Source organism: Bidens hawaiensis, unplaced genomic scaffold, assembly GCF_021521415.1.
Source record: "Bidens hawaiensis isolate Kalapana, Puna unplaced genomic scaffold, B.hawaiensis_p1.1 tig00013803_1, whole genome shotgun sequence".
Classification (NCBI taxonomy): Eukaryota; Viridiplantae; Streptophyta; class Magnoliopsida; order Asterales; family Asteraceae; genus Bidens; species Bidens hawaiensis.
Window position 1 is genome coordinate 22,771 of NW_027492178.1, and position 72,089 is coordinate 94,859.

Genomic DNA, 72,089 nt, shown 5'->3' on the forward strand with positions numbered 1-72,089 from the left:
ACGAAAGTTTATTTCAAGCTGCTGGGAATGACAAGTATGTGTGTTGTCAGTTTCGATGTGGAGTCTGAAAAGTTTTAAGGAAATACAACTTCCTCCTTATCCTAGTGCATATTATGGTGTGAATTTAGTGGCTCTCAACGGCTGCATTCACTTGTGTGTATGCTATTTAAATTTCACTACGAGTACAACCTTCATGTGTGATTTGTGGAGGATGGACGGTGATGGATGGATAAAAGCGGCTTTATTGTCTCGGTTGAATTGTTTTCAGTTGATGGAGAGGCAGATAGACACCAAGAGGAATGGGGATTTTCTTGCGATTTGGAAGGATACCAACTCTATCAAGAATGTAGATTGGGAGGACTTTGCTACAGATCCTTATTGTTATCGTCCTATAGAGAAACGGTGGTACTATGATCATGAAGGAGCAGTATACGTCGAGACTCTCGTGTCTCCAAATCCCTAAATCAAGCGGAAGTTCAAGTAGTTACATGATCATACCTTGCTATGCTATAGCTACTTCACTTTCTTTATATCCTTGTTAAACCTTATTCAAATTGCATTTTGTGGTTAGTTTTTCAAAAGTTTAAAGTAATGTTCATAATCCAATATTACTATAGTTTTCAAGCAAATCTAAGTGGAGATCTATCTAAAAGCTTATGAAAAATGTTTATAATAATATGTTCCTAATTAAATTTTGTATATATATATATTAACATTTGGAGTAAAAAATAAAGGAGAGGAAGGAAAATTTGTGTTAAAAAGAGTGGGCTAGGTTAGTATTAGTAACGGGTCAAACTATTCTCGGGCTATAACTTGTTCGGGCTAGGTTTGTGTTAACGCATCGTCATGAACAAATTATTAAAATAGGTTCACTCTCGATGTTTACGTTTGTGGTAGCTAGTGGCAACAGATGACGGTGAAAAAGACGGCCAGGAAGGGTGGAATTAAGCAATGAGGGTGGCGGCAATGATAGTGTCGAAGGCAGCGGTTGGGGCCACGATTAGCATCTGGTTGCAACGCACAATAGTGGCGGATGGTGCTCGCCCCTTTGGTCTCATTATAAGTTAGCATGTTTCCTAATACTAGCATGTGTATCTAACTCACAACTGTCACATGACACCTTAGTCCTGTTAATAAACAAGTTTTAGCAAGTACTAAGCATAACTCTTTAAATATTTATCAACCAACTCATATGTTATATCAACCAACTCATACCCATGGTGTTTAACATAACTTAAATATTTATCACATGCTTTTAAAACATTTACTCTAATGTATAGTGTATATATTACAACCCAAATGAGTCATATAACTCACCTTTAACATGACTTAGATTAGTGTTGTGCATAATAAACGTATGTTAGATAAACATTATACAAATATTCAAATCTTAACTCCAATTTCAAAATTTAATTAATTGTTTTTTAATATAAATATAATATAATACCTAAATTAAGATTTACGTATAATTACCAAATTATATCAAGATCACTATATATATATATCTATAATAATATATATAAACGAAGACATAAAAATCCTACTTGTCGCGATGTGGTCGCTCTCCCTTCTTTTGGAGTCACTAGATTTGCTTGATTTTTATGGAGGCTTCTAATGCATTTGACCCGAATTCATGGGTATGGGTCTTACCAAACCCAGATATTCCTTAAACGGGTTATAACATCTCATTAAATTAAAAATTATTTTCACCAAATTATTGATTTAAAAATCCTATAAAATAGGATATACTAAAAATTAATATATTATTTATTTTAAAAAAGATATATATATATATATATATATATATATATATATTGTTTAAATTAAAAAAATCAATTTTATAGTAAAAAAAATAAAAGTGTCTTGGTCTCATCAAACCATAAGTATATTATTAACTTTCATACAATAAAAAAATATAGATTCAAAAAATAAATAAATATTAGAACAAATAATATAAAACACACCCCGTAATACTATATATAAGCGAAAACATAAAAATCCTACGTGTCGTGATGTAGTGGCTCCCTCTTTTTTTGGAGTCACCAAATTTGCTTGATTTTTAAATAGAGACTTCTCATGCATTTGACCCGAATTCATGGGTATGGGTCTTACCAAACCCGGATATTCCTTAAACGGGTTATAACATTTCATTAAATTAAAAATTATTCTCACCAAATTATTGATATAAAAATCCTATAAAATAGGATATACTAAAAATTAATATCTTATTTATTTTAAAAAAAATATATATATATATATATATATTATTTAAATTAAAAAACCAATTTGATAGTAAAAAAAATAAACGGGTCTTGTGTCTAATCAAACCATAAGTATATTATTAACTTTCGTAAATATTATTTATAATTAAAAAACCAATTTTATAGTAAAAGAAATAAACGGGTCTTGGGTCTCATCAAAACCATATAGCTTTTAAACCGGGTTATAACATCTCATTTATTTGTCAAACAATTTATCATCAAACCATAAATATATTATTAACTTTCATATAATAAAAAATATATAAATGCAAAAAATAAATAAATATTTAAAAAATAATATAAAACAACCCCGTAATACGGGGATAAAAACTAGTATATATATATATACCAATCAATCGTTCTTATTTAATTTATATTGAGCTTCCTTATATGATATATTCATCAACTTCATTCAGTTGCAAAACCCTTAGAAGATGCCTAGAATTCATCCACAGCTTCCAACTGAAATAATACAATCTGAGGTACTACCAAGACTTCCAGCCAAGTCCATATGTCGTTTTCGGCGTGTTTGTAAATCATGGAATTCCTTCTTGTCTACGCCTATGTTCGCCCGAATGCACCTCCGCTATCAAACCAACTATAAACTTCTTCTTCTTGACCCGCCTACCCATTCTTTTCGCACGTTCGATTGGGATAATTCAATCACCACACGTCCTATTCCTTTCGAGGAGGATGTTTTGGTTTTAGCAAGTTTGGATGGATTGGTATGTGTAGCGTTGGAGAACACTCGAGAGCTAGCCTTTTGGAATCCACTGACCGGTGCCTACATATAGGCTAGCTCTCTTTTGCTTTATATGTCGACTCCTCTAACGATTACAAACTTATACATTTAGTCAAGGAGGCTGCTTTTATCTATTCACGGAGATTAGACTCTTGGAGAAAGATCAATACATCTTTAGAAATTTGCCAGCGTGGATTATTTATCCAAATGTTGACGGTTGTAGTCTTGGAGGGGAAAGTTTATTTTAGGCTAGGAATGACCAGTGACCCTCGCGTTTGCATTATCAGTTTCGATGTGGAGTCTGAAAAGTTCAAGGAAATACAAGTTCCATATTTTCGTTGTGGCGCACATTTGGGTGCGAATTTAGTGGCTCTCAATGGTTGCATTCACTTGTTTGTAAGTTATGCAGATTTCACTAAGGATATATTGAGGTGTGATATGTGGAGGATGGATGGTGATGGGTGGATAAAAGCGGCTGTATTCTCTCGCCCAAATTGTTTTTGGACGTGTATCAATAGGCAGATACACACCAAGACGAATGTGGACTTGCTTGCGATTCGGAAGGATAACAACTCTATTAAGAATGTAGATCTGGCAGACTTGGCTACTGACTTGTATTATCTTCTTGATCGGCCATCTCAACTTGAACGTAAAGGAGCAGTATTCATCGAGACTTTCGTGTCGCCAAATCCCTAAAGCGAAGGTGCTTAGGAAGATGATGAGAGTCCAAGCTCTTCGCTGTCACGTTATTTATTTCCAAACAGGCGGAAAATAAACGTTATTCCGGTATCAGCGTCTCGTTCACAAGCCCTCATGTTCATATCTGTGTTCTACATTTTTTGTTTTTCTATCTTAACAATAAAATATTTGAACCCATCCCTAATTTATAAGGTAAACCAGGCATTGACAGTTGACCCGGGCCTAGTCAATGATACACTACATTTACGGATTCATACAAAAATACCAGGTTCTCTTTAGGACCAACCGGGCCTATCAGGTCTGATGATGGCCGGGTTGGGTTGTGGACATGTCTCGGTTTCTTGGACCATATGTGCAGTCATGATTTGCACATTTTTACCATTCAATAATATGTTTTCAGGCATTTATATCTTCAATGGGGGTATGGACTTAACAAAAGTGGTCGTTTTTTTCGGTGAAAGTGGAGACACTGATTATGAAGGATTTATTGGTGGTGTTCATAAATCCGTTATACTTAAAGGCGTCAGTAATACTAACGACCAACTTAATGCCAACAATTTTTTTACCCGATTTCAGACGTCTGGCCCAAAGACAGTTCTAACATCATTCGATCACCCGATAAGTTTAGTGTCGCTAACATTCACGGATCGTTGGCAAAACTTGGAGTTCTCTAGAGATAATTATCAGTGGTGTGTTTTTCTTGTTCTTTTTATGCAACTTCATAGAACTACAAGAAATCGGGAAATGTTGGGGTCTGTTTTTATTTTCTTACAAGATAATGAAGTAACAATCATAAAAAATACGAGTGATAATTATTTTCTTATATGATATTTTTGAAATGGTATTTTGCAATTATGTGAAATTTCAACAAGAAAAGTGATATATGAAATTTTAGTTTTGAGCAGTTGGTTAATATATGATCAGTGATCCAGAATTCTTTCAAAAGAAAACGGTTAAAAAGAATATATAAATTCCATACTTCAATGATACTTCATATTCTCTAAGACAATGCGTAGTGGGGCGTGAGTTTGGGCGAACTGGGGCGAGAAGATGGGGGAACACCCCCCCGGGCGATATTGGGGAGAAAAGAGGCGGGGGCGGGATGTTTTTGTCGCCGGAAAGGAAGAAGAAAATATTATTATTATTATATTAATATGAGTGTTATATATATATATACTACTATTATAACCCCTACACATGTGTTATATATATATATATATATATATATATATATATATATATATATATATATATATATATATATTACTATTATAACCCCTACACCATTACACCCCAAAAACAAATTCTCACTCCTTGCTGACTGGACGCCACACGGCGCAAAACGCCTCAATTTATAGTCCCTCCACTACGCATAGCCTAAATACCTTGCTTGCATGCATGAATCCACATGTTTAGTTGAGTACCATGTTAATGTTAGCTATGTACATTTGTAAAATGTGTTTGTAACTAGGGTCTAGGTATTACAACCCACCCGTTGGGCCGTAACATAAAACCATATGAAAAACTAGGTCTGTCAATTTATGACACAGACCTGTTAACATGACCTAACACGACATGGTTTTAACATGTTTGGGTTTAAGCTTAACATGTTTTGTGGCATAAACAGGTTGGCCTATTTAAGACGTACATTCATAAATTCGTGTCCTAATAGGTCAAAACGTTAAACCACGTTGGCGTGTCGTGAAGCATTAACTTATTCGTTGGTAGGGTGCAAACGAGCCGAGCCGAGCCCGAGCTCGACTAGGCTCGAGCTCGGCTCGTTTAACTTACATAGAGCTCGAGCTCGGCTCGTTTCGAGCTCTATTTCCAAAGCTCGAGCTCGGCTCGTTTACCATTTATAAGTTATTTTTTAAATAATATAATTATTTTTATATTTTTTTTCTATTATAATTTTCTGTATAAAATAATATATATTATTTAGTTATTATTATTTATTTTTCATTACATTATATATATTAATTAATAATGATTAAATATATATTTTAAAAAGTTATATAAATAGCAGGCTCGTTTAGGCTCGCGAGCTGGCTCAAGCTCGACTAGTGAAGCTCGGGCTCGGACTCATTTATTAAACAAGCTTACTTTTAGGCTCGAGCTCGGGCTCGGACTCGTTTATTAAACAAGCTTACTTTTAGGCTCGAGCTCGATTAAGCTCGGCTCGTTCGAGTTTTTTAACGAGCCGGTCTCGAGTAGCTCGCGAGCAGTTCGGCTCGTTTGCACCCCTATTCGTTGGAGCACACTAAAACATAAATTAACAAAACTTAGACTGAAACGTAATACACTATCGCAAAAATGAATAACCAAAAAAGCTTTAATGGCCTTATTCATCTACGCTTAGTCAGCTTGTGCATTATCAACTCAACTCCGTTCTGAACGAAACCTACATCAGAACTTAGATAAATTTAAGCATGTCGTAATAGTTTTCTTTGATATATATAAAAGAATATATTCTAAAATCTAAAAGTAATTACATAATATATAAAATATACTCAAAATTAATTAAATAGTAAATTAAATAAAAATATTAAAGTTAAAAATAAGAGTTAGCATAAACTTGAGAATGAAGATAAGAATATAAAACTTGAGAATAAAGATAAGAATATATATCGTTGCATGCATGACAGTATTATAAAGTCTCTTGTGGTTACAAATGGTAGCTTATAATCATTTTACCATATTTCATTCCTTTTCATCTTCTATTTGTTGTCTTTCCAACTCTCATATCAATTTCGATCTTTTTTTTTTGGTTTTTTGCTAGTTTTGATAGTGAAAAGGAAATATATAAAAAAATTATAATGTTCACACACTTTCACAAACATCCATTAAATCTAATTAACTTGTGGGCAGAGCAAGTGCAACACGAAGAAGAGTATGAAGAAGAAGAGGATGAGAATGCGAATTTAACTGCACAACAAAAATTATAGTTTTCTTGTTACATATGTAGCAAAAATATCGAATGGCTTCATAGGTATTACTACATAGCTAGATCTACATAATATGTTTATGTTTGGTGGTTCTTCATTGATGTTTAATTTAATAATGCGCACAGGTACAGGTAAAACCATTAAAAATTATGAAGATACTCAACATCCTGATCTTCTTCATCTTCCCTTTCTTAATCCATCTTATGGTATACTAAAACACGTGTTTTTCAAAGAAGGTGAATGTAGTGCAATAGAGGTCACTAAAACACATATTAGCCATCAACATCCACTAATTCTCGAGGATGCACGATTCGCTGATATCACGAGCTCTACCTCTTCAAGTATAAAATCAATATCCTACCATGACCCTATGAAAAAAATTGAACTTTTGTGTGATGGATGTTCGAGACCAATTACGACTAGGCCCGTTTACATGTGTGCTAATGAAGACGGGCATTGTAACTTTGTGCTCCATGAGTGGTGTACCCGGCTACCTGCTGAACTAAAAGACCACCCTGATCACCCACAACATACCTAGTTTTCCATTCAAAAATCCTGGGTAAGTTTTTCGGAGTATTCAGTTGCGATTTTTGTTACTTACTTTGCAACGGATTTGTCTACTGTTGTGAGGAATGCTTGTATTATATTGATGTTAATTGTGCCTTCTTACCTAAAGAAATCACTCATGCCTCTCATCCAAATCACCTCCTTTCAAGAGTTCAAAACATAAACATCAGCACCTGTAGAATGTGCATGTATGGATTATATATTAATAAGTTTGCATTCGGTTGTCATAGTTGTGATGATTTTCATCTACACGCACACTGCGCTTTGTTAATACCCGAGACAACTACGCACAAGTGTGACAAGCATCCTATGAAGTTGAGATACTACCCCGCAGAGAACCATAAGAGTGAATATTTTTGTGAAATTTGCGAGGAGGAATTTAATCCTAATTATCCATTCTATCATTGTGATGAGTGTATGCAGTCTATGCATCCAGCTTGCGCTCCGTCAATACTCCAGTATGAAACACATGCGGATAGTGATACCCTCGGGGGTAACAGAGCCATTCATATGTTTGTAAATGTGAAATTTGGGGGAACATATAACAATATTAAAGTGCATCCACACCCCCTTTCATTCTGTCAAGGGATTGCATGCGGCGGTAGATGTGACATTTGTGGTTGTGGTCTCCAATACGAGATGATCTTTAAGTGTTTAAATTGTGAGTTTGCAATTCATTACTACTGTCTGGCACGTAATTAACCTTAGATGAATAACATATTGTATATGATTGGTTGTTTTTATGTTCTATGTTTTCTTTTTTATTTGTTAAAAAAATGTAATAAACAAACCAAATTTAGTTAATGCATCATGTCCACATGACAATCCTATTTGATTTGTACTACAAACAAAATTACTTGATCATAAAAAATTGGATAACCTTAATAACCCACATGCTCAGGTTTATTTTGAGTTACAATATTTTAAAACCTATTTGATTTGTACTACAATACTAATTTATAATTAGAAAAAAACAAATAATAAAATATATAAATTTGGTTTGTCATCGGCCAACAATCCGCCAACCACTCGTTGGCTCGAGTGGGCTATTCCGACTCAAAACCCGGTCCGACTTTAACCTATTCCGACCCAAACCAAAACAACCTTCTTTTTAATTGACCTGTTCTGACCCAAACTCGCTTTGAACCATGACTCATTTCAACCCGTAACTCGTTCGACCCAACCCATTTGCCACCTCTATTATAAACATATTACAATCAACACTAGAACTGGAACTCACGGACACACCGTTCGTCCCTATCGACGGCTGAATGACCGGAAGTCTTAACTTAAAACCTAAACCGAACTTGTCTTTACTTGTCTGGCCCATTATTCCAAGCCCATTTACGTAACATTCAAACACAAACATATTACATACTCGATTACAAACACGACAAATCTATTAATTACTTGTTGCTTGTCCTTTAGTTACAACTTACAAGTATCAACAAACAAAACTAATCAGCATCAGCACTAGCACTAAAATCAGGCTCATGTGGTTTTGGCAAATTCACCAATTCTCTACCGCCACCTGTCTTCAAATCGCGGTTGCGGTGGACCCCACGAAGCGCATTGGCCGCAAACTTCGATACCAACAAGGTAGTACCAAGGCTGCCAGACCCGCCACCACCCGCCAATTCCACTTCCACTTCCTCCTTATGCCGCCTCTTGCAATGCCGTCGCCACGCTGCTTGAATGAAACAAGCAGCCCATGTCCGCCACTGGTGCGAGTAAAACCTGAAAGTATGCTGCACTTGTCTACTATGCAGCCGTCTGAACTGACCCGCAACAAACTTTAACTCATCAGCTGGTAACGCAAACGCCTCCACTTCTCTTAATGCTTTAACAGTTCGAGTCGATGACGGGAGACTAGACCCGGTTTTCGGGTCGAGGGCCCACGTTAGAAGCTCTTCTCCACAGAAATCTCCTTCTTTAAGTAGACCGCGATTATAGAACCCGCTTCGGCCGCCATCAGTGGTTACACTCTCGAGGGGGCCACGGATTATGAATAGCATTTCATCAACGGGATCGCCTTCGCGAATAATATAAGAGTGATCGGTGAATAAACACGGATTTAATCGCTCGCAAATGGCATCGAGTAATCTCTCGTCCATGTTTTCAAACAACGGAACCTAAAAACGAACAAAATCATTATTTTACGATATGATCAAAAACCAAAAGTTCGGTTTATATTTTCGTAGAAACTAAATTTCCAGTTCGGTTTCGGTTTTGCATGTAAGCAAAACAAAAAAAAAAAGGCGAACCGAACCTAAGGTACGGATTTTCTTGTTTAATTTTGCATGTTAAGTAATTTATAAAAATTTAATAAATATTGTAACCTACATATTTTAGCCCGAGTGTATAATAATCAATTAATCGTAAATTAAAACAAAATATTTAGGTACAACTTCATTACTTGGGCCCGATTTTCTTTTTTAGGCCCAAATGGTAAAATTGAAAGAACCAAAACCGAAGCGAACCCACATCGAAAAAAATCAAAACTGAACGGTTTTGCAACAACTCAAAAACCGAATTTTAGCCCAAACGTGTAATAATTTTTGGTCCAATTATTTTTTTAAAGCCCAAATGGTAAAATCCTAAAAAACCCAAACAGAAGTACACAACCGAAAAAACAAAAAAAACGAACGGTTTTCAGAAACCCAAAACCCAAATTTCGGTTCACGATTCTGTTTGAGCCGAAAACCGACCTATGCAGATGGTATGGAACTATGGATATACGGAATTTACCCGTTTGACCAACGAGAGACAAAGATGTCGTTTAATATCCCGTCTAAGATCTTTAGGTAAACTTTGAACCAAACTCTCTTCATCGACTCCACGGGTTTCTAACCACTTGTACTGATCATACCGTCTCACACGCTCACGAAGGTCCGGTGGAAGTAACCGGTGGTGCATCCACTGCTCCGAGTCACGCCTCTTAACCCGCATTTCTTCAAGACGGATTGTAAGCGATTGTAAATACGTCTGTTACAATAAACATTTCATTATCTGCACCCAAAAGGGCCCGAAACAACAGATTTTAATAATACATAATACAAAGTTACAAACCTGCATGTTACCGATCAACAAAGCGAAAAGAATAAGCCCGGATATCGCGAGTGTTATCGAAAATAAAGATTCTCCTGCATAAGTACTAGTTTGAAGCCCTTGCCCAAGTGTACTGTCACAAATACAAATATTTATTATATTTAATAATTTTAATTATTAAATTTAATTATGACGTCATCCGGTTCTGAAAACCGTTTACCTTAAGTTCTGTAGGCCCCACCACAGGCAATAACAGTACTTTAACACAAACTTCTGTGATGAAACAATGCCTGATGACAATGCCTGTTTAAAGATCCCGAAATCAAACGGCGGGTTGTCACCGTCCGGGGTGCAATTCTCGGTCAAAACCGAGCTGCTTACGTTTCTCCAGTCAACATAACCCGACATGTAGTCGTTTCCACAATATAAAAAACTTGTGTCGTGGCCGCTTTTTTCACACGCTTGTTGCCAACACGTGTCGTTACGCTCTATCGATAGTAAATACCAAAACGCCCCAACTATCTGAAATAAAATGAACACAAACATTAGAGTAAATTCTGGTTTTCGTCCATGTGGTTTTTCCAAATCTGCGGTTTTAGTCCAATAGTTTCAAATTTGAGGTTTTCGTCCCTGTGGTTTCATTTCACTTGCAATTAAACCCGAATGCATTAACCCCGTTAAGTCTGGTCGTTAAACCCATCAGAGTACCCATCACGTGAGGGGCAGTTTTGTCCTTTTTTCCACGAAATACACTCCAGCCCCTCACATGAAGGGGGCTTGCGAATTACGGCTGGGGTTTATTTGGGGAGAAAAAGGACAAAAATGCCCCTCACGTGAGGGACGTGCTGATGGGTTTAACGACCAGACGGGGTTAATGCATTCGGGTTTAATTGCAAGTGAAATGAAACCATAGGGACGAAAACAGCAAATTTGAAACTATTGGACTAAAACCGCAGATTTGGACAAATCACAGGGACGAAAACAGCAGTTTACTCCAAACATTAATAATAATAATAATAATAATAATAATAATAATAATAATAATAATTACATGACTAGCAAGCATGTATAGCAACAAATAATACGCAGCACCAGCCCAGGCGGTTTCAGCAATAACACCAGCGGTCCGTTTTAACTCAGAAGTCAACGGCACGATTCGTGCAAATCTTGGAATATATTGAAGTAACACCATAAAAAATAATGCTTGTTTTGTAGACAGTACATCTGAGCCTCTAGACCTATGCAGATATCTCCATATAACAATCTGCAACATTATAAAATAATAATGTAACATTAGTACATTACATGTTATGATGTTAACCATGTGACAATAATATTTAAGCTTTAAGCGCGCGTCTAACCTGTGGCAACGGGAGGACCGAAAGAAAATCAATAATAAAATACCACCGCAAATATCGTCTAGCAATTTGTGCAGGATTAATCACAAGTTCACCTCGACCAAAAACACGAGACGATGGTGCAATATACGCGGTTCTGAATTGAAGTGCCATGTGAATAAGATAAAATGAATCAATAATGGTCCTCAAAGTTGTAGCTATAATGGCTAACTTTCGGTCTATACCGAGGCAAGTGTTGGAGTGATCGAAAACCGGGAGATAAAAGAAAAGCGGGTCCACTGATACCGCAAAAATGCATGAGACTACAAAAAATTTGTTCCATGTCAAAAGGGTGTTATCTTGCGGGTCGAATATCTTTTTCTTTGATGCTTTGAGGTCTTCTGCAAAAACTGCTCGCGATGTTCCAAATCCGAGTGTCGTGGCGATTGACTTTAGTGTTTGTGAACCTTTTCTTATTCCTTTTTTGAAAGATTTGGTGGGATTCTCGGTTGAATGAATTAGTCTATCGAATGTTCGTCTGTTATTAGGAACCGAGGAACTAGGAGATGATCTTGAATCTAAATCATCCAACCTGAAATAATGTCGTAAAGCTAAGTTAGAACTGCACACGCTTCCCCGCATGACGTGTTTAACCTGTTTATCTAGATGTGTCAAACTGGTTGGTGGGTTGGTCAATAATCAAGTCGTAAATGTGTTAATCGGGTTGATGATTTGTAAAATATCATTAAATAAGTCATAAATGGCTTAGCGGGTCCACTTGTTTAACTAAACAGGTTAACCCAAACTCAACTAGTTTTTCAAATATGCTAACCAAAACCTGATATTTCTTGTGTCGTGTCAGAAATTGTCACCCCAACATAATACATTATTTTATTACATAATGTAAAGTATTTAATATTTATGTGGTTTTTTCTACTTAAAATTGGTTATGTATTGTATTCTCGCAACCGATCTATATAAATAAAAATGAGAAAAGAAGTTACCTCATAAATTGGGATCTTGATCTATATTTGAACATTTTAGCAAGTCTTTACACATAAATCCAACTGTAAATCAATAAAAATAATGAACTAGATCAAAAAATACCCAATTATCAATCCCTAACATGCCCCGATTTCCATTCGCAAAATCGATCAAATGCCCCTTATGATCAATGATATTAATACTTTGAGATGATTAATAAATCTGATACAAATGCCACTTTATATATATTGTTTGTGTTTTAACCAAATGCATGTTGATTAACATCAGAAAAAACAAAATTAACCATCACAAACCAAACATATAGAAATTGATCAAGAACAAACACAATAACTTATTACATATATACAGATTGAAACAATAATAATCAATAATAATATAAAACATGAGTAGAAACCGGACTTACAGTTGAAACTAAACAAATGACATGATTGAAGGAGTTAACATCGGAGATGATTTAGTTATGTTGTTGAAGGAAGAGAGAGAAAGTGATGAGAGAGAAGATTCTGGGACAAGAAACAAATGGGGAAAAAGGTTTCTAGTTTTGGTAAGTCCGATGTAAAACGAAAAGTGTTCAGATTTGGTTTGGTTTGGTTTGGTTGTTTAATGTTTAACGTTGTATTGTTTTGAAAACCGCCTTTGCATTTGTTATGGTACTTTCTAGATTCAAGTATCAAAAAGTTATATTTAAATAATAAATGTTTAATTAAAATGAATTGCATGTTTTTTTTTTTTTTTTTGAACTAATATTTAAACAGGATCTTCTAATTAAAAAAACTGAAAGCAAATAAAAAAGGTTTGAATTCGATGAGCATTTATAATAACAAATACTCGAGGCACCACGGGTACTGCATTGACTCATCGGCTTGTTCAGTTACACCAGGTCTCGGTTTATGAAATTGACTGTCAAATTCGTGAAATCGAATAAGAATGCTTGTTGTTTGAATTCGGTTTGACAATGCTTGTTCGGTAACACCTCCCGAATTACAATCAATTAGTTGAGAAAAAGAAGATGAATCATGAATGATTAGTTGTCATGTAACTTACTCGGCTTGCGTAAAAATAAATAAGTGATCATTTGTGTAAAAATAAATAAGTGATCATTTTCATCATCTCTATATAAAAAGTTACTAGCTAGCAAAGAAGTTTGTTACATTTTATCGTGTCATATATGCTCTAAACCAAACCGTTTGATATGTTTTATAAATATTTAAACTAGTAAACAAATTTTTAAATTAATCACAAAACTAAACTACCAAGACGTTTAAACTTAAACTGTTTCATGATTTCAAACCAAACCATCAACACCCCTAAAAATTATCTACAAATAAATAATAAAATAATAACCATACCATAATCATAATAAATTAAGGAAATAATAGTATTAAGATAAAAAAAATTCCAAAAGGTTTTCAAACAACCACCACAAATCATGCAAACTTCAAACAAAACCTTCAAATTAACATTAAAAAAAAACACTAAACCAAAATTCAAAAAAACACAAAACCTTGAACATTATCTTCAAAACATAGAAATTCCAACCAAGGTAGCCACAGCAACGATGAAAACATCAACGATCCAAAGGTCTAACCCGACAGCACTCGATTTTGGAGCTTCTACTACTGGCGTAGTTACGGCTGGAGACTCATTAGGCGACAAAGCCGGTGGCGGCGAGCTATGTTTGTGAGACAAAACAATAACTTCAAGCTTCTCACCCTTCTCACAATGTCCATCGGCACCACTAATAAAAAAGAATGCAGCTGACTCGTTAACCTTGATCACAGTGTTACCGTCCTTGTACTCTTGGATCGGCTTTGTTCTAATGCATTTCTTGTAATCTCCTTCCTCCACTTGTAACACCGAATCGTTCTTCGAATCATATTTAAACACTAAACACAAATATTAATAATAATAAAGTGTTTAGTGTTAACATATGTAAAAATATTTATAAAAGTAACGAAAATATGTAAAATCGACATTTACCTAGCGAATCACCGATCTTGAACCGTTCATGTTGAGCCCACACGTTTAGCGCGTTAGGAGACGTAGGGATACTCCACGAGTTCTCTTTTCCACCAACTGGAAACTCTGTCGCTTCGTACGTGTCAAAGTTTAGTGAAAACAAAATTAGACACGTAACGAAACACAATAGAGAGAACCTAGTTGAACCCATTTGTCAAGAACACCTAAAGATTGAAAACACTTGATTGAATAAAATGTTTATCAAAGCAAAAGATTTTTAAGTTAAGAATTGTAGGGTTTTGCATGTGGTGAGAGAGCAATTTATAGATGTTGTGCTAGGGTTTGAATGGACTATATGGAGTAGCCGTTTGAGTTGGAGGATATTTCGTACTTGATAACAAATTATCATCTAATTCAAAATCAAAACAAAATTTGAAAGTTGAAAGAGGATTAAGCCGTTTCATTTTAAATTAATTATCTTAATAACTATAAAAAGTATAAGTAAATAATGGAATTTAATACATTGAAAATGTTTTAACTTTTTAAAATTTTAAATTTGGTGGGGGATGAGTCTTTTGATTTGTGTTGTTGGAATAAAAGTTTAACCATTAATTAGTTAATTAAAATTTTATATGTTTAATAGAGAACCATTTTTATAACCACAAAATTACTCACAAATCACAATAATATGCAAAGGGGAATTTGGTATTAGCACAACTAATCTGTTCCATTTATCTATGTGGGCTATCAATAGATTAAGCAATGGGCCTTCAAGACCTTCTTCCTACAAAGTTCAAACTAAGTTTCTAGAGGTGTATGAAACTGGTTTATAAAAAAAAGAGGGGGGGGGGGGGGGGGGGGGTTTCTAAGTTTCCCATCACCGGTTTTTTTTCAAACCAGTTTGGTTTGAGACCGGTAAATAAAGGGGACAATGATAGATTCAGGTTGAAACCGATTTTCATAAAGTTCATTTATGTTTGGACGTTACTTAATAATAAAAAACAAAGAAACAAGCATGTTTCCATATAGTCACGGTATAAGCAAAATGGTCATGTTCATTTTGTTAATTTTTATTATATAACGTAAAAATTACGCTACCAAACTCGCATGCCGCGTTGGCTACCAAACAAAAAGAAGCTCAAAATCTATAAACGTGTTTGGTTAATTGGTTAGTTAACTATGTGAGTAAATTAAAAGAAGAATAAAAAAACAGAATAAATAAAATTTGAGGGAATAATAAAAAAGGCAAAAAGAAAATAAAAATAACTGGAGTAAATTGTTTTTTTTTTAACCTCATGATGTTTATATTTGTTTGCGGATTTGACCCGTTAACCTAACTTTCTTCATTATCTTAACGGGAGATAATGAATAAAGTCAGTCTAAGAAACAAAATTCACAATCAAGTTAAAACATCAGCGGTGTATTTAACCAAAAGTTTCATTCTTAGCTTAAAGGGATATAAGACGTAAATAAAAGAAGCCCAAAAAACATTGTACTCCACACAATATTACCGTCCGTACCAACTAAATGCTAGCCAATTCATACCTCAATTACACTCACGGGAATCAAATGTCAATGTGTCATGATCTATACCTTGAAACTATTCTCTATTGTGAACGAGTGTTAAAAGTTACAAGTACTTTACCCTTAATATTTCAAGTAATTTTTCATATTTTATTAAGAGAATCGCATAAGTAGCCATTTTTCGTGTGTTACACGTCTATATTAATTTAGAGAAAAATGACGTCTATAACCATAAGCCCATGAGACGCGCAATTCCAATACGCAACTCCAGAACCGTGTATGAACTCTCAGAGCGGGATAATTATGCGTAATTGATTTGAATCTGTGTGCCTGTGTGGTTTCAATCTTTCTAAGACTACATGAAAGTAACAGGAGATATATGTTTCAATAATCCATATATTTTGGAACCTAGCGAATTCAAGATCTATATTCCGAAAGAACATTCTTAAAGAATGAGTGGGATTTCTTTTATAAAGTTGTTGACTTGAAGAATTTTATAAAGTTGTTGACTTGGAAGAATTTTATAAAAGTTGTTGACTTGGAAGAAGAGTAGTTGTTAAATGTCATGGTACTATACCAATGAAAATTTCGAAGTATTTTTCTTCATCTTTCTATGTGTTATACATCTATACTTATTTTGGAGAAAATTACTCCTTGTATCCATAAGATACACGCAACTCGAGGGTCATGTATCAGCCCTCCATAGCACATGAGACACTTGTCATAAAAAAAGGTAGGACCAATGACTAAAATGTCTATTTTACTGGTCAAAATCAATAAAATGTTTATTTTAACAAAATATTTCAAAAGGGTACACGCTAAATCTCGTCGAGTGTCGACCCACAGAGGTTTAATCATTAATTCGACGAGATTTATATCCAACTTAGGGGTAACTGATTGCGGTTGTGAGATTCGAACATTTCAAGACCTATATACAACTTATAATTCTTTGAAGCTGGAATGCATGCCAAGGAGGAACTTGATTAATTTGAAAAATTAATCGGGCATTATTGGATTTAGAGCCGTCACGAGAACGAGTGCTCGATGAATACACGTACTCTATTACATGACGATTGATGAGTTTGATATAGTTTACTTTAACTAACTTGAGGTTGGCATGATTGAGCCTTTCTAGAACTACAAGTATTAAGTGAGACATGTTTTAAACATTCACAAATGTTGGAACGTTTTTTTATGATTTATAGTTCAAAAGCATTTATTTTGCATTTTTAAAAGCGTGGGTGGGTTTAATTTTATAAGGTTGTTGACTCAAAGAAAGTTTAAGTAGTTAAATGTCATAGCCTCATAGGTCCTTTTACTTTACCCTTGAGGATTCCAAGTATTTTCCATGTTATAGTAAAATAATCACAAAAAATAGACATTTTTCATGTGTTGTATGTAGTCAATTAGCCATGTCACTAAAAAATTACACGCATAACCATGAGATACACCACTCCGAAGTCGTGTATAAACCCGCACATTTTAATTTACTGTAAGTTAAAATGTACGCCAAACTCAATAAAGTTTGATTTATCTCTTATCTGATGAATCTGATACAACTTAGTGTAACTAATTGAGGTTGTTCGGATTCAAACTTTCAAGAATTGTTTACAAGTATTAGCAGGATTGTCTTCGAGATTACGAGTATAAATAATGAACCTTACGAGTATAAATAATGAACCTTACATGATTTTTTTTTCCCAATTAAACATAAACAAATCAAGTAGACCATTTTTTTTAGTTATTTTTGTTAAATTTCACTTGCTATTAAGTCCTTTTTTGCAGTTATTCCCTCAATTAAACATAAACAAACTAAACTAGGCCAACTTTTCACTTATTTTGGCCCAATTTCACTTATTAATTTATGCCCCCCAATCAAAATCATGTCCTAAACGGTCGTTGAGCCTATAATTATGTATGGGTAAGCTCGTAGTATTAGGTCTTGAATTTTGAAAGATGTTTCAAGATCTGAATTTCGAAAGCATTTCAATGTAATTTTCTAAAAGCATGAGTGAGGTTTCCTTTTATAAAGTTATTGACTTAAGAAGAGTTATAGTTGTTAAACATCATAACTACATTAAATATATTTATTTCATCGTGTTCACATTTCTTTCCGACTTCTAGTGAAATTCTTCATTTTTATAATCTAAGTTGGCACCTTTTCCCGACGGTGAGTACCGGCCCGTCGCTTCGGGACAGAGAAGGGAGAGTAGGAATGTGACTTTACTTCGGCGCAATAGCTGATGGTTTGTGAGAGATGGTGCGAGGAAGAACAGAGGATGTGTGGCTTGATTCTAACACGGTTAAGCTCCTCGTTTGGATAAAATATTGTAGTTAAATCCAAATACTAAGTATATGTAGCCATTACCATTAGCCAAATCAAATTTTATTGCTATCGAGAACGATATATGAGAGAATATATAGTACAAAGAGTCGATCTAGAGATTTGCTTCCAAAAATGCTAAAAGAGTTCAACGATTCGTTTAAGTATTTAGGTTTGATCATTTTGCTACAATACTTTAATTTTGTATATTGTTATCACAATTATTTACTCTCCCGGGGATCTAGAATTTTAAGTGATTCTTTAGGACTGCCCTGACGAAACCCTAAGATTATTATGCCTATTGTTCATCGAAAACCCTATCATTTCTCATGCACCACCACCATCAGCCATCCTTTCAAGATATGGATAGAAAAACAAATTGAATGGGTTCAAGGTGTGATTTAGGTTGATTCAGTCGATTTCTTCTTTAGAGGAAGCTCTGGTGGTGAATATGCTCAAATCGGGGAGGCTGACGACATTTCAAAGGTGGGAGAAGGCCAAACCTAAAAAATTATTTATTGTATGTTTTGTGAGACTCGAACCTACACCACGTTAGTAATAATTAACACCTGACGTCACTAGACGAAGATGTATGGATAAAAGATATTTTTCTCCACCCATGCTTTAATATATGAATTAAATGCTTGTTTTACAATTTGATACAAGGGCAATATGAAAACAAATAAGAGTCGGTGTGTGGTTGAAAGAACGTGGTGCCCAACCATATAATCTGGCTAGTTCATATATTAAGGTTATCCTTCTCTCTTATAAATATCTATTTGTTTCTATTGTAACTAAAGAAACCGGATCGAGGATCAAATAACCGTAACATTGATGGTTAACATAGTTATACTTATTATGTGTGTTTGAATTTTCAAGTAAACGTCTCAAAAAATAGAGTAAAGATGTGCATAGCTATTAGCTATATTCATCTTATTACTATTAATATTATTATAATTTAATAAACTACTTCTTACTATGTTATCAAATATCAATAGCTTGTCATGTTTCTACAAAAATTATCTTTGTAGTTGAACTATAACATTAAATACCACAAGTAGATGTTAAAACCAATCTACCAAGATAAGGTTTTAAGAAAAATTTCTTTTTCTATCCGGGACCTAATTTGGGTATTTAACTAATGTTTTTTAATTATATATAGCCTTACTCTAAAATTTTTAGTTATTTTTCTTATTTTCTTTTCTTGTAAAATTTTAATTATCTATTAATTGTTGAATCTAATTATCTTAATAAAATTATTAAATAAACTTTCATAGAGAAAAATCGTTTAAAAGTATTTCTAGTTAAGTAATAATAATCAATGAAACGACACAATCCTTTTGGCCATAATTTGTGACTTGATTTTTTGGGTTTTCTTTTTCAGTCGCTATATCACGTGCACCGACACCGACCGAATTTCTCTTTGCCGGAAAATACAGATTTAATCCGACTATAAAATACTTGCTTGTATCATGTATATATTTTACTATTACTTGTATAAACTTACCAAGTATTATTTCATTATTATGACTCTATTTAGTAACTAATCAGTATTTTTACCATATCCACGTTTGATAAAATGTAGAATGACCTAAGACGAGTATACCGACACATGACAAAACATTTGTTTAGATGCAAATTCAAAGTAGTCGGCCAGATCCGTTAATGACATTCAATTGAGGTTGTAGGGTACTGTTGGAATATAAATCATTATTTATTTCGATATGTGCCCACAATAGGATATTCCGAATATTTATTATTTCCATTTTAAAATGAAAATTAAAAGAATCACTTGATTAATTTATATATTATTTTTAATATGATAGATAAGACGTTGATATAACTATCTAACTCTGTTAATTTTTTATCTTTCGGATTTAAATCTAATAAGCACTATGTACACGTGTTTATTGATGCTTATGCATAGAATGCGTACCCATATACATACCTATACCTTTTTTTATAATTAGTAGTTTTTAAACCCCATGATGAAATGAGGGGTCCCTTTTTTAAAACATTTGCACAAATAACGTTGTTGCCCTCAAGGTGGATGAGCACCCTCGGGTCCCCTGATCAGGTAGGACAACCTTAGCATTGACACAGCCACCACCCTTTCGGGTAACTTCTACGGGTTCCAACCACAGGTCCACAGGGTTCACTCGCCTTAGAAATATTACAAGGCTTGTGTGTGTTTGTTAAAAGTACCGATGACTTGATACACGAGTAGTGACTATTCACTGTTGTCGGTTATGAGGGTTTCGACTGGTTCCAAAAGATTGATATGACGTATACACATTTGATTTGATTTGATGCTGGACGGGTTCCGTGAGATACATCCATGGTACCCCTATGCTACATCTCTTCAATACATTATTTTTTTCCTTTTCATTTCTTATTTGGCATTTAATGTAGTTTTTATGTAATAACATGTAGTATCTAAAATTCTTAAAAATCCAAATACACTATACTGTTTTATATTATTTTATACGGGTTTAAAGCAACTAGTTTATTTTTATTTATTTATTTATTCATTATATTTGTTTGTTGATAGCTATCATTTAAAAAAACCATAACATTATTTAGATGCTAAAACGATGCTAAAATAAACGGGTTGTTAAAAAAAGTATGTATATACATTTTATTAAATATGTGAGTTCGTTTAAAGAAAAACATAGTGTTTATAGTACATTTTAGTGATAAATCAAATATGACAAAAACATACCTAAATGAATTATTGGTTATGAAATCGGTAGGTGTCATAAAGATTAGTTATGATCAAGGTCGAGGTCGGGACCAACTCCCCTCATGTGGGTCTCTCTCGTATACTGAATCCAATTAGTCAATTTTCCGTCACCAACCATGTAACCTCTACTTTGAAAATATTGATTATTTGTAGGGATGACCGGTATATATAATTTGATAATGACATGAAAAACTTAAAATTGATATAATTGAGTTATACACGTGACATCCTCTACCATTCAAACAAAAATTAGTTGCACACATGTTAGGTTTTTTCTTATGGGCTAAGTTATTTCGACAATAGCTAATGTTCTTTGAACGTCATTGACTATATGACCCGTACTGGTGTCAAATGTTGTCTTGCGTATGGATCTATATGACTCGTTTGGACCTAACTTAACCATGTTATAATGATTACTATTAACAATAACAAATGAAACAACCCGACGAGGGAAATGATGGATTCCTAAGGGAAATATGTTGAACTACCATTATGCTTAAACATTGAACAATCACACCAAACTGCTTAGCAATTAAGACTCTCGTTTGATTGAACTATATATGCCTCGTAGAGTCCTGCATGTTTTGTTCATGTGAGCTCATGAATGAACTATGCCTCACAAATTGTTGCCTCTTTTGTTGTTGGACCTTGAAATTTGGACGCCCAAGAGTATTTGTTTGCACGAAAGGCTCTTTCTTATATGTTTTGCTTGGCTAAACCACCGATTTGATCTTCAACAACAAACTCTTTTTCACCTAATTTTGTTGGACCATTCTATATTGTTTCACCAAATCTATTGTCTTATCAGCATCGAAGGCGTCATCCTCATGAACAAATGACAATGATGCGTCAAGTTTTCTCCAGAGGATATCTTTTGACTCGGATGGAACTTTATTACTTGTATTGAAATAGTCAACACATTTATAACTAATATTGAGATGGTCAACAATTTCAATAATAAGTACGAGTATTTTTTACATGTATTGAATACTCGATAACCTAGAAACACATGGCAACCCATAACACACACATATAGGGCATATATATATAAACACGCATATGTACAATGAAAACTCACTTGAATTAACAAAACTTATGAAAACCTAATGTTACAACCTTTTTTTTACACAATGATTATCAACGCGTAAAAGAAAAATTAACAAAAAAAAATAACACGAGTTATACCGTGTGTAGCATTTTGATTGTTACACGTATAGCACGTGCAACAACGTCTTGTTACACATATGCATACTCTAATCTACTAATGATATTTTGGTAATTAAAAGAAGTTTATGGTTTAAATTAACGGGACCTTCTTATATCTCACCTGCTTCTTTTTTCATGAAACTTCCATAAAAAATACTACCCATGGCCTCTATTATTGGAAGACTCAAGTAAACGTTTTTTTATCCAATGATTAGTAAGTAAAATGGGTATGTGCATGTATGTAATCCTTACAACAATAAAATAATATTGGAATATGGTGACATTCAACTATTTTCATTCGCAGTGTGTTTCTATTAGTGTGATATAATAATCAAAAACGACAACAAACCATTCTCCTTAACTATAGGGTTTTCTTTGAACATGTTAATTATATAATTGCATTAGAATAATTACATATGTGTAACAACATAAACATATATGTGTAATAATACAATCATTATTGTGTTCTACATAGTAATAAAATTGCATGTACGTAATAAGATATAGTCGCACTGCGTGTTGATAGTAAAATTATTTTCGTATTTTTCGTGTCTATCATGTTAAATAACATATGAACAATTTCTTCGTATATATTGACGAAATTGGTGGAATAATTAAGAAATAATTAAGTGAAATAGTTTAGAAAATACCTTGCAAATACCTTCCATCATACCTTGAAACATTGCACAATGATAAACAAATGAGAAAGTTATAGTGAAACTGATTCAGATAATTAAGGATTAGAGTTGAAAAGAAAAACACAATTGTGTGGAGAGAAAATAACGTAACATACCTTTAAAATATACTAAATACAAAAAGAAATTATAAATAATGTTATTGGTTGAGATAATAATAAAAAAAAAATCTCATTTTCACACTTGTGTGTGTATATATATGTGTGTTAAAGAGAGATTTAGAGAGAGAGATATCTATAGATTATAAGGATGATAAATGTCATGAGTCTCCTTGTTATGTGTCTGGTTTTCACTTCCATGTTCACCAACACACTTTCACTAACTAAAGAACAAGAAAACGATCGAATCATCGCGTTGCCAGGGCAGCCGGAGGTGGCATTTTCACAGTTTTCCGGCTACATTACCGTCAATAAGAAACATGGTCGAGCACTATTCTACTGGTTAACTGAAGCTGCAACTCCTAATCCACTCCTCAAGCCTCTTGTACTTTGGTTAAATGGAGGTAATATTATTTTACTCATTATTCCATGCATCATTTTTTGTTTTGTTATCTATAATATATATAAACGAAGACATAAAAATCCTACGTGTCGTGATGTGGTCGCTCTCTTTTTTTTGAAGTCACCAGATTTGATTAATTTTTAAATGAAGGTTTCTCATGCATTTGACCCGACTTCATGGGTATGGGTCTTACCAAACCCATATATGCCTTAAACGGGTTATAACATCTCATTAAATTAAAAATTATTCTCACCAAGTTATTTATGTAAAAATCCTATAATATAGGATATAATAAAAAATAATAACTTATTTATTTTAAAAAAGATATATATATATATATATATATATATATATATATATATATATATATATATATATATTATTTAAATTAAAAAACCAATTTGATAGTAAAAAAAATAAACGGGTCTTGAGTCTCATCAAACCATATGTATATTATTAACTTTCATAATATTATTTAAAATTAAAAAACCAATTTGATAGTAAAAAAATAAACGGGACTTGGGTCTCATCAAACCATATGTATATTATTAATTTTTATAAATATTATTTATAATTAAAAACCCAATTTCATAGTAAAAAAAATAAATGGGTCTTGGGTCTTATCAAAACCATATAGCTTTTAAACCGCGTTATAGCATCTCATTTATTTGTGAAACAATTTATCATACCAATTATTTATGTAAAAATCCTATAAAATAGGATATAATAAAAAATAATATCTTATTTATTTTTAAAAAGATATATATATATATATATATATATATATATATATATATAGGATTGATTTCTTTTGAGAACCGCTTTGAGTTTTAAGAACTCGAAATAACTCAACGTAACAACTTTTTTTTTGAATTTTTGTTACACATGTGTAATACGTAAATGTAAGTAATGTACAAAAAATTGCCGTAATTTTTTACACACCGAATCTACTTTTTACACATGTGTAACTAAAGTTTAAACTTGTGTAATCAACAAAAATCTTTATTCTCTCTCCTGATTCATTTTTTAATCAAGTTTAATCTCAGCCACATATTCTAACTCATTTAATTAAATGTGTGGTCTAAAATTGAGTTATTAAAGTTATTACAACCCATCAAGTTCTCAAAATATCTCTCCCCTATATATATATATATATATATATATATATATATATATTATTTAAATTAAAAAACCAATTTGATGCTAAAAAAATAAACGGGTATTGGGTCTCATCAAACCATATGTATATTATTAACTTTCATAAATATTATTTATAATTAAAAAACCAATTTCATAGTAAAAAAAATAAACAGGTCTTGGGTCTCATCAAAACCATATTGTTTTTAAACCGGGTTATAACATCTCATTTATTTGTGAAACAATTTATCATCAAACCATAAGTATATTATTAACTTTCATACAATAAAAAATATATAAATTAAAAAAATAAATAAATATTAGAACAAACAATATAAAACAACCCCGTAATACAAGGGATAAAAACTAGTTAACATATAAAAAATACAATAAATCATCTGTTTGAGAGTCAAACAACCTCACTCAATTTTGTTAATGGCAATCTACCATACTCCTAAACTATACAAATTTTCTAATTAATGACATAAGAATTAAATTCAAGACTTCCTATCAATCTCAATCGTTTTATATATATTATATATGTTAACTAAAACTACTTATGAGATTTATTGGGTATAAATATTGTGATATGTGTTAAGTAAAACTATATATTTGTTAAATGTATTTAATAAAAATGGGCAATTTCATAGAATAGTAACCAAGTTTCAAAAGTGTTTCAATTAGGTCACTCAACTTTAAAAAAAGTGTTCCAATTAGGTCACTCAATTTTCATATTTTATTAAATTAAAGGTTTTAACATGTTTTTTAGTGTTTTTCTTTTTTGTTTCACATATGAAATCTCTTTATTTTTTTTATGTTGACGTTGAGTGGCGATGTGGATTTTATTTTTTATTTTTGAATTTTAATATAATTAACGTTTTTTAATTTTTTTAAAATCTAACTACATATATTGCAAATTTCGACACCCATATTTTATCCTCCATTTCTTTCTTAACGCACAAAAAAATCAGCGAGACACGATTTGAAGATTTAGTGACCTGATTTGAGAAAAATATGAATGAATGACTTAATTGGAACACTTTTGAAAGTTAGTTACTATTCTATGAGATATTCCCTAATAAAAAAATAAAATAAAATTGATATGAAATGAAATGATTTGACAATGATTATTGTTTTTAATTAACTGACTTAGTTTTCTAATCATACTATGATGTGTAGTTGTTTATGCTTTACCATATTAATTCAATGCATGTTTTTCTAATTTCCTAAAGGCACTTCTAGATCATACACTGATTTGCGATTTAATGGATTTTCTTAAGGTGGTTGGTTTCTTTTTTTAATTGTGTTACTAAGTGAGACATGTTTGTAGCTCAAAATCAGTATAGACGGTTATAATCTCGTCTCAATAATGCTCACTTGGTTTTTTATATTTTATTTCTTTTTAGGGGGGAGGGGGTTCCAAACGCTATTAAATTAAAATAACAAAAACAATATCCCAATAGTTATTACCGGACATTACACCGGTCAATCTATTGATGCAACACGCTAGTCACTTATGAATCGTACTAGATTTAAGAAACCAAATGAGATCACATATATTTTTTTCTTAATAAAATTTCTGCCTTTAAAAAAACATGTAAAACAAAACGTGTGGTCATTTGACCCAACACCTAAAGGTGACATGGATGGTGTCATATCTTAAGGGTTGGTCCCGTAAGGTCAAGTACCACGTGAGTGCACTTGATTTGAACATCCAACGGGCTTAAAACAACCATAGTGGACCCGTCATTTATACCTTTAAACAAACTACAATTAAACCCACTAAGGACCTAGTCTACGAACATTTTTTAAACCTTTAAACAAATTATAATAAATCCCACAAACCTTTTTTAAACTCATGAACCTTTAAACAAGATACAGTTATTGTCAATCTATGATATTAGCAATAATTACATATAGTTATTTATGTAAGAAGTTTGAGAAAATTCAGTGAAAAGAATATACTTTTCACTATGTTCCCGACATGCGTTCATGCCGTTCCACTCTACTTTGTATGATAATTTCTTAAATAGTTGTCACACGCTAAATTCTAAGAGAATCCACAACGCTTGCTTTTGAAGCGTTTTTGCACCTACTTAAACCCTTGCACGAGTTTTGGCATTACTATGTTGCTTATGGTATGATTTTTAAAATTTTGGCTCCCGTGATTCAGACACAGACACTTATACATGTAGAACTCATCGTGCTCATGTTAATAACTTAATATGTTTTTCATTGCAATATAAATACACGCGCCTGAGCACACATACATGTTTTTTTTTAAATAAAAAGACTATGTAATTAATTTTTGAATTAAATAAGGGGTGTTTGGGATTCCTTACTTTTACCTCCTTATAACTTATGACTTATTGAAAGGTTAAAAAAAGGTGTTTGGGATTGATTATTAGTGTATGAGTGAAAAAGTTACATAAGTCACCCGGGCGTGACTTATGACTTATGGATAAGTCATAAGGAAGTAAATATAAGGAATCCCAAAACACTCCCATAGTATAAACATATTAAAACCATATATACTTGTTATCTAAATGCAGGACCAGGTTGCTCATCAATAGCATATGGAGCATCAGAAGAAATTGGACCATTCAGAATTAACAAGAATGCATCTTCACTCTCTCTTAATACATATTCTTGGAACAAAGGTATTTTAAGTTAATAGTTAACTTTGAGTTACATCTCTATAAAACTTTTAGTTAAAAATAGTGATACTTTTTAAACTAATTCTAATTATAGTTTAATTATACGATAATACAGAGGTAAATATTCTATTTCTTGAGTCTCCGGCTGGTGTCGGTTTCTCATACACGAATACAAGCTCAAACCTCAAAGACTCGGGTGACAAGAGGACAGGTATATATATTTCTATCGATATATATATAATTACGTACGAAGGTGTAAAAATATCTATCATATGTTATACTCAAAAAAGTTAGATAAATTAATGTACAATTAACTTGTTATTGCCTTCATAATGCAGCTAGTGATACACTAAGATTCCTCATAAGATGGATGTCAAGATTTCCACAATACAAATATAGAGAGTTTTATATATCTGGAGAGAGTTATGCAGGTATTCTTGTTTTAAGTAATTAATTAAGTTGTGTGTTTTCCTTTGTGTTTTTTATTATCAATTTGTTCTTGAGATATGATGACTTATTTCTTTTTTTTTTCTTTTGTCTTAATTTTTTCTACTTTGCTATCTTTTATAGGTCATTATGTTCCTCAATTAGCCGAGAAAATCCATAACTACAACAAGAACCACCACAATCCAATTATCAATCTAAAAGGGTTCATGGTAAGTTTCATTTTGGATACCGTGCAAGTACATAATAACACAATTAAGTAATTCAGGTCCCGGATCGATAATCAAACACGAAGTAAAGGAATAACTCTCGTTTATATTAATCAGAAAAATCTAATTCAAAACACTAATTATAAACTCTTAAACCCTAACTCGGATTGACTCTTGATGAACCCTAACTCGGTTACATCATGTTCACCATTACGGTTTTGATTTTTACTCAACCGATGCTTCTCCTTTCTTCTGACATACAAGTCTTCGCTCTCGATTTTAATTGATACACCGGCTAACTGTTTTGCCAAGACTTCTTGTACTGCAAGAATATTCTCAAACTCCGTAATATTCGACTGGATCACCCACCCTTGGATAGCGGTAACGAAGCTACGATAGTACTATACTCCGGCCTTAAACCATGAATGAGTATCTGCTTCATACGAGCATCGCTAACCCGAGACTGAGGATCGAATTCTCCAATCTTACAACATAGATTCTTCACTTTATGAAAATATTGTGCGATCCGAATTAATTAAAGCTAAAGATGTACAATTTCTTGGTGCAGGTAGGTAATGCCGTGACTGATTTCAAGTATGATAACATTGGAACAGTAGAATATTGGTGGACTCATTCAATCATATCAGACACAACTTACAAATCAATTATGAACTCTTGCAATTTCACATCACGAAAATACAACGAAAAATGCGATAAAGCATTATATTATGCATGGGATCATGAGTTTGGAGAGATCGATGAGTACAACATTTATACACCATCTTGCACCAAATTCTCACGTAATCATAAAACAAGAAGGCTCAAAAATCCCCTTGTGCGTAGACGCGCTTCGGGTTATGATCCGTGTATTGAGAAGAGAGCCGAGAAGTATTATAATCGTCATGATGTACAACGCGCAATGCATGCCAATTACACTAGGATTCCATATAAGTGGACTGCTTGTAGGTAATGTGATGATGCATGCATGGTTATTTATTTATTAATTGTTTAAGATTGTGATTCTTCATGGTTTTTGCATGCAGTAATGAAATTTTGGAAAATTGGAAGGATTCTCAATTTTCAATGCTACCAACATACAAGAAACTAATGTCGGCTGGTTATAGAATATGGGTGTTTAGGTAAATTGGTCAACCATCATGTTTCAAACCAAACATACAAACTATCATATAAGGTTATGTGTAGCACGCGACAAGTTGGTGATTTCCAGCAGTAACAACCCCCCCCCCCCCTCCCCGGGTGATAAGTTACGACGAAGGGGAGGGGGGACAAGTTCATGTCGCCTGGAGATGTCGTTGGATGATGGAAAATAATGATAATAATAAAAATAAAAATGAGGGTAAAATAACACTACACACCTAAATAAAAATCGTCTCTTTGCTGACATGACAATACGTGTCAAAAAAATCACCCGCTATTTATAACCCCTCACTACACATAGTCTAATGATAACACGAAAATAATTAAATAGAATTTTTGAAAATAAAAGTTATATGTTTCTCTATTCAAGTAAAACATTCTCTCTTTTTATATCCAAATAATTTAACTAAAAAACACATTCATCTATAAAAATTTAATTATTTTCTAAAATATTTCATTCCGTATATTTATCTCTATGAATTAAGTAATATTTTCTTTATTTTTTTTCAATATTTACCTTAATTGAAGGATGTAATTTAGGTCTTAGAGTTGAGTGAAACCACCTATAGCGTTTGTCACATGACCGGCGCAACACAACGTCGCAACGAAACCTGTCTTCTAGCGTATTGGCTATGTTTTGTAACTCTACTTGTTGATTGCCATTTTAAGTTATGCAATTTTTCTATTAACATTTGTGCCTTATTCTAACGTGTACGTTTCACTCTTGGATCAACTTTATATCACAAACGTCATCTTAACTATCTATTTGTTGCATTTTGAAACACAGTGGCGATACAGATTCGAATGTACCAGTTACCGCAACAAGATTATCGTTGAGTCATCTCAATATGACAGTTAAGACACAATGGTACCCGTGGTATGTGAATGGCCAGGTACTCAATACAAATTAACTTGGTCATAAAGTTTTATTGTTTTTTTTAACCTAAACACAACTATATTATATATGTGCATGTAATGTGGAACTAAGTATTAACAACAACAGGTCGGGGGATGGACTGAAGTGTACGACGGGCTAACGTTTGCAACGGTTAGGGGAGCTGGTCATGAGGTCCCTTTGTTTCAGCCTGAAAGAGGGCTTCTTCTATTCGAATCGTTCTTGGCTGGTAAAAACTTACCAGGGGCATGGGTTTAGATGAAAAATGTTGAGTTGATAAGATATATTTGTATATTATAAACATATCATATTGTGTAACAGGAATGCAATAACTAATGGTTGATTTGGTATGCTTCAGACACAAAGTGTTTGAGAAAATGAAATTGAAAATGAATTATACCTAATTGGGAAAAAAAAATCATGAGAACTATTCAACTTTTCAATTATTAATTGTCCTAGAAGAACATGAAAGTGATATGTTTGCACTTCATGCTTCTAGCCTCGGAAGATCGAATTGCATGCTGTGTTTTTAGTATGGAGTTTTCCATGTTTTGTTACTTTAGAATCTTTAATTAGATAAGACAAGGGTATCAAGAACGAGTATGAAATTTATGTTGAAAATCGAACCAGAATTTGAAAGAACTCAATATCTCAAATTAGACCCCTACCGAGGGTGTTGCCCCCGACCCTCATTGTATAGTGGGTTTCGCTCCCTTGAACTATTGAGGTGCAATATCATCAGGAAAATACGATAGTCTTAGAGCAAATACCATGTAAAAATGGCTTATTGTGGATGCTCTTAATAGAGTGTGCACTATAGACCACGTAACCTTGCGAAGTATATTCTATTTTCTCATTTGGTCTTAAATGAATTTTAATTAGTAGTCCAAAATATGTTGATAACACTAAAATCACCATCATAGCACACCACAAACCATCAATTCATTATAATACAATTTAAATTATGATCGTCCCATACACCTTCATAGAAAATATGTAAACAAAGCATTCAAAGAAAAATACAAATCTTTACACAAGTGTGAACAAACAAAGCCCATTCAAATACAACTAAACCGGCCAAAATCAAACACAATAACTTCACCAATGTTGTGAAATAAATATCTAACAACATTTGATCATGACAGGGACTCTTTTTTCTCTATGGGAAAGATTGGAGATATGGCTTGTACGAAGTGGCCTATGTTTTAGAAACATAGCTAAAGATGCTAAATCTTTACAAATATTTAGCAGACAATAAATGATGGAGGCAATGATTAAAGTAAAAAATATTTCAATAGCTAAATCAAATATAGCTTCACCCTCAAAGGGATCGAACCCAAGAACACCATATTTATTTATAATACAACAATAAACCTCCTTTGCCGTCACACCAAAGGGTGTGAGGTCAATGATTAAAATAAGAAAAAAATTACTAAAATAGCACATTTATAGAAAGAGTTTTCAGGTTTGTTCCTTCTAATTAAAGCTTTTAGTTTTATCGCTTACGGATCTCATCTCCAGACGATATGTTAGGGAATACCGTCGATGAGTTAGTAAACAATCAGATAACGACGCGTGAGGGTGGAATACACATGGTTGACGTTGCGTTAAGTGTTATATTATGGTTGACGATGCGTTAGGTGTTAATTTATGGTTGACGATGTGTTAAGCATTAATACTCAACGCATTGGCAACCATAACACTTAACACATCTTTGACCATGTGTTAACTAACTCATCGGCAGTACTACCTAACACATCGTCGGCGATGTGTTAGAAGAGTAACAAATCTGGGAAAACGATTTTAAGGACATATTTAGAATCTCTCACCATTAATGGGCTATTTAGAGAAATTTTCCTTAAAATAATTGAAACTAAAGAAACAAAGACTTTACTAACTAGGAAAAGTACAAAGAAACCAAAGGGTCATATGAAGAAATATTATCACCTAGGATTCGAATCCTCTTAAAAATGTATGACTATCGTATATGACTTTTAATAACGATGGTTGTTACAAGGCTAGGATTACGCTAGAGCAACGTAGAAGAGTAGTTCATAGACACCCAAATCCTAATGCCCAATTTCAACTTGCCCAACGATCTACTATAATTAAGAACCAACAGCTCCTAAGTCAATGCTATAGACACTAATGGCCTTAAACCCAAAAAAAAAAATAGCATCACCTACTTATAACTTGGAATTTCCTACACGTGTTAAAAAATTGTATCACTCTCAAGAGGTTCGGTGGCGGACCTACATCGAAGTTATAGGGGTCGGTCGACACTTATGAAAAAATATTTTAAAGTTATATATATGCTAAATTACAGATCGATCACTATGAGATTTTAACACCGATCATCTTCTTACTCCTTTATAAACTTTTTCTAGATCCACCATGCACCAAAGTGGTTTACAAAAAAAGTAATATATATTAATGGGTGAAGTTAGTGTACAATAATTGTTTAACGTACGATAGGTACGCAAGACGTTTAAAGACAAAAACAAAAACGTTCAAAGGCAAAAATACTAAAACGCTCATGCTAAAAAATGGTTTTCGTGAAGAAAAGTAAATAATTGATCGATCGATTAACTATCCAAAACTATTTATTTCATGAACCAATTATTAATTGAATATGTATTGATGATTTCGATATCTTGTGATGTGATTTCATATATCGATTTCATGAAATATAAGTATTGTTGTACCTAATGTACGTTAAACAATAATTGTATTCTATTTTTTCTCATATATATCCATATACGTGATGCACAAAATATTGAAAAGGTACTTTGTTTCCACCTCACTATTTTCAATCACAGAGGTAGGTGGTCATGTTCTGATTTTCGTCTACAAATATTTTCTAATGTGAGAACATATTTTTCAACGGTGACGCACAAAATATCTTTTTTTTTACTTTTCTAGGATAAGTCATGTAACAATAATCCATTCACAGACACTATGTGTGTGTAGAGAGAGAGAGATATGGGTCACCTTGTTATGTGTATGGTTTTCACTTTCATGTTCACCAACACAATTTCACTAAATCAAGAACAAGAAAACGATCGAATCACTGCGTTGCCAGGGCAGCCAGAGGTGGCGTTTTCGCAGTTTTCCGGCTACATTACCGTCCACAAGAAACATGGTCGAGCACTTTTCTACTGGTTAACTGAAGCTGCAACTCCTAATCCACTCCTCGAACCTCTTGTACTTTGGTTAAATGGAGGTAATATTATTTTACTAATTGTTACATTCCATTCAGTCATCTTATAATGTTTCTTTTTAATTTTTCACATATGAAACCTTACAATAAAAATAATTAAACGACTCAGTTTGATGTTTTTTTGTCAATGATACATTGTGTATATTAAATAAAGCTGTATATATGTTAAATATTTTTTTTGGTATAATTATAACAAAAATGAGATGAAATTATTTGGTAATAATTAGTTTGTTTGGCTAACGTTGATGATTAACCTAATTCCAACCACAAGTATTGTCTCATTTATCTACCTTAGGATATGTGAGTTATGATGTGTATTTACTTCACCATATTCAATGCATGTTCTTGTTGGACGTAATTTCCGTTGGACCGACTCATCGAGCCTATGATGGATTGGTGTCTTGTTTATCAAGTTGAGCACGTGACTTGGTTTACATGGAATAAATTACTTGGTCAACAAGTCGAGCCAATGACTTAGACAGCAATAAATTTATTTATTAATTATTGTTTAAATATGTTTTTACTAATTAGTGTTTGAGTATGATAAGGAGTTTGTATTCTAGTCTAATTAGGTTTTCATGTTTAAACTAGTATATAAACCCGAGCTTGTGGGTTATATCATTAAGAGTTTATGCATTGTAATTTTTCGAGCTAATGAAAGTTACAAGGATCGAACTTATGATCTAAATGCGTTTTGTGTTTTCGATTCTGGTTACCAAACTTCAATTGGTATCAGAGCCAAGTTCAAGAAATCGGTAATCAAGTTAACTTTGATCGGCGGTGAGGCGGATCAACGGTACGGTGATCGCGGAAGACGGTGGCTCGAGGAGAAGCTATCAATCGGTGCATATCGAAACAAGTTGGTTTCCGAACGGAGTGTTCTGCTGGCTAAGAAGTGTTCGTTTGCAACGATCTGTTTTTTGTTCAATTATCCGATAGAGTGGGTTTCTTTATTCGAAGAGGAATAGAAAGATAATTGGCATGTTTGTTGGTTTCCTAGTTTTGTGGAGTTTTGATTTTGTGATTACCAAGGTTACGAAAGTCAATGAGGTTTTCTAAGGGTTTATCATAAAAGTCAACAAGAGGAGTTTCTTATCTTTTCTTGTGCTACGATTAAAAGGAACAGTAAGAAATTTGTTTTTGGGTAAAGAACGGTTCAAGAAAAAAATACAAACAAGTGGGTTTGATATTTTTATGGGTTAAACAAGATGGTTTAGCCGTTATTGCTCAGTTGTTATTTGTTGGACAAGTTGGTTCAATTCAAAGTTCGTATACTATTGAGTTAAACGTGTTAGGTTTTAACCAAAGTTTGATTTATTTTGTGAGCAAGCGGCTTTGGTTCTGAAAAGTTGTTCAGACTGATTTGTTCGTATTGTTCCAAAGGACTGGAGCAAGGGATTTGGACAAGCAGGTTCAATTTGTTTTTATAGGGGTTGAACGAGTTATGTTTTAACCAAAATATTGATTTGAAGATGTGCTCGTTTTTTTGATTCGGGAACAAAAGATGATCAAGTAAGACTGGTGTTCGCTCGATTAGCTGACCAGTATCACAACCAAAGGAGTGGATGTGCGAGTTCATACGACCGAGCGAATGGTCGGGGACAGGGTCACGGAGGTAGTCAAGTTTGGGAGAGCCTAAAGAACACAGTCATGGATCAACATGAGTTCCTGGAGATCAAGATCAAGTTGATGAAGACCGAGATGGTTGTGAAAGTCGAGAGGGTCAAGATCATGGGTCAAAACAACACGTCAAAGGAGACAAGTTCAAAGTCAAAGACCACCTATTTCAAGTCGGAAATTAGGGGGTGATTGTTGGACGTAATTTCCGTTGGGCCGACTCATCGAGCCTATGATGGATTGGTGTCTTGTTTATAAAGTTGAGCACGTGACTTGGTTTACATGGAATAAATTACTTGGTCAACAAGTCGAGCCAATGACTTGGACAGCAAGAAATTTATTTATTAATTATTGTTTAAATATGTTTTTACTAATTAGTGTTTGAGTATGATAAGGAGTTTGTATTATAGTCTAATTAGGTTTTCATGTTTAAACTAGTATATATACCCGAGCTTGTGGGTTATATCATTAAGAGTTTATGCATTGTAATTTTTCGAGCTAATGAAAGTTACAAGGATCGAACTTATGATCTAAATACGTTTTGTGTTTTCGATTCTGGTTACCAAACTTCAGTTCTCCTCACACACCGGTTTCTAATTGCTCAACAACATCCACATAATTGGTTAAACTCAACAACCCTCTAGAATGGTTTATAATCTTATATATATTAATTATATACATAGATTTTATTTAAACGGCTAACTCACACACCCTAATTCTTGTTTTAAATCTACATCTATGGTTATCATGAGATTTTAACCCTTAATGAGGACAGTTTAAGTTTCTACGTACATTGATACTGATAGATCGACTACAAAAAGATATGGTGACAAAACTAGTGATACTTTTAATAATTTTTTATCATCGTATATCTATCAAGATTAAGTTCAAGTATCTCATGAGCTTAATTACTTGATTAAAGCCTCTTATAAGCTTAATCAAACCTCCTCCCAACCTCGGTTACATGTCACTTTACACTTGTTTGAATACACAATGAGTGTGTTTGTGTATTACCTTGTCAAATTTAATAGTTCCGCAATCATATAACGTGTCTATGTTTAATAACTCTATGCAGTTTCTTTGTATTCTTTAATTTCAAAATAAGCTATTATAATGGGTTGTCAAATTTAATACTTTCTTTGTATTCATTATATTACCTCCTTATGACTTATTAAGTCATAAGTTATAAGTTATAAGTTATAAAGTTTTAACATTACTCACAAAACCTAACTTCTCAAACACCTTATAGCTAGCTTATAAGCTAAGCTATAAGGATGTAAAATAAGGAATTCATGTGTTATAACTTATAAGTCAAACATTTATACTCCGTAACTTATAAGTCAAATGGGTACTTGTATCTCTCTGACTTTTGTATCTACTACGGGGCTGTTTGTTTATATCTAAATGGAACCATTCAGATATAAACATCAGATTCATTTAGACTTCAGACTGTTTGGTTCCAAACAGAAAAACATCTGAATGAATTCAGACTTATTATTGTTGCTGAATGGGACAGAGGTTCATTCAGATCTGAATGAACCAAACAGCCCCTACATCTATAAATGACGGGTCAATATTTATAACTTTAAATAAAAAGTTATTAAAACCGTATAAGTATTTATACTATTATTTATACACAAGGTTTTTTTTACATTTTTTAATCCCTGTGTGAAATAATTGTGAGTCTTAGGTCGTGATTGATGAAAAGATAGGCTTGCATCATATTTATTTTCTAAGTTATTATTTGAAGAAAAGTGACCGGTCAGAATGAATATTATATAAAATAAGAATATTGAATTCAATCAAATTAATTATACTTAAATGATTGGTAGGTAGCTATGAAATAAATATGAGAATTTTAATAAGGAATTGTCAGTAAAAAGGAAATTTTTTACCCAAACCGTGACGCCTTGTTCTGTTAGTATTAAATTTTAACAAATATTTGCTATTATTATTAAATAATTTCTGAAGAGGTAGGTCCCAGCAGAGCCCAGTTGGACCCGCAAGACTCACCTTGAACAGGGACGTCTGCGCAACGACCAACTGCTTCCGCAGGACCCACCATGCTCAGAGAAGACCTTACGCGCAGTACGCCAGCTGTACCCGCAGGGAAAGCCTCCCAATGGTGAAGTACCCCGCTTGTTCCCGCAGTTGCGGATACAAGCCATCAGGGAAGGCTACCCGCACTGATAGCAAGGCTACACGCACAAGGCACTAACTCTTGCTACTTCAGTAGTCACCTGAAGGAATGAGCAAGGCGGGAATACTCCCGCCCAAATGAGCCAGTCCGTATGCTTCTGGAAGATCTTTTGTACTATACCTACCAAGGTATGGGCAAAACAGACGATCTGACCAGAGCAGCCCATGAACCAATCACAGGGTGACAGCTCACCGACAACAGTACGAGGAGGAGCACCCTCTAGTACTGTTTCACTATTAGCCGCTGCCTACTCACCAACCCTTACTGTGGGACGTGCGCAGCCTATAGTTGGTGGAACAGTGCATAGCCGGCAGTAAAGGAACAGTATACAGCCGACCTTGTCACTGTCGGCCGCAGCCTATCCACCAACCAGCATGGCTTGTGCGTAACCCACTGTTGGTAGAACAGGAATACTATTCGGCCGGCTGTACCTTCTAGGAAACCTACCTTCGGCTATAAATACTCCAACACCTTGGAATGGTAAGGACATCATCTGATATCTCATTATCTTATCTAGCAATCTCTTAATATACACTTATATTCAGAGCAATCTAGTCTGATTCTCACGCCGGAAAGATGGGCCTTCAACGGCAAATACCCGGACCAGACCGTTTCCATTGGCCCAACAGTTGTTGATCCCACACGCACCTTACTCAAACGCTTATTACAGAAAAACGCTGACATCTTCGCGTGGACACCAGCTGACATGACTGGTGTACCCCGAAGTAAGGCAGAACATAAGCTCAAGTGCGATCCGGCTGTTACGCCAGTCGTACAAAAGCGTAGAGTAATGGGGCCAAAACAAACTAACGCGTGTAGAACCCAGGTCAATGAACTCCTTGACGCAGGCATCGTACGCGTTAGTAGATATCAAACATGGGTTGCAAATCCCGTTATGGTACCGAAGAATAACAAACAATGGCGCATGTGCATAGATTTCAAGGACTTAAACAAAGCATGCCCCAAAGATTGTTATCCGTTACCCGAAATTGATCTTAAGGTGGATTCGTTAGCACCGTTTCGCCTTAAATGCTTCCTGGATGCGTATAAGGGGTACCATCAAATCCACATGGCCGTTGATGATCAGGACAAAACCGCTTTTCGGACGCCCGATGGCACATTTTGTTACCAAATGATGCCATTTGGACTTAAGAATGCCAGGTCCACATACCAACGCCTGATGGACAACCAGTTTCATGCCCAAATTGGGAGGAACTTGGAAGTCTACATGGATGACTTGGTCATCAAAAGCCCTGACGCAGAAGCGATGTTGAAAGACATCGAAGAAACTTTCAACACGCTTAGGAAGATAAACATGAAACTCAACCCGAGCAAGTGTGCCTTTGGAATGGAAGAAGGGAAGTTCTTGGGGGTCATCGTCACTAAAGATGGCTTCAGAGCGAACCCGGAAAAGGTCGAAGCCATTATCAAAATGGAATCACCTACTACCATCAAACAGGCTCAGACACTGAATGGACGGCTAGTGGCACTTAATCGCTTTTTAGCAAACCACGCGGATAAGTCGTTTCCTTTCGTGTCAACGTTGAGAAACTGTTTAAAGAAAACGCACTTCCGCTGGACACCAGAAGCGGAAGCAGCTTTTCAGGAGATTCGGTCACGCTTGATCGAACTCCCAACGCTCACAGCACCAAAACCGGGAGAGGAGTTAATCCTATACCTTTCCGCAACAGATAGAGCAACCGGGGCAGTCCTGCTAGTAGAGCGAAGAGGCATCCAGATGCCAATCTATTATGTCAGCCGTATCCTAACAGACGTAGAAACCCGGTACTCTACCCTCGAAAAATTAGTCTTAGCACTTACACACGCTTCACGCAGGTTAAGACGATATTTCTAGGGTCACCCAATCACCATTCTCTCCAACTTCAAACTTGCAAATGTTCTAGGCAAACCCGAGTTATCGGGACGCCTAGCCAAATGGGCAATTGAGTTGGGGGAATACGCGATAAAGTATAAGCCAAGACCAGCCATAAAAGGCCAGGTTTTGGCCGACTTTATTGCGGAAGTGCCTGCATCGCGGGAAAAAGAGTGCCAGGAAGAGGCTCAACCCTCTCCAGCACAGGACATCAATGATGTCTAGCGACTCAATACTGATGGAGCAGCCAGTAACGAGGGTTCAGGCGCAGGGCTGAAACTAACCAACCCAGTAGGCCAAGAATACACTTACGCTATTCGACTGGATTTTCCAAGTACGAATAACGAAGCCGAGTATGAAGCATTCTTGGCCGGACTGAGAATTGCGCGTAAGATGGGAGTGAAACACTTGGAAGCCCACGTGGATTCTATGTTAGTAGCCAATCAAATCAACGGGACGTACACGGCCGTGAACGACACAATGGCCCTGTACCTCGCACAAGCAAAAACCCTTATGCGCGATTTTAATGATTGCAAAGTCATACACGTCAAGCGTAGTGAAAACAAATCCGCGGATGCGTTAAGCAAGCTTGCATCATTAGCCTTCAACCACTTGGGAAAGGACATCCGCATTGAACTCCTCGAGGCACCTTCGGTCCCGCACAAGGAAATTTGTGTCATCCAAACCGGCACAGAAACGTGGATGACACCAATAATAAAATACCTTGCGGCAGGTACACTACCAGAGTCAAAAACACAGGCAAGAAAACTACGCTGTAAAGCACTGAATTATCAACTCATCGATGACATCCTTTACAGACGTAACTTTCTTGGCCCATTCTTAAGATGCGTGGACAACCAAGATGCTGACTACCTCCTAAGGGAAGTACACGAAGGCATCTGTGGAGTACACGCAGGTCCACGCGCTGTTGTAGCTAAGCTAAACAACGCGGGATACTTTTGGCCGGGGATGCATACGGATGCGCTGGCATACATCAGAAAATGCAGGTCTTGCCAGCTCTACGCACCCAACACGCACCGCCCGAAGAATGAACTTGTTCCAGTCACCTCTTCATGGCCATTTCAGAAGTGGGCCATCGATGTGACAGACCCATTTCCTACAGCAGCAGGAAATGTTCAGTTCCTAGTGGTAGCCATCGACTACTTCACCAAGTGGATAGAAGCAAAACCCTTAGCCCAAACAACCGCGAAACATATCAAAAAATTTATTTGGGAATTTATTATTTGTCGTTTTGGACTTCCACAGAATTTGGTGAACGATAACGGCACCAACTTTGCTGACAAGAAGCTACAACAGTGGCTGAAAGAACTTCAAATCACCCACACCTTTACCTCAGTGGCACACCCGCAAGGTAATGGTGAGGTGGAAAGAGCAAATAAGAGCATCGTCGAAAGAATAAAGAAAAGACTCTTGGAACACAGATCCGCCTGGGTGGACGAGCTTCCGCACGTCCTTTGGGCAAACAGAACGCTGAAGAAGGCCAGTACGGGAGAAACCCCGTTCAGTCTCACTTATGGCACTGAAGCCATGGTCCCGGTCGAAATTGGTTTACCCTCACCAAGGGTCTTGATTCAGCCAGAAGACAATGATGCAGAAAGACGGTTAGACCTTATGCTAACCGAGGAACGCAGAGACTTAGCCGCAGTGCGTGAAGAGAACTACAAGCGACAAATGCAAAAGTACTACAACACGCGGGTAAAACTCTGCAACTTCAATGTAGGAGACTACATACTGCGTAACAACGAGGCTTCGAACCAAGAACGCCCAGGAAAGCTGGCCCCGGTCTGGGAAGGGCCATACATTATCAAAGAAGTTCTGGGAAATGGCGCATACCGGCTCGAAAGGCTCGATGGCACTCCCATCCCAAGAACATGGAATGGAGCTCAATTACGCAAATGTTATATGTAGATCAATTCCAAACTTGTAAAGAAAAGGCCTAGAGCCACTTCTAATGGAAATGATTCTCCTTTCACAATGTGTTGATAGCCTTACCTTTATACTTATGAACTTCCCACACCGATGTGCCGGTATTCACAGCATAAATAGGGGAAGAAGTAAGTCGTTACGTGTGGAAGGCGGCAAAACCCGCATAAACACAACGGTAAAAATTTCAAGTTTTAAGGAAAACCTCCACGCAGGTCAGATGTAAGTAAAGTTTAGCCATCCTTGTAAGTGCAAGTGACGGTCTTACCCGCACAATCACGAACAAGGAGGCAAAACTTCAACCTATTATCTACCACGTCCAAAGGTTAACTTATTCTAAACACTTAGAAAATTTCAAAGGAAAAGATGAGGAAAACTTCCACGCAGGTCAGATATAAGTAAAGTTAAGCCATCCTACTAAGTGTAAGTGACGGTCATACCCGCACAATCATGAAAGAGGAAGCGAAACGAACTTATAATTTGCCACGTTAAAAAGTTAACTTATCTAAGTACTAAAGAAATTGCTAAGTTAGATCAAAACATGCGTAAAATAAACAAGGCAAAGAATTAACACAATCTTTATTCCATCAAAATTCAAATATTACAAAGATTGCTGGGTGCATACCCGCATACAAAAAAAGCTATACAAAAAAAACAAAAATCTACGCTAATGGTGGAAAGGGATCTTCAGGATCATGCTTCAGGACCACTTCCACTTGGACCCGCACCATCAGTAGAGCGTGGCGGTTCAAGGAAAGCTTTAAGGATAGCTAGCCCATCATCAGCAGCAGCGACTTCGTTTACCTTCTCCACCACCGGATGCGGGAAGGCGGCATACTGATTCACTGCTTGGTCATAAACAGCTTCAGTATCCACATCATACAAAGGGAAGTTGGAAGGCGGGATGCCTTTCTCAACAAACCCTAGACCAAGCAGGAAGCCGGCCTTTTCCCCATCCTCATGAGAAGCGTTGAGGGCTGTGCTCATAGCATCGTCATAAGACGTCTCCGTGAAGACCCGATGCACAATCTACAAAAAGAAAAAAAATACAAGTATCAAAACCTTTTCTATTTACAAAGAAAAGCGTAAAGACATGAAAAGCTTACCTGAGACAACGCTTCTCGAAGAAGCCATTCCTTGGCAACCAGAGCTTCTTGGAGGGCGGCTTGAGCTTGGTTACAGGCGCGTTCGGCTTCACTTTTATTGAGGTTGGCAAGCAACACTTCCTTTGCAGCAGCCTCTACGACGCCCTTTAGCTTCCGCTCAGTGTGGTCAAGCACGCCCCTCTGGTCCAGGATCTCTTGGAGCTTCTTCGCGTCCTCCATCGCCAAGGCATCATGAGCCTGTTGGAGCGCCTCTAATTTAGCTTTAAGTTCCTCATTCTCGAGGCGTAGAGGCTCAGCAACAACTTCAGCCTTGGTGGCCCTTTCAGTTGCGTTCCTAGCAGTTTCCTTAGCCAGCCGAAGCTGTTCGTTAACAGCTTGGGCAGCCTTGGAACGGGCCTCGAGACGGGCCTGAACCTCAACTTCAAGGGCCTTGAACGCCTTCTCCTTCTCCGCAGCCGCGGCGGAGAGCCTCCTATTCTCCTCCCGGACAGCCCGCGCCTGAGCTACTTCTTGAATGCGAGCTGCTTTTAACTTGTCGTTTTCACGACAAAGCAGCTCGACGCGCGGCTGCATCCGGGCCAGGAGAACCCGAAGCTCATTGGTTAGCCTACCCTCCTGGTAGCTAGCAATGGCTTCCCCCAACGCACCACTGGGAGCTGCGTGACGAGCCCACTCCACGCACTCCACAGGTGTGCGAAGGGTTGTTCCTCGGCGGATGTTCCATCGTGGAACATACACTTCATTGGAATCCGACACTGCAAAAAACAAAAAGCAGTTAGGAAAAGATGATATATAAAAAAAAAAATAGGCCAAAAGAACCCTACGCACCTGTAGGGTCAATAACAGGCCGATAGCCGCCAAACCCATCACCTGAACCCAAGGGAAATCCGTCCAAGAGGTCAGGTAGATGGAAAGGAGGCAGAGGTAGGCGAGAAGCCCCATGCATACCTGAAGGATCGGCCGTCGTTGCCGATGACGGAGAAGGCATGGTGAAGGCCGCCGCGGTCGCCGCTGCGGAGTCCGCAGCAAAAGTAACCGCCGGCTTAGTGAAAGATGCGGTAAATATGGCACTGACAGCCGGCGGTGATGTCATCACAGCTGGAACAGTTGGCTCAACGGAGTGAGCAACTGAACCAGCGGAAGCAGGCGTAGGCGCAGCCGCCTGGGTCGTCGCCTCAGGTAGGCTGACCAAGCCTACCGTCATGGGCGGGGAGGTACTCCTCCCCGCTCCACCCTGGAATGCCGTAGCATCCACGCCTGCACAAGGAAGATAAGTATTAATGATGGAAAGCTATGAAGTTAAAAATAAAGGAAGTTTGTACTTACGGGTTTTCTTGAGCCTAAAAGTGCGGACAGGCGGGGACGAACCCGATGGAGCCGGCCTCTTTGCGCCGCTCACCGTCGTCATCCTGGGCTCTCCGGAGGTGACAGTCGCAGCCTCCGGAGCAGTGGTCTTATCACCACCGGGGTTCCCCGCCACCTCCTCGCTCTCGGTCTCTGAGTCAGACCGAGGCACCGGATCGGCAGTGGAGGCCACCTTCGCCTTCCCCTTCCCGCCGGCAGCCTTCTTCTTCCGCACCAACGAAGGACCATCTGCGGATTCCTCATCAGAACACAGGATTAGAGGAATTCCAGCAGAGGTTTCAACATTGAGGGGTCGAGGGTTGAATAACGCCTTACCTGGCCGCCTGGCGCTCAGGATCTCGTGGCCTGGCGGGTAGACCTCCACGAACCGATCCGCCGTCTGTGCAAGGATGGGCAACTCGTTCTCATCTAGAGCACGAGTACCCATCCGAGCGGGACTATCAGCCTCCCGCGGATACAGGAGCGACTGCAAGTCGTTCCCCTCTGAAATAAAAGAAACAGTTAGAAGACAAACAAATATAAACAAAGAAGACAGACAGTACCGTAAGGGACAGAGTTCAAACCGTATTCAAGGACGATCGGGATCTTTTGCGCATCCGCATCCTTCCACACCCGGCTCATCCCGAGCATCACCATCCCGGACTCCGCAAAGCGGTAAACCGGAGATTGGACTCGGGATATCTTCGAGAACCATTCCGCCTCCTGATAGTTGGAGGCGTGAAGGCTGGGGAGTGCTTGCCCATTCTTGAACTTCATGGCAAGGGGGATGGCGCGAGCGGAGATAAAAAAGAACTCCCGCTTCCACGAACGAAGACTGCGCTCGGTTGCGCAAATCTTCAAACCCTTTATACGGGTTATCAGAGTATACCACCCCTGGATGCACCTCCAAGAGTAGAAGGTCATCAGGCGGTCGACGAAAGGCTCACTGCCCAGAATCCGGCACACCCACTCGAAGTGGCGAATCTTCGCGATCGCCATCGGGTGCACCTCGGTCAGGTGTACACCGTGCCTCTCTAGGACACGGTACACAAACTTTGTCAATGGGAACCTAAGATTCCCATAGACAAAGAATGCGGCATATACACCGATCTTGCCTCTGGGGGCATCATACACCGTCTGATGAGGTTCAGGAAACTCAGGCTCGAGAGACTCGAGCATGAACTTCCTGACGATGTACTGATATAGATCGACAGGCAGAGCACACTGGCACTCGCCAGCAGTACTCTTGTCATCCTTGTCGGACGTGGATGACGGGTGCTCGGCGTGCACCCCAGCCTCCTGGGCTGTACCCTCAAGATCGTAAGCAGAAGACATCTTGCAGGTATGAAAAAGAGAACGATTTCAAGAGAATGCTCGACTGAAAAATGTGAGTATTCGCCGGAAATCGTTTTGAAGATGAAGAGAAAAGTGAAAGTGTGGATTTCAAAGGACCCTCTCCCCCTTTATATACTAATCGCAATTAATGCGGTGAATTTAATGCGGAAGAGAGAGAAATCGCAGGTGCAATGAAACTATGACACGTGGCAAAAAGCAAGCTGGCAACAGCTGTTGAAAGGACGTGTGCCAGTAATTTCGCGGCCACGCGCCCGAAAATTCGCGCCCACGCGCCTGAAAAAGCGCCTGGAATGACCATATACTGTCACGTCGCCATAACTTCCTGCACGTCCTGACACTGTCAGAAGAAACCGTCGGATGACGTTTCAATAGTTTGGACTGTTCTTATCCTTTCACCAACTCTTCGAATTTCAAAATTTCGAAAAGATTCAAAAGCGGGAAAATACCCCTTACCTTGGCAACCAAGTAACTATAAGACAGGTGCGAGTAAAGTGTTAAGGCAAAACCCTTCACATACTTAGCACCCGCAGGGAATTGACGCTAGGAATACCTTGGAAGTAAAGTAACCGTAAGACAAGTGCGGGTACAGTGTCAAGGCAAAACCCTTCACATACTTAGCACTCCGCAGGGAATTCAAACCAGGAAGGATCTTCTGGGCCATGCTTGCGGAAACGGGAATAACATCCCCGCATGGCGGGAACGTCGAGAACTATATTGTTTGAAACTCCAAGATGGAATTGGTGGTTTTAACATAATTGATCACTATGTTGAAAACTACCAAAACCCCATGGAGAATCCACACAAGTGGGACTCAACGCTCCTGACTTGCGAGGAGGTTACAGACCTACCCGCTTCATACCCAAAGATCAAGCAGAAAAGTCAGGAATTTCTGCGTGACATTAGGAAAACCGCGGGAAGAATCCCCACGGAAAACCTTAAAACTAAAAACCCTTTTCAAAACCCCTTGCTAGTCCAAAAGTTCACCTCACTTATTAATAATTCATGAGAAGAACATTGGACTGGGGGGACTTGAAGAGGTAGGTCCCAGCAGAGCCCAGTTGGACCCGCAAGACTCACCTTGAACAGGGACATCTGCGCAACGACCAACTGCTTCCGCAGGACCCACCATGCTCAGAGAAGACCTTACGCGCAGTACGCCAGCTGTACCCGCAGGGAAAGCCTCCCAATGGTGAAGTACCCCGCTTGTTCCCGCAGTTGCGGATACAAGCCATCAGGGAAGGCTACCCGCACTGATAGCAAGGCTACACGCACAAGACACTAACTCTTGCTACTTCAGTAGTCACCTGAAGGAATGAGCAAGGCGGGAATACTCCCGCCCAAATGAGCCAGTCCGTATGCTTCTGGAAGATCTTTTGTACTATACCTACCAAGGTATGGGCAAAACAGACGATCTGACCAGAGCAGCCCATGAACCAATCACAGGGTGACAGCTCACCGACAACAGTACGAGGAGGAGCACCCTCTAGTACTGTTTCACTATTAGCCGCTGCCTACTCACCAACCCTTACTGTGGGACGTGCGCAGCCTATAGTTGGTGGAACAGTGCATAGCCGGCAGTAAAGGAACAGTATACAGCCGACCTTGTCACTGTCGGCCGCAGCCTATCCACCAACCAGCATGGCTTATGCGTAACCCACTGTTGGTAGAACAGGAATACTATTCGGCCGGCTGTACCTTCTAGGAAACCTACCTTCGGCTATAAATACTCCAACACCTTGGAATGGTAAGGACATCATCTGATATCTCATTATCTTATCTAGCAATCTCTTAATATACACTTATATTCAGAGCAATCTAGTCTGATTCTCACGCCGGAGGGTGGTCACAAGGAGGAACCCCCCCCCCCCTTCTCAGTGACGAGCTTACGGTGTCTGTTTTGCAGGTCACCTGAAGAACAACCTTCTCTGCTGGACCTCATCCTCGTGGGAAACATTACTTAACCCACAGATTATCCGTAATCTGCCCAGGGTCACTTAGTGTTTCTTCAATTTCGAAAATGTTTTTGTTATATAACATTAACTTTGTTTTAAACAATGTATTAAATTTACCATTCAAAAAAAAAAATCAAAATACTTGAAGTTCTCATATGTAGGAATTAAGTTTTTTTTTTACTTTGGATAGTTGGTGTAAATTTGAATTATGAACAAGTAAGATAATTCTCTTATACTTACTCGGCTCTAGTATTTTCTAGGCTATTGTTGTAAATAAAATGTTGCATTTCAAATTCAAAAAAGTGACTTGGTATTAGTTCTAGCAATATTAATTTTAACTTGAGTGTGATCATGTTTAATTTTCTTTTACATTGCATTTGGCGGCATCAAAATATTTGTTTGTAAGTTTTGTTCGTAATGATATAATTAGCAATTCGACTAAGTATTTTGTGTTGTTACTATTGCACTAATTATTTATGTTTTTTTCCAAAATCTTGGAGAGTCATTCATCATGTTGTATCATAGACAATATATACATTAAAAACTAGATCGATTAGAAACCCGTTTTATACACATTATGAAAAAATTAAAATGGATAAATTTCATGAATTTGTAAATACTTCTTACAACTGAAATTACAAATTGTATAATGGAAATTGAAAAGTTATGTTTATAATTCATAAACACACACACACCCCTTACCCCTCCCAAGGTTACAAATCTCATTTCAATTTAGGCCTTAAGAATTGTTGAGCATGTCTTGTTTACGATGTGACTTTAAAAACGCGTTCACGATGTGAGTTTAAAAACGCGTTCACGTGATCCGGACCCAGTGACTTATATTTGTAGAATTGATTATGCTCACTTTAGTAGATTTTCAACTTTCAAAATATATTCATTTAATCATGTTATTTCATCTACCAATAAAGATATTTAATTATTATCTTTTTAAGTAAATAATATGAACATATTAAAATCATATACTTGTATTTAATTGCAGGACCGGGTTGCTCATCAATAGCATATGGTGCATCAGAAGAAATTGGACCATTCAGAATTAACAAGAATGCATCTTCTCTCTCACTCAACAAGTATTCTTGGAATAAAGGTAAATTAAATAACTTATATTTACATCAATAAACTACACTTTTAGTTAGAAGTAACATAGTGATATTTTTTTAAAATCAATACTAAACCAAGTTTATATGATACCCAGAGGCAAATATTCTATTTCTGGAGTCTCCAGCCGGTGTTGGTTTCTCGTACACGAATACAAGCTCAAACCTCAAAGACTCGGGTGACAAGAGGACGGGTAGATTTCTATCGATATAAACTAGTTTCATGTATGATGTTTAGATAAATATAAAAGAAGTGTAATTTTTGTTACATGCACAGCATATAAAAGTAAATTAATAATAATAATAATAGTAACAATAACAATAATATTTTTTGTTAAATGTAATTGTTAATAAGGTAAAATGTACAATTCATTATTGTGTTTTATAATGCAGCTAGTGATGGATGTCAAGGTTTCCACAATACAAATATAGAGTTTTATATATCTGGAGAGAGTTATGCAGGTAATCTTAATTTGTGTGCACCCACAAAATAAGGGTGAAAAATAAAACTAAATAACTAATTTGTAATCTAGAGGAATGTAATATTTTAAGGCAAATTATAATCATATATAACTAAATGTTTGTTAGTCGATAATAATTCCGACTGAGTTTATTTCCACTGTGTCCTAAATTTTAAAAAAATTGGATCTCGGTGGTCCAAAGTTAAAAAAAAACAACTTAATGACGATAATTTTTTTTTCAAGTTGAAAAATGATTTGTTAGGATTTTGATCAAAAGAATTATACAAGTCGATTGATATAAAACTTAGCTTGAAATCGTGCTCCAAACGATTTATTTTTTGTTAATTGGAATTTCAAACACCCAATTTAAAGCACTAATTAAGTCGTTTTGGAGCATTGTTTCGAGCTAAATTTTACATCAATCGACTCGTATCCTCAATCTGACCAAAATCTCTAAAAAATCAATTTGAGATTCGCAAAAAATTTAACATCGTCAAGTTTTTTTTTTATTAATAGGGGATCACTGAGAGCCAATATTTTTAAAATTGGGGCTACCAGTGGAAATAAACTCATTTGGGATTACTATCGGCCAATTGTATTTTATTGAGATTTTTAAAATCCAATTTGCCATCTTTTAAATAAATTGAATATGAAAGAAAACAATTATAAACATATTTGTTATTTTTCTTGTGCTTCCTTATTCAATTTTGCTATCTTTTATAGGTCATTATGTTCCTCAATTAGCCGAAAAAATCCATAATTACAACATGAATCACACCAATCCAATCATCAATCTAAAAGGGTTTATGGTAAGTTACAATATGCATCATCTGATTATTGCACAACGTAACAACAAACCTACAATATGCAATTTCTTGATGTAGGTAGGAAACGCGGGACGGATAACAAGTATGATAACATTGGCACAATAGAATATTGGTGGACTCATTCGATCATATCCGACGCAACCTACAAATCAATCACAAGTCATTGCAATTTTACGACACCAAAGTATAGCGAAAATTGTGACAATGCTATAAACTATGCATGGAGTCATGAGTTTGGAGAGATTGATCAGTATATTATTTATGCACCATCTTGTAACAAAACATCAGGTAATTTTACATTATGTAGGCTCAAGAACACGCTTGTGCGTAGACGAGCTTCAGGTTATGATCCATGCGTTGAGAGGAGAGCTGAGAAGTATTATAACCGGCCTGATGTGCAACACGCAATGCATGCCAATTACACAGGGATTCCATATAAATGGACTGCTTGCAGGTAGGTTATATATATATATATATATATATATATATATATATATATATATATATGGGAGGGATATTTTGAAAACTTGATGAGTTGTAAGAACTTTAAGAACTCAATTTTGGACCACACATTTAATTAAATGAGTTTGAATATGTGGGTGAGATTAAATTTGATTAAAAAATGAATCAGGAGAGAGAATAAGTATTTTTGATAATTACACAAGTTTAAATGTTAGTTACACATGTGTAATAAGTCGATTCGGTGTGTAAAAAATTACGGTATTTTTTTGTACATTACTTAAACTTACGTATTACACATGTATAAAAAAAATTCAAAAAAAAATTTTGTTACGTTGAGTTCTTTCGAGTTCTTAAAGCTCAAAGCGGTTCTCAAAAGAAATCAATCATATATATATATATATATATATATAAGGATGAGTATCATTATAGACCTCTTAAATTGTTTAAGAACTTAAGGGAATCCTTGAAAACTAACGTTTTTTTTTCCTAAATAGATTATATGTTAATGTTATTTGAGTGTAGTTTTATCATTTTTTTACATATATATGTATATATATATGCATAGATCAAAGTATCAAACAAATAAAATGCGATCATGCATGCATTAGTGATAAAGATTTTGGTTCTTGATTGTTTTTGTAGTGATGAACTTTTGGACAACCGGAAGGATTCTGAGTTTTCGATGCTAACGAAATACAAGACACTAATAGCGGCTGGTTATAGAATATGGGTCTTTAGGTAAGTTGCTTAAGCATCATGTTTAAAAAATAATGTTCAAAACGACGTATAGCGAACTGATCAATCTAAAGGTATATTGTATTTTAAAATACTAAATTAGTTATAAATTTATTTCCACTTGGATTAAAATTTAGATAGATGTATTACCCTTTGGTTCGGCTTTTGTGTTCCTAGTATTATATTTTATTTACATTAATTTTATTCCAACTATTTACTATTATATAAAACTATTTTTCTTGATACAGATTTAAATCTTTAAAATTATATTGATTTTGATAGTTAAATAAAGAGAATGAAAAATGAAATAAATGTAATTATAGGGTGTCTAAAGTGTAATCTAGCCAATAAAACAAGGGCTAAAATTATCCTTTTATTACTTTTAAATGCACCTTCCTCCACCTCTTTCATTATTATTGGTAACAAGATAATACATACAGTGATACCCAACCAGAAAGTTGTAGAATTGACCTCTATCTTCCATTATTATTCCAAAATTACCATTTTGCCCTTGGAGACTTTTGAGAATCTTTCCATAACATGAAGCAGTGCCTAAAATTGTAATTTGACATGTTACCTACAAAACCAGACCCCTATCTTCCATGAGTAGTGCAAATTACCATTTTACCCCTAAAGACCAGAAACAAAAGTCTTCTGCAAAACAATAAAGAACAAAATCCAAATGAAGGAATACTTTAAAAAGATGAAGTAGTGGCTAAAATTGTAATTTCACAAGGGTTACCTATGGAACCTCAACCCATGCCTAAAATAAGTACCACCACCAACTGCAACTCATCAGAAAGCACCTCTCTCTCTCTAGAATTTTTTATTTTTTATTATTTTATTCATTTACTATTATTATTATTATTATTTTAATATACACAAGAGGCAAGAAAAATGGAAGCTTTGACATATGTCCATCATCATAAAACAAAGAAACAAGAGTCCACACACACCACTCATCCTCTCTAAAATGGCCCATTTGTAAAAAAAAAAAATAAAAAATAAAAAAAAAATTAAAAGATGAGAGAGAATGAAAGAAATCATCATAGAGAGAGAAACAAGGAAGATGTCTTCAAACTCCAACTAAAGTCACACAAACATACACAAAAAACAAATCTCACATACAGACCAAATTAATTATGTTTATTCCAGAAATACCCTTCTGCAACCCCCCAAAATTCTCCATCTTCATCACTCCATTGTCTCCCAAATGCATGGGCTTTTTAGGAATTTCATATTCTTGGTCAGTTTCATTAACATCAACAGAGAAAACAGGAAAAGCAAGAACCTTCACCTTCTCTCCCCCCACACACATTAATCTTTCTTTCTTTCTTTTATTAAACACTTCCTTCCACACTGAAGAGGTAGGTCCCAGCAGAGCCCAGTTGGTCCCGCAAGACTCACCTTGAACAGGGACGTCTGCGCAAAGGCCGTCTGTTCCCGCAGGACCCACCATGCTCAGAGAACCTTACGCGCAGTACGCAAGCTGTACACGCAGGGAAAGCCTCCCAATGGTGAAGTACCCCGCCTGTTCCCGCAGTTGCGGATACAAGCCATCAGGGAAGGCTACCCGCAGACAGCAGGGCTACACGCACAAGACAATAGCTACTTCAGTAGTCACATGAAGGAATGAGCAAGGCGGGAACAATCCCGCCAAAATGAGCCAGTCCGTATGATTCTGAAAGATCTTTTGTACTATACCTACCAACGTATGGATAGAACAGACAATCTGACCAGAACAGCCCATGAGCCAATCACAGGGTGACAGCTCACCGACAACAGTACGAGGAGGAGCACCCTCTAGTACTGTTTGTCACTATTAGCCGCTGCCTACTCACCAACTCTTACTGAGGGGCGTGCGCAGCCTACAGTTAGTGGAATAGTGTTACTGTTGGCCGTAACCTATTCACCAACCAGCATGGCCTGCGTATAATCCAAAGTAGGTGGGACGTGCATAATCTACAGTTGGTGGAATAGTGCAGCCGACTTTGTTACTGTTGGCCGTAACCTATCCACCAACCAGTATGGCCTGTGCATAGTCCACTGTTGGTAGAACAGGAATACTATTCAGCTGGCTGTACCTTCTAGGAAACCTACCTTCGGCTATAAATACTCCAACATCTTGGAATGGTAACATCATCTGCTATCCTGTTATCTAGCAATCTCTTAATATACACTTATATTCAGAGCAATCTAGTCTGATTCTCACGCCGGAGGGTGGTCACAAGGAGGAACCCCCCCCCCCTTCTCAGTGACGAGCTTACGGTGTTTGTTTTGCAGGTCCCCTGAAGAACAACCGTCTCTGTTGGACCTCATTCTCGTGGGAAACATTACTTAACCCCCAGATTATCCATAATCTGCACTGGGTCACTTAGTGTTTCTTCATTGGCGCCATCCGTGCATAAAAGCTAGAACTAATTTAGTTTTTTCAAATTTTCTGAAGAAATGGTTAACGTTACTCCGGTCCAAAGGCCAGTAACCGACCAAGAAACCCCGGTAACAACCCCAGCAACTGGGGGGAACACCGGCGGTTATACAATCCTTACGAACACTACCCCGACTACCCAAGCCGGGGCAAGTGCAGTAAATATTTCACTGGGGTTCACCGATACCCAGCTGGAAAAACGAACGAGGGTCCCTCGCCAAACACTAGATCAAGTGAAGGCGTGGGCCGAAGCACGTCAGAAAGAGTTCCAAGCTGAATTGGACGAACGCTTGCGTTCAGTTCAACAGGCTGACGAATTCGGCAGTACTCGCCAACACCTCATTATGAACAGCGAGGGCGAGTACTCAGACGAGGAGGAGTCCGATACCGACGCAAACCCTCGCCATAAGGCGAAAGGGAAGCGTAAAGAAACGGACTCCCAGCCAAAAAGGAATTTTGGGGAAGCCTTTAAACCAACAAATGCGGAGAGAAACCCGCGTGACTTCTCCAAAACCTTTAGACCAACTGCTACGAATGCAGGAAAGTCAAAATTTGCAAGGGACATTGCGGAAGCAATCGCCCCGAGAAGTGCCAAACAAATGTCCAACATTGGCACTTATGATGGTCTATCCGACCCAGACGACCATTTGAACAGGTTCATTGCGGGGGCTACCGTCAGTAACCGGACGGAACCCTCGTGGTGTTACATGTTCCAGATGACTCTGGTCGGAGCAGCCAGGGCATGGTTCGATCGTTTACCAGTCCACCACATATATGACTGGGCGGACTTTCAGAACAAGTTCAGCCAGCACTTCAGCCAGCAGAGGAAGTATACTGAAGAGCAGTGGACGATCCTCAACTGCGTTAGAGAGGAGGATGAATCTTTACTAGACTTCATCACCCGCTTCAACTCCAAGAAGCTGAGTCTGGGCAACATAAGTGAAGATCTTGTTCGCGCCGCTTTCATCCAGGGCGCCGAGTACCCAGAGCTTATCCGCACATTGACGGGTAAGGACGGCATGCCATCCACATGGGATGCCATCATGACGGCAGCCAAGCGCTTTGCCGAGACGGAGAAGCAGCTGGGAAGAGATCTTCCCCAGAGTACACACCTCTACACGCAGAGAACAAGGGAGAACAACGTTAGGACCGCCCGGCATAACAAAAAGAGGCGGCTAGGTATTTGGCAGTCAAGGGTAAACTTTGACACCTCATCCAGCTCTCGCCCTCTTGTTGGCGGAAGGGACAACACACACCCTTCAAACCGAAAACACCGATGGACGCCACTCACCAAGAGCGTCACGGAGATATTTGCCACGGAAAAATTGCCATGGCCAAAAGCCCCATTGATCCGGCAGAAACCTAATGCGGATCAAAGCAAATCCTGTGATTTCCACGGGACAAAGGGTCATGGTACTGAAGAGTGCACATCCTTGAAGGATATTGTTGAGACATTTGTCAAGGATGGAAGACTTGCACATCTCGTGGCATCAATCAAGAAGGGAGGAAGGAATGACAACCGGTACAGAGGTAACGGACGAAAGCCCGTCGACATCAGCATCAACATGGTTCATGGCAAGGTCAGAGGAAGAAAAAGACGAGTGACAGAACCATGCGCGTGGAAGGAAGCTGAGGTGCGCTTCCCGCGAGTGCCAGGAGGCCCCAGCAAAGAAGGCCCCATCGTCATCAAAAGCCAGCTGGGGCATTACATCACTTCCCGCACTCTTGCTGACAACGGCGCTTTTCGTCGACAGTGATGTACAGGCAGTTCTTTGACAAGCTGGATGATGAAGACAAAGAACGCTTGGAAACGGTCTACGCTTCAATGGAAGGGTTTGACGGCAGTACAGAAACCCCCCTGGGTATCCTATCTTTCCCTGTTACTCTTACCGATGGGAATCATTCACGCACAGAAGACGTGGATTTTGTCGTGATGAAAAAGCCACACCACACGTACGACATCCTATTCGGAAGAGACGGGATGGCGAGATTCAACGCCGTGGTATCTTCAGTCCACGGCATGATGGGATGGCCAACAGCTGAGGGTGTAGCGATGATCACTGGCATTCCCCAGGTATGCATCGCATCTGTCTCATCTAAACCCAAACCCAAAATGGCTAAACCAACCATCACCGAACCGGAAAAATGGGCCTTCAATGGCAAATACCCCGACCAGGCCGTTACCATTGGACCAACAATCGTTGATCCCACCCGCACCTTACTCAAACGCTTACTGCAGAAAAACGCTGACATCTTTGCGTGGGCACCAGCTGACATGACTGGTGTACCCAGAAGTAAGGCGGAACATAAGCTCAAGTGCGATCCGGCTGTTACGCCAGTCGTACAAAAGCGCAGAGTAATGGGGCCTGAACAAACTAACGCGTGTAGAACCCAAGTCAAGGAACTCCTTGACGCAGGCATCGTACGCGTTAGTAGATATCAAACATGGGTTGCAAATCCCGTAATGGTACCGAAGAATGACAAACAATGGCGCATGTGCATAGATTTCAAAGATTTGAACAAAACATGCCCCAAAGATTGTTATCCGTTACCAGAAATTGATCTTAAGGTGGATTCGTTGGTACCATTTCGCCTTAAATGCTTCTTGGATGCGTATAAGGGGTACCATCAAATCCACATGGCCGTAGATGACCAGGACAAAACCGCATTTCGGACGCCCGATGGTACATTTTGTTATAAAATGATGCCATTCGGACTTAAGAATGCAGGGTCCACGTACCAACGACTGACGGACAAAGAGTTTCATGCCCAAATCGGGAGAAACTTGGAAGTCTATATGGATGATTTGGTCATCAAAAGCCCCGAGCCAGAAGCGATGTTGAAAGACATTGAAGAAACTTTCAACACGCTCAGAAAGATAAACATGAAGCTCAACCCGAGCAACTGTTCATTTGGGATGGAAGAAGGGAAGTTCTTGGGAGTCATTGTTACTAAAGATGGCTTCAGAGCGAACCCTGAAAAGGTCGAAGCCATTGTAAAAATGGAATCACCTACCACCATCAAACAGGCTCAGACACTGAATGGACGACTAGTCGCACTTAATCGCTTTTTGGCAAACCATGCGGATAAGTCGTTTCCTTTCGTGTCAACATTGAGAAACTGCTTAAAGAAAACGCACTTCCGCTGGACACCAGAAGCGGAAGCAGCTTTTCAGGAGATTCGGTCACGCCTGATCGAACTCCCAACACTTACAGCACCACAGGCGGGAGAGGAGTTAATCCTATACCTTTCCGCAACAGATAGAGCAACCGGGGCAGTCCTGCTAATAGAACGAAAAGGCATCCAGATGCCAATCTATTATGTTAGCAGTGTACTAACAGACGTAGAAACCCGGTACTCTACCCTCGAAAAATTAGTCTTAGCACTTATACACGCTTCACGCAGGTTAAGACGATATTTCCAGGGCCACCCAATCACCATTCTCACCAACTTCAAACTCTCAAACGTTCTAGGCAAACCCGAATTATCGGGACGTCTAGCCAAATGGGCAATTGAATTGGGAGAATATGCAATTAAGTACAAGCCAAGACCAGCCATAAAAGGCCAGGTCCTGGCCGATTTTATTGCAGAAGTCCCCGCTTCGCGGGAGAAAGAGTGCCAGGAGGAGGCTCAACCCTCCCCAGCACAGGACATCAATGAAGTCTGGCGACTCTACACTGATGGAGCAGCCAGTAACGAGGGTTCAGGCGCAGGGTTAAAATTAACCAACCCAGCAGGCCAAGAATATACTTACGCTATTCGGTTGGATTTTCCAAGTACGAATAACGAAGCCGAATATGAAGCATTCTTGGCCGGATTGAGAATTGCGCGTAAGATGGGAGTGAAAAACTTGGAAGCCCACGTGGATTCCATGCTGGTGGCCAACCAAATAAATGGGACGTACACGGCTGTGAACGACACAATGGCCCTGTACCTTGCCCAGGCAAAAACCCTTATGCGTGATTTTAATGATTGTAAAGTCATTCACGTCAAGCGCAGCGAAAACAAATCTGCGGATGCGTTAAGCAAGCTTGCATCACTAGCCTTCACCCACTTGGGAAAGGACATCCGCATTGAACTCCTCGAAGCACCATCAGTCCAGCACAAGGAAATTTGTGTCATCCAAACCGGTACAGAAACGTGGATGACACCAATAATAAATTACCTTGCAGCAGGAACACTACCAGAGTCAAAAACACAGGCAAGAAAACTACGCTGTAAAGCACTGAATTATCAACTCATCAATGACACCCTTTACAGACGTAACTTTCTTGGCCCACTCTTAAGATGCGTGGACAACCAAGATGCTGACTACCTATTGAGGGAAGTACACGAAGGCATCTGTGGAGTTCACGCACGTCCCCGCGCTGTTGTGGCTAAGCTAAACAACGCGGGATACTTTTGGCCGGGGATGCATACGGATGCACTGGCATACATCAGAAAATGCAGGTCTTGCCAGCTTTACGCACCCAACACGCACCGCCCGAAGAATGAACTGGTTCCAGTCACTTCTTCATGGCCATTTCAGAAGTGGGCCATCGATGTGACAGGCCAATTTCCTACAGCAGCAGGAAATGTTCAGTTCCTAGTGGTAGCCATCGACTACTTCACCAAGTGGATAGAAGCAAAACCTTTAGCCCAAACAACCGCGAAACATATCAAAAAATTTATTTGGGAATTTATTATTTGTCGTTTTGGACTTCCACAGAATTTGGTGAGCGATAACGGCACCAACTTTGCTGACAAGAAGCTACAACAGTGGCTAAAAGAACTTCAAATCACCCACACCTTTACCTCAGTGGCACACCCGCAAGGTAATGGTGAGGTGGAAAGAGCAAATAAGAGCATTGTCGAAGGCATCAAGAAGAGACTATCGGAACACAGGTCCGGCTGGGTGGACGAGCTTCCGCACGTCCTTTGGGCAAACAGAACGCTGAAGAAGGCCAGTACGGGAGAAACCCCGTTCAGCCTCACTTATGGCACTGAAGCCATGGTCCCGGTCGAAATTGGTCTACCCTCACCAAGGGTCTTGAGTCAGCCAGAAGACAATGATGCGGAAAGACGATTGGATCTTATGCTAACCGAGGAACGCAGAGACTTAGCCGCAGTGCGTGAAGAGAACTACAAACGACAAATGCAAAAGTACTACAACACGCGGGTAAAACTCTGCAACTTCAATATAGGAGACTACATACTGCGTAACAACGAGGCTTCAAACCAAGAGCGCCCGGGAAAGCTGGCCCCGGTCTGGGAAGGGCCATACATTATCAAAGAAGTCCTGGGAAAGGGCGCATACCGGCTCGAAAGGCTCGATGGCACTCCCATCCCAAGAACATGGAATGGAGCTCAATTACGCAAATGTTATATGTAGATCAATTCCAAAACTTGTAAAGAAAAGGCCTAGAGCCACTTCTAATGGAAATGATTCTCCTTTCATAATGTGTTTACCTTTATACTTATGAACTTCCCACTGGTGCCGGTATTCACCGCATAAACGGGAAGAAGTCGTTACGTGTGGAAGGCGGAAAAACCCGCATAAACACAATGAGGGAAACCTACACGCAGGTATGATGTAAGTAAAGTTTAACCATCCTTGTAAGTGCAAGTGACGGTCTTACCCGCACAATCACGAACAAGGAAGCAAAACTTCAACCTATCATCTACCACGTTCAAAGGTTATCCTAAAAAAAAAAAAAAAAGATGAGGAAAACCTACACGCAGGTCAGATATGGGTAAAGTTTAGCCATCCTACTAAGTGCAAGTGACGGTCATACCCGCACAATCACGAAAGAGGAAGCAAAACTTCACACCTACTATCTACCACGTTCAAACGTTAACTTATCCTCAAAAATGAGGAAAATCTACACGCAGGTCAGATGGTAAAGTTTAGCCATCCTACTACGTGCAAGTGACGGTCCTACCCGCACAATCACGGAAGAGGAAGCAAAACTTCACACCTATCTACCACGTTCAAAGGTTAACTTATTCTAAACACTTGGAAAATTGCTAATTTAAACTAAAGTATGTAAGTCATATAACGTTTATAAAGCAAGGAATCCAATGAATCAAGCGGTCTTAGCCGCACAAAGATTTACATTTCATAAATATTCGTTACAACAATGGCCGGGTAACTACCCGCCTACAAGAAAGTAAATCTATACAAACTAAATCTATCCTAGCAGCGGGAAGGGATCTTCAGGATCAGGCTTCAGGGCCACTTCCACTTGGACCAGCGCCGTCAGTAGAGCGTGGCTGTTCAAGGTAAGCCTTAAGGATAGGTAGCCCATCATCAGCAGCAGCAATTTCATTCACCTTCTCCACCACCGGATGCGGGAAGGCGGCGTATTGATTTACTGCTTGGTCATATATGGCTTCGGTATCTACATTGTACAAAGGGAAGTTGGATGGCGGGACGCCTTTCTCAACAAACCCTAGACCAAGCAGGAAGCCGACCCGTTCCCCATCCTCGTGAGAAGCGTTGAGGGCTGCGCTCATTGCATCGTCGTAAGATGTCTCTGAGAAGACCCGATGCACAACCTACATAAGAAAATATACAAGTGTCAACACCCTATTTACAAAGAAAAGCGTGAAGACATGAAGATAGACTTACCTGAGACAACGCTTCTCGAAGAAGCCATTCCTTGGCAACCAGAGCTTCTTGAAGGGCGGCTTGAGCTTGGGTGCAGGCGCGTTCGGCTTCGCTTTTGTTAAGATTGGCAAGTAGAACTTCCTTTGCGGCAGCCTCTTCGACGCCCTTAAGCTTCCGCTCGGTATGGTCAAGCACGCCCCTCTGGTCCAAGATCTCCTGGAGCTTCTTGGCATCTTCCATCGCCAAGGCATCATGAGCACGTTGGAGAGCCTCTAATTTGGCCTTGAGCTCCTCATTCTCCACGCGTAAAGGCTCAGCAACGGCTTCAGCCTTGGTGGCCCTCTCGGTTGCGTTCCTCGCAGTCTCCTTAGCCAGCCGAAGCTGTTCGTTAACATCTTGGGCAGCCTTGGAGCGGGCCTCGAGTCGCGCTTGAACCTCAACCTCGAGGGCCTTGAAGGCCTTCTCCTTCTCCGCAGCAGCTGCGGACAGCTTTTGGTTCTTCTCCCGAAGAGCCCGCGCTTGAGATACTTCCTTGGCGCGAGCTACTTTCAACTTGTCGTTTTCACGACAAAGCAGCTCGACGCGCGGCTGCATCCGGGCTTGGAGAACCCGAAGCTCGTTGGTTAGCCTACCCTCCTGGTAGCTAGCCATGGCTTCCCCCAACGCACCATGGGGAGCAGCGTGGCGAGCCCATTCCACGCACTCCACAGGGGTACGAAGGGTTGTTCCTCGGCGTATGTTCCATCGCGGAACATACACTTCATTGGAATCCGACACTGCAGAAAACAAAAAGCAGTTAGGAAAAGATGATAAAAAATATATGTAGAAAAATGGGCCAAAAGAACCCTACGCACCTGTAGGGTCAATTACAGGCCGATAGCCGCCGAACCCATCACCTGAACCCAATGGAAATCCATCCAAGAGGTCAGGCAGATGGGAAGGTGGCGGAGAGATGCGAGAAGCCCCACGCGTACCTGATTGTCCGGCCGTCGTTGCCAATGACGGGGGCATGGTAGCAGCCGCCGTGGTCGCCGCCGCGGTCGCTGCCGCAGAATCCGCGGCAACAGTAACCGCCGGCTCTGTGAATGATGCTGTAAAAATCGCACTCACAGCCGGCGGCGACGTCATCTCGGCTGGAACAGTCGGCTCAAAGGAGTGAGCAACTGAACCAGCGGAAGCAGGCGCAGGCGCCTGGGTCGACGCCTCAGATAGGCTGACCAAGCCTACCGTCATTGGCGGAGAGGTAATACTCGGCCCCTGACCCTGGAATGCGCCAACATCCACGCCTGCGTAAAGAAGAAAAGTGTTAAAAGACTTAAGGATTAAACTACGAAGATAAAAGCTAAGAGAAAGTTGTACTTACGGGTTTTCTTGAGCTTGAACGTACGGACGGGCGGGGACGAACCCGATGGAGCCGGTCTCTTGATGCCGGTCACCGTCGTCGTCATTGGTTCTCCGGAGGTAATAGTCGTAGCCTCCGGAACAGTGGTCTTCTCACCACCGGGGTTCCCCGCCACCTCTTCACTATCTGACTCAGTGTCAGATAGGAGCACTGGATCGGCTGTGGAGGCCGCCTTCTCCTTCCCTTTCCCGCCGGCAGCCCTCTTCTTCCGCACTAACGGAGGACCATCTGCGGATTCCTCAGAAGAAGACAGGATGTCAGGAATTCCAGCAGCGGGTACAGCACTGAGGGGTGGAGGAGAGAATAACGCCTTACCTGGCCGCCGGTGGCTCAGGATCTCGTGGCCCAGCGGATAGACCTCCACAAACCGATCCGCTGTTTGCTCCAGGATGGGCAACTCGTTCTCGTCAAGAGCACGAGTACCCACCCGCACGGGACCGTCAGCTTCCCGCGGGTACAGGAGCGACTCCAAATCGTTCCCCTCTGAAAGAAAAGAAACAGTTAGAAGAAAAACTCATATCAGCAAGAAAGACAAGACATACCATAAGGAGTAGAGTTCAAACCGTATTCGAGAAGGATGGGAACCTGAGACGCCTCCTTCCATACCCGGCTCATCCCCAGCATCACCATCCCGGACTCCGAAAACCGGTAAACCGGAGATTGGACCCGGGAAATCTTCGCAAACCATTCCGCCTCCTGGTAGTTGGTGGCGTGGTGGCTCAGAATTGCTTGGCCATTTTTAAACTTCATGGCAATGGTGATGGCGCGGGCAGAAATGTAGAAGAACTCCCGCTTCCACGATCGGAGACTGCGCTCGGTCGCGCAAATCTTCAAACCCTTGATCCGGGTTGTCAGGGTGTACCACCCCTGGATGCACCTCCAAGTATAGAAGGTCATCAGGCGGTCCACATAGGGCTCAATGCCCAGAATCCGGCACACCCACTCGAAATGGCGAATCTTGGCGATCGCCATGGGGTGCAACTCGGTCAGATGAACACCATGCCTCTCAAGGACACGGTAAACAAACTTTGTCAATGGGAACCTAAGATTCCCATAGACAAAGAATGCTGCATAAACCCCGATCTTGCCGATGGGGGCATCGTACACGGTCTGATGGGGTTCAGGAAACTCAGGCTCGAAAGGATCGAGCATGAACTTCCTAACAACATACCGGTACTTATCGCCGGGCAGAGCACACTGGCACTCACCAGCAGTACTCTTGTCATCGGCCGAAGACTCAAGATCACGAGAAGACATTTTGCAGAAAGAAGAAAGTGATTTCGGGAAAATGCTTGCCTGAAAAGGGGAGTATTTGCCGGAAATCGCTAAGAAGAAGAAGAGAAGGGTGAAGGTGTGGATTGCAAAGAGCCATCTCCCCCTTTATATACTAATCGCAATTAATGCGATGAATTTAATGCGGAGGAGAGAGAAATCGAAGGTGCAATGAAACTATGACACGTGGCAAAAAGCAGGCTGCCAACAGCTGTTGACAGGACGCGTACCATTAATTTCGCGGCCACGCGCCCGAAAAATCGCGCCCACGCGCCTGAAAAAGCGTCTGGAATGACCATGTACTGTCACGTCACCATAACTTCCTGCACGTCCTGACACAGTCAGAAGAAACCGTCGCACGACGTTTCAGATGTTTGGACTGTTCCTATCTTTCCACCAACTCTTCGAATTTCGAAATTCAAAATTCAAAAAAAAAAAGATTCAAAAGTAAGCGGGAAAACACCCCTTACCTTGGCAAACAAGTAACCGTAAGCCGGGTGCGGGTACAGTGTTAAGGCATACCCCTTCACATACCTAGCACCCGCAGGGAATTGAAGCCAAGAATACCTTGGCAACCAAGTAACTATAAGACAGGTGCGAGTACAGTGTTAAGGCAAAACCCTTCACATACCTAGCACCCGCAGGGAATGGACGCCAGTACCTTGAAAGTAAAGTAACCGTAAGACGAGCGCGGGTAGTGTTAAGGCAAAACCCTTCACATACCTAGCGCCCCGCAGAGAATTGAAACCAAGAAGGATCTTCTGGGCAATGCTTGCGGATAGAGGAATAACATCCCCGCATAACGGGAACGTCGAGAATTATATTGTTTGAAACTCCGTGATGGAATTGGTGGTCTTAGCATAATTGATCACTATGTTGAAAACCACCAGAACCCCATGGAGACTATATACAAGTAAGACTCAACGCTCCTGACTTGCGAGAAGGTTACATACCTAACCGCATCATACCCAAAGATCAAGCAAAAAAATCGGGAATTTTTGCAAGTGACATTAGGAAACCCGCGGGAAGAATCCCCACGGAGAACCTTAAAACTAAAAACCCTTTTCAAAACCCCTTGCTTAAAGTCCAAAAGTTCACCTCACTTTATTAAACATTCATGAGAAGAACATTGGACTGGGGGGACTTGAAGAGGTAGGTCCCAGCAGAGCCCAGTTGGTCCCGCAAGACTCACCTTGAACAGGGACGTCTGCGCAAAGGCCATCTGCTCCCGCAGGACCCACCATGCTCAGAGAACCTTACGCGCAGTACGCAAGCTGTACACGCAGGGAAAGCCTCCCAATGGTGAAGTACCCCGCCTGTTCCCGCAGTTGCGGATACAAGCCATCAGGGAAGGCTACCCGCAGACAGCAGGGCTACACGCACAAGACAATAGCTACTTCAGTAGTCACATGAAGGAATGAGCAAGGCGGGAACAATCCCGCCAAAATGAGCCAGTCCGTATGATTCTGAAAGATCTTTTGTACTATACCTACCAACGTATGGATAGGACAGACAATCTGACCAGAACAGCCCATGAGCCAATCACAGGGTGACAGCTCACCGACAACAGTACGAGGAGGAGCACCCTCTAGTACTGTTTGTCACTATTAGCCGCTGCCTACTCACCAACTCTTACTGAGGGGCGTGCGCAGCCTACAGTTGGTGGAATAGTGTTACTGTTGGCCGTAACCTATTCACCAACCAGCATGGCCTGCGTATAATCCACAGTAGGTGGGACGTGCATAATCTACAGTTGGTGGAATAGTGCAGCCGACTTTGTTACTGTTGGCCGTAACCTATCCACCAACCAGTATGGCCTGTGCATAGTTCACTGTTGGTAGAACAGGAATACTATTCAGCTGGCTGTACCTTCTAGGAAACCTACCTTCGGCTATAAATACTCCAACATCTTGGAATGGTAACATCATCTGCTATCCTGTTATCTAGCAATCTCTTAATATACACTTATATTCAGAGCAATCTAGTCTGATTCTCACGCCGGAGGGTGGTCACAAGGAGGAACCCCCCCCCCCCTCTCAGTGACGAGCTTACGGTGTTTGTTTTGCAGGTCCCCTGAAGAACAACCGTCTCTGTTGGACCTCATTATCGTGGGAAACATTACTTAACCCCCAAATTATCCATAATCTGCACTGGGTCACTTAGTGTTTCTTCACACACCCTTCTTTCTCTCATCTCGAACTAGATCATGTCGATATTTAAAGCCTGGTAATTCTTTGCAATGGACTGCATGCTCGAGTCGACTCAGTTACGCCCAAGTAACCGGTCAATGTTGAAACAAAGACAAGACACATATATTATAAACTCAAATCAAACACCACACTTGACATACCATCCAAGACTTATGACACCAATAAATATTGTTTAGATGATACAAGTTCAAATTCAAAAACATTTCATAGCAATCCTCTGTTACAAAGTAATATAAAAGTTTTGACCATGATTTCTATTGCCATTACAAAACAAAATTATGAGAGAAAAAAAGGTATTGATTTAAAGTATGACATGATATCTGACCCGTTTTAACCTCTTTTTAAACAGGAACAACAGAATTATAATGCTCACCGAGCCCAAACGCATGCTTATGATACGACAACATGATACTTGAACCCAAAGACTCACCGGATTTATACTCTTTTCCCATCTCCACATCAGGAAAAGACCCTGAATATATCATGATATGTTTCTTCAAGCAATGAGTCAAAGCACCGAGTTCAAGTTGACCACCCCACGCAGCTGTTAACTCGACTTCATTACAATAATTCTCAAACCTCTTTTCAGGGTCATCAATATCTCCCTCTGCAATAGTTTCCGACAGAAAAAACGGAAGAAAATCGGACGAGTTTTTCCTCATATAATCAGCCACTAACTTTCTAAGTTCTTGAAATGTGTAAAAGGTCAAACCTTTGACTTTTAACTGGTCTTCAACTGCTCTGTAAAGACAATGACCATCTGGTTTAATCTCATTAATCACCAAACCTAAAGGTTCAAGCTTTTTCTCTAATTTTTCATTTTCAACCATGCGATCACTCACAACATTGCTTTGTTCTTCTTGTATTCTTTGCTCTCGGGCTGCTTCTTGTTGGGCCCGTTTTTCTTTCCTTTTTGCACTTTTGGTCGGTTTTGCATGCTCCGTTTGGTTGGTAACCGAGACCCCGGCTATGGCTTTTGCTAAAATGTCAATATTACTTTCTTTGTTGTTTCCACTAGCGGTTATATTATTAGCATAACCTGCAGAAGTAAGCTCGGTTAGCTGTTTCTCCTTAAGTTTGGCAGTGAGTTGAGTTACTTGTTCTTCCACTTGTTTCTTTTTGGCTTTTTGCTCGGCTTTGCTTCCTTTTGCAGCTGCTTTTTTTAGTGCAATTTCCTTGTTTTGTAGCTGAGTGATCTCTTTCCTGTATGCATATTTTTGAAAATCAAGTTTGCGTAATTTACTTGATAAAAAGATATAGATATCATAGTAGTTATATAGTTTTACTATTATACCTGTGCCTTGAAAGCATCTCCTCACGTGTTTCTTTTTCTACTTGGATCTCCTTAGTCTGAGTTTCCTCCAAATCTTGTGTATTTTCCATTCTAGAAACTCTGTAAATAAATAACTATGAACCATGTACATAGCACAAGTAATTGTATGTAGAACGTACCAAAAGAAAAAAAGTATGAATCATTGAATAAAAAAACAATTTAGGTTTGTTCGTTTTCTTCTAGCAGTAGTTTAGTATTCTGTAACTAAAAATGCTTGTTTGAGCGGTAATTAAACCGAATAACAAGTATCTTGAGGGACACATTAGTATAGTTTGATGGTATCTGCCATAATTAATATCATAAGAACCACCATTATTCATACATAATTTATTCTACTCCATGAAAAGAATCCCCTTAAACTCAAAAGTTGTTTCCAATAAACATTAGCTAGTAGTATAAAACACAATGTATGGTTAATCTATCATGATCGGGCAAATTTTAACTGCCAAATAGTTCAAATTTGGTCTCTGTAATGTCAAATTACACATCCATACAAAAACACCAAGTTGTTTTATGGTTTTTATTAAACAACATTTAGTCTGCAAACCGTAGTTTACAGTGAATTAGTTCATACACAATAAGATGCATTAGTGAACTCACACTGTCTGAAGATGGAGATAGATAGATACAAAGGGTGTGTACTTCGACTATGTGGACTTTAATTACAACTTCTAAATCGATATAATTTTTCAAAACTTCATATAATGTCAAGAGAAAAAAGGACAGACGCACACGTGTGTCAAACACGTAAGCGATTTATAACTTTATATATTTTTTTCTGCATTTAGATGGTAAAAAGTTATTAAACCTTCCTTAATCAACCAAAGGTAGTACATAATTCAATCATGCTGATCAAAAGCAAAAGTGATATCCAAATGATGTCAAAAATAGTACTTTTGAATAGACCGTAAACTAATCGATCGCTTACGCACGTGCGTTTAATAAATGAACGAACATGAACAAGCAATTCCGTTCACATAACTAAATGAACGAACACGAACAAAGGTCATGTCCATTCAATCGTGTTCATAAACATTCGACAATCTATTCATTTACGTTCATTTATGTCCGTTACCGTTTATTCATTCATTATTTGTTTTTAATTATCTCCTTATGACTTACACAAAACTAAACATAAGTACCACGTAATTAAACGTTCACGAACAAGTTTATTTTCATAACGAGCAATCGCTGACTATTCGTGAACCGTTCTATTGTCCGGTCCGATAAACGCATAACGTCCGAACACGAACACCGATTGAATAACGAAAGTGATATTCAATCTCTACCGATTAAGAGGCGAATGAATGAATATTATGAATCACAGTCAATTTAACTATAATAAACCCTAATTGAACACCTAACATCAATACACTATCAATTGAGTACTACAGATTCAATTCAGATAATAATTAGAAGCATGTTAAGGATGTTGAATCGATCAATTGAATGAATCGAAAGAATATTACCGTACGGATGGATCTTCAATGGCGTACTGAATTGCAAGCAAGCAAGCTCTACTGTGCGCACGATAACCAGGGTTTTATCAAGCGATTCGGCGTATTTTAGTTTTTATTTCGGAGTCCTTTGAGTTATGAAATATATAAAACAGACCCTGTACATTTTGTTATTCATGTGATATTTGGACGCTGCCACCCTCCGTATAGGTGATCAAATCGGGTTGGTCAAAGGAACCGGAACCGGTTCAGAACCGGTTCCATTAGTCAACATCACTGTTTAAACCGGTTCCATGTTCGAACCGGTTAGGGAACCGAACCGGTTCCCCAACCCTCGGACCCGGAACCGGTAGAACCGGTTCTGACCGGTTCCTAAACCGGTTCTTACACTGTAACCGGTTCCAACCGGTTACAGTGTAAAAAATAATTTTTTTTTCGTTTTTCGTTTCCGCTGCTCGTATTTGTATAACATGTTAAATAAAAAAAACAATTAACATAAAATTCATTTTATTTACTTTAAGAAGTTCAAAAAAAAAAGGTTACATGTTTTAAAATATTCAAAAACAAACTAACAAAACATTAAACTTATAAATATAAAGTTGTGACATATTATTTCTATAAAAGCCTTCTTGTTCGTCGTAATTATTGAGTGGCGACTTATTCATCAGAATTACTTGTAGAAACGCCTTCTTGTTCGTCGTGCACTCGAACATCAAGTGGTGTTTCGTCTTCCAGAGTGGTTACGTGTTGAACACGATCGATTGAGTCCAAGTGATCCTTCAAGCAAATGCACATCTCCACCGACTCCGAATTCAGTCTTGTTCTTCTCACCGATATTACCCTGCCACTAAGAGAAAAAGCAGATTCCGAAGCTACCGTAGAAGCTTGGGCGGTTAGTAAATCACGGGCCATGGTGGCAAGAATCGGAAACTCGGTTTCCTTTACCTTCCACCAAGCCAAAACATCAAAAGTGCCATATTCCTCTTCGGATAAACCGGTAGAGAAATCATATGCACTATACCTTCCTAGTTCGCTTGAAGGGGTGTTACCCCTTTGTTTTTTAGCCGTTACGTTGCGAACGGTGTTCATAAGGCTAATCATGGGGTCTCGTACTCTAGGAGCACTTGAACTTGATGAAGACCCCCCCGGCGTAGGCATGTGTATGTTTGACCCATATTTATTTATATAAAAGTCATACATAAATTTAAAATTCAAGTTAAAATCATTTTGTGCCTCTGTTGAAAAGTTTGGGTCAACTTCATGCATATCTAAGGCTGAAAAAATTTCGTCTATCATACATTCAACCCCCGTAACATTTAACATTGGGTTTAAAGCGGCGGCGCAAGTAAAAATCGGTGGCAATTCAAGAAAGTATTTTTTTAATTTAAACTTCATTGGTAATATGATGTTTGAAAACATTGGACTTTTATTTTCAAATTCTTTAAGATTGTTAACGATTAAAAATAACTCCGAAAAAACCAAGGGACTTGTCGGATAATACGTTCCCGATAGTTTCGTAGTTGATGTTTTAAAAACTTCAAGAAAAGTCGATAAGTCATTGATAATTTCCCATTTCTCATTTGAAAAGGGGATTGCCAAATCATTCTCGGCAAGACTAGAATGAAACATTTGTAAAGTGTCTCTTTGTTTCAAAGCACTTTGAAACATTATGCAAGTGGAATTCCATCGATGAGGTACATCCCAATTAGCTCCCAAAGCTTTTCTTCCCGTATCTTTACAAAATTTTCTATAATCCATTTGTCTTTTTTTACTTTTCTTAAAAACTTCATGTAGCATTACTCTAAAATCGTTTATAACCGATGTAACCTCATCCGAAGCAAGTCCGTCTTGCACGATTAAATTAATGATATGTGCAACACACCTTGAGTGAAAAAATACACAATTGCAAATCGGCGTATATTTTAATTTTAATTTATCAACCGCCGATGTATTATTCGACGCGTTATCAAATGCAATTGAAAATATTTTATTTTCTAGTTTATAAGTTTTTATAACATAATCTAAAATTTCAAACAAATTATCTCCCGTATGTGGATACTCAAAGAGTTCGAAAGCAATGGTGCGTTTCATCATTTCCCACGATGACGGGTCTACCCAATGAGCGGTGACACAAAGATAAGATTCGGGTAGACCATGTGGAGCCGACCAAACATCAGTAGTTAAGTTTATTCCCGTATTTATATTTTCAAAATATGCAATTAGTACCTCTTTGGCCTTCTTCCACAATTTTAAACAATAACGTTTAAGAGTATGACGACTTACGTGAGTGTATTGTGGTTGAAGCGTATCTCGAATCATGGCGGTTAAGCGAGGGTTGTCGAAGTGGCTAAACGGCAAAGCTTCTTGAATCACAAACTTCGCCATACGATCTTGAACTCGATCAATTTGGTATGTAAATATTCCGCCTTCACTATCCATTTGCGTTTGTTGCGACTCGACGTTCTGTTTCAACGCCCTGCAATACGGTCTTTCAATGTGTTTCTTCAAATTTGAATTCGAAAGTGGGTTTAAATAAATCCCACAAAACTTGCATCGAGCCTTCAATGAATGGTCACTCAATTCAACCAAATCCCAATTGCACCAAATCTCTTGATTACGATTATGAGGTACAATACGAACGAAACTTGGTCCGGCGGTGGAACCTTGACCAACCGATGATTGTGAGGCAGCCATAACAACAAATATGAATATAGAAGAAGAGAAAACAAGAGATTAGAGAACTCAGAACGTTGTAATAGCGTTTTTTTGTATTTTTTTGCGTTCGGGTTTGCGTTTTGAGTGTTGTGATGAACCCATTACACCAAATACCTATTTATACTAGTAGTGGGGTGTTTGGGGAGCCAAAAAACGGCCATTTTTGACCCCAACGGTCAAAAAACGGCCATAAAACCGTTTCCCAACGGCTAGAACCACTCCAACGGCTATAACCGGTTCCGAACCGGTTCCGGTCGAACCGGTTCCAGAACCGGTTCCGGTTCCTACCCGGTCCACCTCCAAACATGTCAAACCGGTTCCGGATCGTCGGGTTGAAACGGAACCGAACCGGTTCCTACGAAAAACGGGTAGGAACCGGTTCGGTTCCAGTTCGGTTCCACCGAACCGGTTCCAGGAACCGGTTTTGTTGTCCACCTCTAACCCTCCGTACAAATGTCAGACACGTAATGTCTATCAATGTTTAATCCAGAACTTTTCATCAGTGGGGGCAAACAATGGTCATATCACAACGAGTCAAGTCAAACGAGCCGAGTCAACAAATTACATAAAATTATAGCGAAAATTTGCAACTTTGCGAGGAGTATGTAGCAATGATGCCAACCACAAAAAAATAAATAAATCAAATGTAAGTCTAGTTTGTCAAATGGATTGATAAAAATTGTCTAATTCACAAAACTTTTCAATCTTTTAAAGACATTTCTGGGTGCACTAGTGTTTCTATTTGAATTTATCAGAACAATTTCATTTTTTACAATCTAATGAAAATATAAAGATAATAATCAAGAAATATTTTAAGAATTCGTAGTGTCTTTTAAGGAGTTTCCAAAGCATATAAAGGGGCAAAAATTAGAAGGGGTACAAAATCTTTAATGTAAATATTAGCACTAAAAATTGAATCTTGAGCGGGGGCCTTAGCTCCCACTAAGCCTAAGATGAATCTGTCACAGATTTTTATACAGGTCGTATATATCTGTACAAACGTCATGAATATGGTGTTTGTTTATGACATCCCTTTATTTAATGTAAAACTATACAAACGTGAAGTATTTTATAAGAGAAAACATGAAGTTAGTAATTGTTAGTTCCAAAAAGTAGTTTTTTTTTAAGATTTTTCATTCAATCGAAACTTGTCATATAACATGAGTGCGCAAAAACTAAGAAGTCGTCATGATGTACTTTTTAATATACACATCTACGTAAAGTCTTCGGTCTGACCTCTCAACAAGTCAACATTAGGGATAAGCAAATTTGGTACCGGGACCGAAATCGATACCGAATTGGTACCAAAGTTTTAAAGTTTGGGATTGGTACGGTACCGGTATTTGCGATTTTCAGGATCGGTATTTTCGGTACTTGTACGGTACCGAGCTCATCACTACTCAACATGGCATCAAGCTCATCACTACTCAACATGGCATGAGCAGACTCATTTTAACAACTGGTCAAATTATCATTAGGTGCATGGTGCACTAGCTCGAACCATTTCTTTTGTTTAGACAATACATGTCTCTTCATATTAAACTATTAGAGTTTGTTAGTGTTAGTGGACAAGTTAATTTTAATCTGTTATTAATATGCATTGTAAGACACTAAACCAAATTGAGAGTGGAAACTACAAGTTCTTCATATTGACTTACAAGCATGAACACATGGTCTTCAAACAAAACATACCAAACCATAATTTAAAGTCCTAGTTAATTACTACAACACCATTCAAATTCCAACAAACACAAACCAAACACTAATGTTTCTTTCCTTTCTTAGGCCCCTTCATGATCTTCTTTCTCATAGCAAGGTGTTTCCTTCCTGATAAATGCTGTTCCAAACCTTTCGCAGATGGAGCTTCGATATTACAATCCGCACACCTAAACTCCTCCTTCGTTAAAAGCGCTGGTGGTGATGATGCTTTCCGTTTTGAGCCAGAGGGATGCCCCTGCAACATACAATTGTTTTGTATTAAGTATAAGCGCGTCCCGTATATTACCTCTTATATATTGGTACAAAGTACAAACAAGCCGCGTCGAGCTACTCGAGATTAATTCAATAAAAAGCTCAAAACCCAAGTCCCAAATAAAGCTCGTTTAGTTATAGAGCCTTATACAAGAAGCTTGTTTAGAGTCTTGTATTTTTAAGTTTTATGCATTTCGGAATTAATATTAATTTCACATTGCACAACTAAGTTCGCGTTGTACTCTTCAGCTTAGACTTGTTTAAGGTTTTTTTTACAAACTGTAAAAACATATATAAATTAATATATTAATTAAAAAAGCCAAACCTAAGCTTGAAAAACTATTCATGAGCCAAATTCAAGCTTTAGAAAACAAGCTTAAAACAAGCCGAGTTCAAACTTCAAAAAAGAGCTCAAAACAAGCCGCGCTTGAGTTTAGAAAAA

General features: G+C 38.3%; 5 protein-coding genes and 2 pseudogenes across 8 annotated transcripts; 4 read left to right on the top strand and 3 right to left on the bottom strand.

The window, feature by feature from the left end:
• Positions 1–466, top strand: part of LOC143544920 (F-box/kelch-repeat protein At3g23880-like) — a 1,085-nt pseudogene extending 619 nt beyond the window's left edge.
• Positions 467–2,695: 2,229 nt separating this feature from the next.
• LOC143544890 (F-box protein At3g22700-like) lies at positions 2,696–3,699 on the top strand. Its single transcript, XM_077036876.1, is given in 2 exon segments — positions 2,696–3,047; positions 3,050–3,699. Coding segments are annotated over 2 exon segments (1,002 nt in total).
• A 4,972-nt stretch (positions 3,700–8,671) lies between these two features.
• Positions 8,672–12,241, bottom strand: LOC143544932 (putative cyclic nucleotide-gated ion channel 5). The gene is made up of 6 exons (XM_077036906.1): positions 11,624–12,241; positions 11,314–11,526; positions 10,483–10,784; positions 10,284–10,395; positions 9,963–10,199; positions 8,672–9,346 (listed from the first exon to the last, which is right to left on the bottom strand). Exons 1-6 carry the CDS (start codon positions 12,239–12,241, stop codon positions 8,672–8,674), a joined length of 2,157 nt encoding a protein of 718 aa, XP_076893021.1.
• Positions 12,242–13,976: 1,735 nt separating this feature from the next.
• Positions 13,977–14,952, bottom strand: LOC143544903 (early nodulin-like protein 15). The gene is made up of 2 exons (XM_077036883.1): positions 14,585–14,952; positions 13,977–14,490 (listed from the first exon to the last, which is right to left on the bottom strand). Exons 1-2 carry the CDS (start codon positions 14,772–14,774, stop codon positions 14,123–14,125), a joined length of 558 nt encoding a protein of 185 aa, XP_076892998.1. The 5' UTR covers positions 14,775–14,952; the 3' UTR covers positions 13,977–14,122.
• An 8,318-nt stretch (positions 14,953–23,270) lies between these two features.
• On the top strand, positions 23,271–30,378 carry LOC143544917 (serine carboxypeptidase 24-like). Of its 2 annotated transcripts, none has more exons than XM_077036892.1 (9): positions 23,271–23,556; positions 27,245–27,352; positions 27,465–27,560; positions 27,688–27,780; positions 27,920–28,005; positions 28,571–28,968; positions 29,046–29,141; positions 29,948–30,053; positions 30,164–30,378. In XM_077036892.1, exons 1-9 carry the CDS (start codon positions 23,304–23,306, stop codon positions 30,311–30,313), a joined length of 1,386 nt encoding a protein of 461 aa, XP_076893007.1. In that variant the 5' UTR covers positions 23,271–23,303; the 3' UTR covers positions 30,314–30,378. The 2 variants fall into 2 exon arrangements, with proteins under 2 accessions (XP_076893007.1, XP_076893008.1); XM_077036893.1 differs by having other exon boundaries at positions 29,948–30,037; positions 30,164–30,350.
• Positions 30,379–33,037: 2,659 nt separating this feature from the next.
• Positions 33,038–50,277, top strand: LOC143544888 (serine carboxypeptidase 24-like; annotated as a pseudogene). Its single transcript, XR_013137329.1, has 7 exons — positions 33,038–33,278; positions 47,668–47,775; positions 47,884–47,994; positions 48,184–48,247; positions 48,970–49,059; positions 49,131–49,527; positions 50,178–50,277. The product of XR_013137329.1 is annotated as a serine carboxypeptidase 24-like (transcript).
• A 14,019-nt stretch (positions 50,278–64,296) lies between these two features.
• Positions 64,297–67,078, bottom strand: LOC143544918 (OVARIAN TUMOR DOMAIN-containing deubiquitinating enzyme 5-like). Of its 2 annotated transcripts, XM_077036895.1 has the most exons (4): positions 66,974–67,078; positions 65,466–65,564; positions 64,884–65,374; positions 64,297–64,778 (listed from the first exon to the last, which is right to left on the bottom strand). In XM_077036895.1, exons 2-4 carry the CDS (start codon positions 65,552–65,554, stop codon positions 64,513–64,515), a joined length of 846 nt encoding a protein of 281 aa, XP_076893010.1. In that variant the 5' UTR covers positions 65,555–65,564; positions 66,974–67,078; the 3' UTR covers positions 64,297–64,512. The 2 variants fall into 2 exon arrangements, with proteins under 2 accessions (XP_076893010.1, XP_076893009.1); XM_077036894.1 differs by having other exon boundaries at positions 64,298–65,374.
• Between the last annotated feature and the right edge of the window lie 5,011 nt (positions 67,079–72,089).

What these genes read in the sequence shown, in the direction of transcription:
- LOC143544932 (XM_077036906.1), bottom strand. Translation starts at nt 12,241, where the DNA reads ATGCGGGGAAGCGTGTGCAGTTCTAACTTAGCTTTACGACATTATTTC. An exon ending in TATACATGCTTGCTAGTCAT is followed by an intron (nt 10,785 to 11,313) that starts GTAATTATTATT and finishes ATTTTATTTCAG; the next exon opens with ATAGTTGGGGCGTTTTGGTA. An exon ending in TGTTGATCGGTAACATGCAG is followed by an intron (nt 10,200 to 10,283) that starts GTTTGTAACTTT and finishes TTATTGTAACAG; the next exon opens with ACGTATTTACAATCGCTTAC.
- LOC143544903 (XM_077036883.1), bottom strand. Translation starts at nt 14,774, where the DNA reads ATGGGTTCAACTAGGTTCTCTCTATTGTGTTTCGTTACGTGTCTAATT. An exon ending in CAAGATCGGTGATTCGCTAG is followed by an intron (nt 14,491 to 14,584) that starts GTAAATGTCGAT and finishes ATTTGTGTTTAG; the next exon opens with TGTTTAAATATGATTCGAAG.
- LOC143544917 (XM_077036892.1), top strand. Translation starts at nt 23,304, where the DNA reads ATGATAAATGTCATGAGTCTCCTTGTTATGTGTCTGGTTTTCACTTCC. An exon ending in CTCGGGTGACAAGAGGACAG is followed by an intron (nt 27,561 to 27,687) that starts GTATATATATTT and finishes TTCATAATGCAG; the next exon opens with CTAGTGATACACTAAGATTC. An exon ending in ATCTGGAGAGAGTTATGCAG is followed by an intron (nt 27,781 to 27,919) that starts GTATTCTTGTTT and finishes TATCTTTTATAG; the next exon opens with GTCATTATGTTCCTCAATTA.
- LOC143544918 (XM_077036894.1), bottom strand. Translation starts at nt 65,554, where the DNA reads ATGGAAAATACACAAGATTTGGAGGAAACTCAGACTAAGGAGATCCAA. An exon ending in GAGATGCTTTCAAGGCACAG is followed by an intron (nt 65,375 to 65,465) that starts GTATAATAGTAA and finishes ATATGCATACAG; the next exon opens with GAAAGAGATCACTCAGCTAC.